General features: G+C 45.9%; 1 protein-coding gene across 1 annotated transcript; it reads right to left on the bottom strand.

The window, feature by feature from the left end:
• Positions 1-29197: 29197 nt before the first annotated feature.
• Positions 29198-32871, bottom strand: LOC120843332. The gene is made up of 2 exons (XM_042293491.1): positions 32776-32871; positions 29198-30220 (listed from the first exon to the last, which is right to left on the bottom strand). The coding sequence occupies exons 1-2, from the start codon at positions 32869-32871 to the stop codon at positions 29198-29200; spliced, it is 1119 nt and encodes a 372-aa protein (XP_042149425.1).
• Positions 32872-72089: the final 39218 nt, after the last annotated feature.

Here is a 72089-nt window from a genome sequence, read left to right as displayed (position 1 = left end):
CAAGCCAATTTTTTTTAATATATCGTCCCTCCGCCACAACACTTGCAACCACCCCTGTTTACGAACATGCTATTGCTAAATCATTATATAGAAATACAATAATGGTGCAGGTTCTATGACGTAACTCCAGCACCGTCTGAGTATTTTCAATTCCCGATCGTATCTTTTTCACACCGAGACACTATCGTGACGCAAGATTTGGAACGATGCAGTCTGCCACGCAGACAGATAGCGAAGGATCTTCGCCGCCGTCCACGCCCCACAAACGCAGATGTCCGATGCCGTCAGGTTCCACGCCGAACGAGTCGCAACAACACGAGAAGCCGGCCAGTAGCGAGTCCACGCCAAGCGAACCGCCATACAGTCTCACGCCCTACCAACGCAGACGGTCCACGCCGAACGAGTCGCAACAACACGAGAAGCCGGCCAGTAGCGAATCCACGCCGAGCGAACCGCCATACAGTCTTACACCCCATCAACGTATACGTTCCACTGGCCACCACGAATCTACTCCTTCGTCGGACGACGAAGTGATATCTTTACTCGCGCATATACCCGGGGCAATCACTCCGTCTCTCGTCACCGTGGGGTCGGAACCGTACGAGGTATATTATGCGAGTCGCGAAGGATACGCACCACACGTGCTTATAATGAAACTTGAGCACCGCACCTTCTCCCACAACGTTCCCGAGTGGTTCAAGAATTCGCTACGAATTTTGTGGGCCGAACGAAACGGCGCCTTCGCGTTTTTGACGCATTTAATGATGCATCCGAGTGCGAAAGAACTGTGTATTCAACCGACTGGCGAAACTGACGTGATCGATGCATTACATGTAGAATTGACGCAATTGCCGTCCTTACCCCGGCTCGACACGTTAAAAATGGCCGGATGTTATATGATTGGAGATGTAGACGCGTCCAAAATACTCGCTTCGTATCCCAATTTGACCTTTGTGGACCTATCGTCTTGCATGTTGGTGGGGGACGTTGCCGTCATGAACGTTCCAAACACTGCGCACACCGTGCTACTGGCAAACTGCGAGAATGTCACCGATAACGGTCTTGCCGTTTTGGCTGCTAACGCCGGAGAAATTCTCGTACACGCGGTCCTTTCGGGACTAGTTAAAATAACGGACAGAAGCGTGTGCGGTTTCTTAGCCAGATGTGTAAAGTTAGAGACACTAAAGTTGTCCGGATGCTACCAACTCCGCATGGACATATTTGACGTGATCGCCAATCGAGCGCCGCAGACTTTAAAGTATGTCGACGTATCTTTTTGTTACGATGTAAAGGTAGAACTTTTGCATCGAGGACATACTGTGTTCGACGAGAACCGAAACTGTAGACACGTGACAGTAGTGTGCCCCCGCAGGCATACTCACCTGGTATTTTGTGAAAGGAAATAAAAGACGTTTGACCCACCATCTCCGCTCTTTCAGCCACCTCTTAGCCCATTAGGCACGACGTCCTAAAGGGTTTGTGTCCGTAGTATAATCATACCCGTCATCGCTGTTGAATATATGACTGGGTGAATAACCTTCATAGAGAGCTCTCCACTCGGTCTTTGGAGGTCCACCAGGGTACGGCAGCCTTCACCGGAGGGACGCGCTTCCAGAGTGCCTGCGAAAACGGAGACTTTGAACCTACACCGTCTCAAAGACTATTTGACCGAAACTGCTGTACACCGGTCCCATATATCGTCCCTCCGCCATCACACTTACAGCCGCCTCTTTATTACATAACGTAGCTGTACACGAACAAGACCTCTACGAAACAAATGCCTTTAAGAAAGGCAGATCAATAAACGTTTCATTTTCGTATACGACGCGTACGTCGTGACTTTTTTTAAACGGGCGTATTCGTCTACCTTTTCGAAAGGCAGTCGTCTGAACGCATTACCTAACGCACGGGTAAACTTCCGCTTTAAACGTAAAAACGTACAGAGTTGTTTCCAACTCGCAACGATGGGTGCGGAAGAACGCCTTTCGAAAAGGCAGACGAGTGCGCAGCGTAATTATTGCTTTAAATTAAATCTTATATCGACGTTAGCACACGATAGTTTAAACGCTGTGTAAACGGGCGCATTCGTCTGCCTTTTCGAAAGGCAGTCGTCTGAACGCGTTACCAAACGCAGGGTAAAATTCCGCTTTAAACGTAAACACGTACAGAGTTGTTTCCAACTCTCACGTCCCCCAGCGCCAAAATGACGTTTTGGCGCTGCCCGCTGTGTGTGTTTTTTGCAGTGAACCCGATAAGAGTCATAAATCACGTAGCAGAAGTGCATAGTTCGGAGTCAAACTTGACGATACTTTGCGCATCGATGGCTGCTGTCACACATTCAAGGTGTTCAACTCGTATCGTCGCCATTTTTACCGGAGTCACTCCGAGCATCTGCAGACGTCTGGAGGTTGCGGGTTTGGTCCCACTGCCGTCGGAGGAGCAGAACCCCAGAACGAGGCCAACCCCCACGAGGTCAACGGAGAGGACCTCAAGAGCAAGCAGCGGCTGCTCCCCTTTCGCCAATTGAGAGGCCAATCCAAACATTCGACGAGTTTGTTCAAGGTCCACAAACGAACATCTGCTTGCTTTTTTTTTAACATGTTGAAAAGCACAAGGTGCCACACATGACCTGCGAAAATGTCTTCGGCGACTTCCAGTTTCTGCTCGAGGTGATCCTGGACAAGCATGCCAAGCAGATTAGGCAAGCCATGGCCATTTTTGACACCCTTGCTGACAGCTATGGTGTGTTCGGTACTGACCTCCCTAGTTGCCTTCTCGACAAGATCAAGAGCCGTCGACCTGTTTCGCCAGTGGGCATGAAAGAGCGGCAGCCATGCAGACGCACCAAATCATGTTCTGCTTTCTTGTGCAGGTTAGTACAAGCTCTTCTTTGCATTGCAAACGAACAATGTGAATCTGCTGCTCTTTCCATGCCCAACCGTTCTTCTTAACACTGCCTGTGAATGCCTGTATGTTACGAAGCTGCTACTTTTGGGTGGGGACATTGAACTAAATCCCGGCCTAATAAGGGGGACTCTGTCGCGAAATCCAACGACGTAACATTCTTTTTGAAAGAACTGTCGGCGAAAATGGATAAAAATCACTCCGAGGTCCTCTCGCAACTTAGTGAAGTTAAACAATTTCAAATAAATCTGGAAAAACAAATGACCGGCATCAATGAGCGGCTAACAAATGTTGAGCAAAAGATAGCTGCCTCAGAGGGCTGCACTGAGCAAGACATTGCCAGCACTGTATCTGTTGCTGTACGCTCTGAGACAGCTAATCTTGCACGTCGTTTAGACGAAATCGAGGACAGATCGCGGCGAGAAAATTTGCTGTTTCACGGTTTTCCCGACGTACCCTCACAGTCGTGGTCTGGTGCAGAAAAACGTGTCCGTGAAGTCCTTTCGTCCACGCTGAACATGCAGCTTTCTGAAGAGTCGATTGCACGAGCTCATAGATTGGGCAAGTACCTACCAAACAAGTGTCGTCCAGTGATCGCTAAATTTTCCAGTTTTAAGGTCAAAGGTGCTATATTTGCGGCGAGATCAAAACTGAAAGTTGCCGGTATCAGTGTCAGCGAAGACTTTTGCATTGCTACTCGCACTTCACGCAGGAAACTAACTGAATACGGCAAGGCTAGCTGTCAGCAGTTTTCAATTCGGTACGATAAGTTATTTATTAACAAGAGGTGTTACGTTTATCTTTCGTCATCTGACAGTGTTTGTGAAATGCTTTCTCACAATGATGAACCTGATCCCGCTAGTCATGTTGAAACTGTGCCAAACGAGCCTGAATCGTATTCTACATAACAATCACCTCGTGCACAAAATTCTTTCCGTGATATCTGCTTTCTTTTTTCAAACATTCGGACCGTTGTAAACAAGCGTGATGATTTGTCGTCCCTTATTGATACTTGTAGTGCTGATGTCGTCATACTGACAGAAACGTGGTTATCTGCCAAGATTTCTAACAATGAAGTATTTGAGTGTGAAAAGTCGTTTAATATCTATCGCTGTGATCGCGGTACAAAGTCAGGAGGAGGTGTCCTAATCGGTATTGCTGATCATATACAATCTTTTTATGTCCCCGTTGTTTCGTGTTTAGAGGTGGTCTGCGCAGGTATACGTATTAACCTTCGTGACGTGATTTTCTGCGCCTGTTATCGGCCACCAAATGCATCCTCCACTTTTTGTAATGACCTTCATGACCTGTTAAATAATACTGTCGTAAAGTACCCTCATTCGCCTATATTTTTGTTAGGGGACTTCAACTTTCCGAAAATACTTTGGAATGATTCATGCCCGGTTGTTTCCGAGTCACATAGTGAATCTACGGCATTTGTAAACCTTTGCTCTGATTTTAATTTTTCCCAAATGGTAACGGAGCCTACACGAACTTCATTATCGAGTGCCAATATTCTTGATCTCATTTTGACAACATCTCCTGACTTGGTTAACTCAATATCCTACTTGCCCGGTCTAAGTGATCATTGTTTTATTAATTTCACACTTAAAGAATCTGTTCATCGTTCAGTCAGTAAGCCAAAGTATATTAGGGACTACAACAAGGCCGACTATCAATCCATAAACAGAGAGATTGAAGTGTTTTTAGATGAATACATGCTGGATTTTTTGGAACGCACTATCGAAACTAATTGGTATCTTTTTAGGAACAAGGTCAATTATTTAGTACAAAAATACATACCTTTACGCGTAATTTCATGCAAGCATCGAGCCGCTTGGTTCAACGTTCCATTAAAGCGTCTTTTAAATAAGAAAAAGCGATTATATCGCAAACCCAAACAGAGTAAGAGCGATGTCAACTGGTGTGCTTATCGTCAATTTACAGCTCTGTTTAAAAGCGCAGTGAAAGAAGCTAAGAGGGTTTTCTTTCATAACACACTTCCTTCGTTACTGATAAACAACGCTAAAAAGTTCTGGAACGTCGTTGGTGGTCCGAAACAGAATAAGATATATCTAAACGACGACAATGATGTGACTATTCCTCAGTCTGATTGCTGCTCTGTGTTTAATGAAGTGTTTGCAATGTCGTTCTTGAATCTAGCCTCCGTTTGTCTTCCTGATGTTGCTGATTCGAGCTTTTTTCCTATGGATCCTGTGCTGATTGACTGGGTTGGTGTGATGCATTTAATCCGAAATTTAAAAGTTTCTTCGTCATCTGGACCCGATGATATTAATTCAAAGTTCCTGAAGAACACCAAAGTATATTCCTCCATAATTTTGTCGAAACTTTTTTCACAGTTCCTAGATACCTGCATTGTGCCCGGCGATTGGAAGGTGGGCAAGGTGGTACCCTCGTTTAAATCAGGAATTTCGCATTCTCCCCTGAACTACAGACCTATATCTTTTGACTAGTGTTCCTTGTAAAATCCTAGAGCATATAATTTATTCTAACCTTGTTAGTTTTCTTGAAAGTAATGCATTTTTTACATCATGCCAGCACGGCTTTCGTAAGACGTTCTCCTGTGAGACACAACTCATTTCATTTACACATAAACTTTTTGCTGCTTTAGATAATGCATCTCATGTTGACTGCGTATTTCTGGACTTTTCTAAAGCTTTCGACCTCGTATCTCATCAGCTACTTTGTTTGAAATTAAGCAGATTAAATACTGACCCTAACATTCTCGAATGGATTGAAAGGTTCTTCTCTAACAGAACCCAATTTGTAGTTGCTAACGACTTCAAATCATCCTCGTCCCCCGTCACTTCAGGTGTGCCGCAAGGGTCTGTGCTTGGCCCTCTTCTCTTTTTTATCTACATTAATGACCTTCCTAACTCTATCAACTCATCCATCAAGTTGTTTGCTGACGACTGCGTCATTTTTCGAGTCATTTCTACTAGTTCCGATTCCTATGTGCTTCAGTCTGACCTTAACAAAATCTTTAATTTGTGTGATATCTGGAAAATGCGTCTAAATACTAACAAGTGTAAAGTAATGAGGATTGCGCGTCAGACCGTTTGTGGCAACATTTACGATTATCAACTTTCAGGCAGTGCACTTGAACAAGTAACGTCATACAAATACCTAGGGGTTCACATAACAGCTAACCTGTCTTGGCAAATGCATGTTAAACATATAGTAAATAACGCTAACCGCATGCTTGGATATTTGCGTCGTAACTTTTCTATGGCATCATCATCTTTAAAACTTCTCCTCTACAAAACTCTCGTCCGCTCTAAACTGGAGTACGCATCTTCGGTGTGGGACCCAGGCCTGGAATTTCTTACTAATAACTTAGAATCGATACAGAATCGCAGCGCGCGTTTTGTCTTGTCGAACTACTCCCGTTCATCTAGTGTATCTTCTATGAAGGCAACCTTGAACCTTCAGAACCTCTCTCTGCGCAGAAAAATATCGCGACTCACGCTATTTCATAAAATATATTATTATAACCCGCAACTCAAAGCTGAACTTTTTTCAGAGCCATCATACGTCTTATTTCGTTCGGACCACCATAACAAAGTAGGCGTGCCACATTGTCGCACTAACTTGTTTTTCGATTCATTTATCCCAAGGACTAGTAACGAATGGAACCACCTGCCCGCCTCCATCGCAATGATTACCGACGATTTCACTTTCAGATCCGCCATTGAGTGTTATGTACTTTCTTAATAACCGGCGTTGTCTGCATTTTTCATTCTCTGTTTCAATATCTGTATTTACTACCTGTTGTTTGTTTTTATGTTTTCCACCACACCCTTCTGTAACGCCCCCTGGGCCTTGAAGGTACTGAAATAAATAAATAAATAAAAGAGCAGCTATCAGAGGGAACAATTCGCAAAGAACTTCTTGTACGTGGAGCCTGAAGAGCACCTGCTCCTAAGCCCAGGGACTTCATCGTTCCAGTACGTTCCAATTGCAAAGGTAATTAAAACCTGTTCGAAGTACCCGCATTGGCAGAGCACCTCTTGCAGCCAGCAGAGCAGTTGAGGACCGATCCACATGAATTACGGTACTTTCGTGAAGGCACAGCACACAAGAAAGTGCCAACGAACAACCTTCATGTTGCGTTGTACTCTGATGAACTGGGAATTACGAACCCTTTGGGGCCAAATCAAAAGTGACGCAAGTTGTTGGTGGTCTATTTTCCCTACTTGACCTCCATGCACGATACCGCGCAGACTTGAGCAACATACATATACATTTGACACTGATGGCCAGGTACCAGGATGCTGAGAAGGAGGGACTCCAGAAAGCGTTGAACCCCCTTCTCCGTGACGTGGCTGAAGTGAGGGACCACGGTCTTCAAGTTCGAAGCAGCAAAGGAAGCAGAAAGGTCAAGGCCACAATTTTGCCGTTTCTGGCGATGATTTGTCCCGCAATAGGCTTGGAGGATTCTCCTGTTGTTTCAGCAGTGGCAGAGCGTGCCGATTCTGCATGGCCCACAAAGCCACGCTTGCGGACCTCACGAGTGAAGACCTGTGCACACTAAGAAATTCTACAACACACAGCAAACAGTTGTCAGCGATTTCTGTGCATCCAGCATTGAGGAAGCTGTGCGGTGTCAATGGATCCTCGCCCATGGTAGCTTTTTAAAGCTTCGACATCACCAAGCAATTCATGCTGGATGTCATGCACGACATGTTCGAGGGAGGATTTGCCGTTGTCTTGCACTAAACTCTTCAGGAACTCACTAAGCTAAAAAGTGCGAGGAGGTATTTCATGATGCAATGGGAGTATAGGCGCAGGGCGCCTCACGCGGGAAAAGCAAAACTCAAAACCGAGCAATTTTTTTTTTCGGTCGCCGCATCTCCCGACGCGATGACGGTGGTATCGAATAAGGGTGGCGATGTGGGTTAGTTGGTTCATACTGACGAAAAGGCAAACAGCGCACAGTAAACGGGGACTAAAGGAAGTGCAAACAGGACAAGCGATAGTGTTGATCACAGAATGCGGGAGCATGACTTGTCGTTGCGATCAGTGTTGGGAGCTGTAGGAAGGGGGGGGGGGGCACCTGCCATTGCATTGTCATGGATGTAGGTGCAAAACTATCTCCAGTAAGACTGGTACCATGGGACAGAGTGAATAGAGAAATTTTAGAGGCGCATGCAATTATCAAAGCAGGCGTGAACTGCGTAAGCCAAAAGTCACTGGGCTTGAGCAGTAAAGAGATAGTTTTTTGGACACGTGGTGAATGTATCATGTGACGTGCGCACGGTTGCTGTTTTCTTTGTTTTGTTTTCATGCGATTAAAGTTCAGCTGAGAGTCAGCGCTTGTCCTGTTTGCACTTCCTTTGGTCCCCGTTTACTGTGCGCTGCTTGCCTTTTCGTCAGTGGTATCGTTTTGGTGTTTGGGTCGCTTCGCGGTGCATTAGGTGCGCCCTTTTCTTTTTGCGACTGCTGGTGGCAGGAAACCAGGTGTACTGTGTTCTTCTGTGGAAGCAGCAAGTAGAACCGTGGTGGCAAGCAGCAGATACAGCCATCTAGTCGCTACGGCACATCTGGGGACCTACGTTGGGCAAAAGTTTTGTTTCTCCTGAAAGAAACGGAAGTGACGACATCGCGTCTGATTGGTTGAGACCAACGTTATTAGATTAGCTCAGTTACGGAACTGCTCGTAGATGCTGCGTGCACGGACAGTACCCTCCTCCCTCACCACGACTCGCCAGGCGTCGCTCGACGCACCACCGGACGGCTGCTTTGGTAACTGTGTATTCTAAGCACTTGATTCTATGGGAATCATGATACGTACACATTGCGACACTGTTAGCACGAACAGTCGACAGGCGTCAGATTAGTACCGGTGGCACCACCTAGCGGCTTCTGATGGCGAACCTCGCGCATGCGCAGAAACTTCATAGGGTTCGAGAGTACAACGACCTACTCCAAAACAATGTTCAGACCGGCTCATTTGAGGAGCCCGGGTTCGTTTTTCACGCGATTTTGTATTTTTAGAGCGGCGTGCCGTGTGCGTTCTAATAGACTGTCTCGTCTGCTTTGACGTTCTTCGTCCGCGCGCTCACCACGTCTGCGTGGTCGGTGGTGGGTGCGTGGAGGAAGAACGTCAAAGCTAAAGAGGATAAAAGTGTAGGAGGGCATGACGCCAGCCACGTAGCCTCCACAAGCCATGCTCCCTTGATGCCTCACCTCTTTCTCATTTTTCTCCTTACTCTCCTCATCTACCAGGCCAACATGACCACATCAGGTGACCGTAGCTAGCCTTTGTCTAGCTATGGGGTACTAAAATGCACCACAGTCTAGCCTTCGATCTGATAAACCCTACAGGACGGAGCGTGCGCAAGCCTGCAAGGAGTCCTTCTACAATCAACCATCCATCTCACACGTGACATGTCACGCGCACCGATTGCCAGGAAGATCTACGCTCACGCTGGCCACATTGTTTAAACTTTTTATGACTAGGCTTCACCAATATTGCAACGCGCCCCCTCCTAGTACTTCTAACCTCCTTGGTCAAAGCAGACGAGAGAATGCAGAATCGCGAGAAAAACAAAACCGAGCTCCTCAAATGAGCCGCTCTGAACATTGTTTTAAAGCAGATCGTTGTACTCTCGAACCCTATGACGTTTCTGCGCATACGCAAGGTTCTCCATTGGAAGCCGCTTCAGCTCACGAACGATTCGAAAGAGGAATAATGGACGGTCACGTGACCTGACGTCACCAGAAGTGACGTCATAATTAGAGCGTCACGTCATAAAAAAGTTTTGTTTTGTTCGTTTTTTGTTTATTTTGTTTTCTTCGACGTCACAGTTTTTATCAAGGAAAGTATTTGTTATATTTACTTTGTTGTTTAATCTTTTATTTAATTTTTTATTCTTGCTTTTTCTACCGCGTTCTGCGCTGCCGATTGCGTTTTTCGGTTTTTTCCAACGCCTTTGTTTGATAATGTGTCGTAGAGTCGTATTTATGCACTCATTAGGAACGACAAGCCTACGTTGTTGCGTACATTACTTGAATATCGTGATCGAATCGAAAGTCGCCGATTTGAATCGCGTCTCCGAACCGTCGTCGAACAAAAGGTAAGTGAGAGAGAGAGATTTTGGGAGTTTATGGCGCAATACTAACGAGGCCATCTGCGCCAAACTAATTTTAGGCTTCATTATACTACAAAACGGGTTTTACAAACGGGTAACCTAGAAGCTAAAATCGGTGTAAAAGGCCAATACTACCAAGAAATTCTATTACTCGTTAAAAAGAGACCAGAGGATTCTCTCACAGAAGGAGAGCAGGATGAAAATGGATATGATGTTGAAAAAATTCAGGGAAATGAATGCGGCGCTTAGGCTCAAGGCCGGGGCACAACCACAATATATGCAAAACAGTGAGTCTATGACCACACTCATCGCAGAATGGTGGATCTTCTCCCGAAAGCAGATACCTATGGGTTATAAAAAAGTGTCCTATTCTCAGACGGCACAACGTTTCATGACATCGGCTTTTGCATAAAGAGCTTTCCCAAACTCCCAAAGCCAGTTTGGTAACATGAAGCTTGTTATCACACTTCATGTCCCATTGCAATTGCCAAGAATGAAGAATCGAGGACTTCATCAAGGGCTTAATATCTTGATAGGGTAAACAGGAGAGCGATTGTGGAAGGTTCCCGGCAGATCCTGCAAGCTTGTCGGCTCCTTCATTGCCTTGAATGCCAAAGTGACTGGGTACCCAACAAAATTTTATATTTTGACCCTCGTGCAAAGCAGAGTAACGTTTATATCTAATATGTTGTACAATCATATTTTTAGTATCTTTAAGAGAGCGAACTGCAAGAATCACACTTTGAGAGTCGACAAACAGGACCGCCCTCAGTATTTTCTTATTGATAATATATTCAATCGCCATTGATACCGCATAGAGCTCCGCAGTAAAAATGCTGGCAATACAATCAAGTCGTTGAACTTTGGAGAAGCTTTCAGAGTACACAGCGCAACCAACGAAAGATGGTCTTGGCGCCATCTGTATAAACATGAAGATAACCATCATACTTATTTTGCAGCTCACCAAACTCTTGCTTAATTACAGCATGGGAATTCCGTGCTTGTTGAACTTCGCGAGAGTCCAGTCGGATTCAACTCGCTGTGTTTTCCAAGGTGGAATAGCGTTGACTTTCCGAACGAGGCCGACCTGGTCCAGAGAAAGGTACAGCGAGGAGCGAAGATGTTCAATGCGGAAGCTTAACGGTGTTGCAATGCTTGGTTTATTTTCAAAAAGGCGAAAGAACCTCGACCTTGTGAGTGAAGAGTACCATATTTACTCGCAGAATGAACGCACTCGCGTAATGAACGCACCCCCCAAGTCGGCTCTCAAGATTTCGACTTTTTTTTTCACTCGCATAATAAACGCACCCCCAACTTGGACGTAAAAATTTTGACCCCCTCCCCCCACGCGCGTGAAATGAACGCACTTTTCTATCCTGGTGCCGCGAGGTCGCGAATGCATGGGCAGCGTGGGCGATCAAAGCGCCTTGCAAAAGGCGTTAAAAAATTCCCAAAGATTCAACGGAAGCAAGAAAAAAAATATGCAGAGGAGCTTCTTTTTTTTTTTTTTTTTTGCACAGCGCAGTCTGAACTTTGGGTTCGCGCGCCGCCGCGCGCAATGAGGTAAGAAAGAGAAGCGGAGAAGCGCTCTATTCGAATGAAACAGCTTGCGAAAGGCGGCAAAAAAAACCACGGAACTGAGAAAAAAAGAGACACTGTTTTTTTGTTTTGTTTTGTTTTTTTGCACAGCGCAGTTGGTTACGGGGTTCGCGCGCCGCGCGCAAGGAGGTAAGAAAGAAGAGCGGAGAAGCCCTCTAAGTAAACAAAACAGCTTGCGAAAGGCGGCAAAAAGAAAAAAAAAACAGGGAACTGAGAGAAAAACAGAAAAAAGAGAAGCTTTTTTCTCTTCTTTTTTTTTTTGCACAGCGCAGTTTGGTTAGGGGGGGGAGGTAGTGCGTCGCGCGCCCGCGCCGCGCGCAAGGAGATGAGAAAGATAAGCGGAAAGCCGTCGCCTAAGAAGGCCTAAGCAAACAAAACAGCTTGCGAAAGTCGGCCAAAAAAACAAAAAAACCCAAGGAACTAAGAGAAAAAGAAAACAAAGTAGTTTTTTTTGCACAGCTTAGTTTGGTTACCTGGTCAGGCGCCGCGCGCAAAGAGATGAGAAGATACTTCAATTTTTCAGGATAAAAGGTCGGTTCATTATGCGTCAATACGGACGCAAAAATTTTACTTCGCGTAATGAACGCCCCCCCCCCCCCCCCCCCGCAACTTTGCATCGATTTTTCGGGAAAAAAAAGTGTGTTCATTCTGCGAGTAATTACGGTAAGTTGGATGCTGAGGGTCGGCCAGAATCTTGTAAGCATATGTTAGACTAAGATATGTACGTCGTTTGTTCGGGGACAGCTCACTGGATTCTGCATACAAACTGAGGACAGGGGACGTCCGGAAAGCTCCTGTTGCCAGTCGCAAGCCAAGATGGTGAACTGAATCACACATCTTAAGCGCAGAGGGCCGCGCCGATCCATACACTACTGCACCATAGTCAAGACGGGATCGTACAAGGGCATTGTATAGCTGCAGGATACATTTGCTACCAGACTCCCAAGACTTGTGAGATAAAACTTTCAGAAGGTTTGTCGACTGAAGGCATTTTTGCTTCAGCACTTTAAGGTGGGAAATAAAATTAAGCTTTCTATCAAATATTACGCCAAGAAATTTGTGCTTCTTCCTAACAGGTATAGGAGTTCCATTAAAAGAGTTCCATCCATCCAAAGACAGCCCGCGTCGCAAAGAAAAAGGAACACAGACTGTGTTTGAAGCGGAGAACTTGAACCCATTTTCAGCGACCCACTTGGACAGTTTGTTTATCGCTAACTGCAACTGGCGCTCACAGCTAGAAAGATTGCAAGACGGTGATGAAATCTGTATATCATCAGCATAAAGAGAATATGAAATAGAGGGTGGCAGCAGTTGTGCGACTGAATTCATCGTTAGCAAAAACAAAGTCACACTTAACTTGAGGGACTCCATTTTCTTGAACAAAGGATTCAGATAGGGCTGAGCCGAGACGAACTTGGAAAGTCTTATCTGTCAGATATCCCTTTATGCTTCGCAGCATACGGCCCCGGATATTACAGGCATACAGGTTTCGGCGAATCCCGTACCTCCACGCTGTGTCATATGCCCTTTCTAAGTCGAAAAAACCGCAACACAGTGCTGCCTGTTTACAAATGCCTCACGTATCAGTTTCCAGGCGAACTAAGTGGTCAAGGGTAGATCGACCTGGGCGGAATCCACATTGATTCTTATCAAAGACCCTCTGGCTTTCTAACATGTATACCAGTCGCCTATCTATAAGCCTTTCATATGTTTTCCCAAGGCAGCTTGTCAGTGCAATTGGGCGATAGCTTAATGGTTGTGAGGGGTCTTTGTTAGGCTCTAGAAGGGGGATGATATGTGCGTGTTTCCAAGCCTGAGGGAAACATGCCTTTTCCCACAAAAGATTAAAAAACAGGAGGAGGTTTTCAAGAGATTCTGGAGAAAGGTGGGGCAGCATTTCATAATGAATTGCATCAGGACCAGGGGCAAAGAGCTTTGTCACATTAAGAGCCATCTCAAGCTCGCATCGCGTAAATGGTTGGTTATAGGATGCTCAATTTCCTCCTGACATGACAAGCTTTTTTCGTTCCGCACGAGCTTTTAACTGTCCGAAGGTAACACTGTAGTTGGCCGAACTAGTTGAATGATAAAAATGTTCCCCGAGTATGTTACCAATATCTTTTAGTGAAGGAGCATTAAACGTTGGAATGGCAAAGCACCTATAATCCCCATTTACTTTCCTGTATCTGTCCCAGGCCTCTTTGGCTGGGACAAAGCTGGTTAAAAAGAGATACTTCATCCACGACTGCCGCTTTGCCTGCTTCCTAGTCTAACGAGCCTTGGCTTTTCGTCGCTTGAACTCAACAAGGTTGCTTGAACTAGGGTATCTGCGAAATCTGCCCCACGGCCTATTTTGGTCCGCCCGGGTTGTAGCACACTCCTTATTCCTCCAAGGTTTCCATTTTTTGGGTATATTACCAGATGTTTGTGGAATAGACTGCTGAGCACCCTTTAGTATCTGCTCAGTAACATAAAGTGTAGCATTCTCAGGGGACATAGAAGAAAGAAGCGAAGGATCTAAAGTAGAGTGAAGATTAAAAAGCGCCCAGTCTGCCTTGTCTAACTTCCACCTAGGGACCCGCTTTACAAGATTAGGCAAAGGAACGGTACTCTCTAAAACAACTGGATAATGATCACTTCCAATAGGGTTATGAAGAACCTTCCAGGAGAAGCAAGGAAGTAATGAAGGTGAAGATAGAAAGATCAATGGATGTGAATGAGTTGTGTGCCGCACTAAAAAAGGTTGGCTCTCTCCCGTTAAGAAGGCACAGCCCCGAAGACAATAAAAGACGTTCAATCACACCAGCACGAGAGTCTTGACGGGTACTACCCCACATAAGATGATAAGCGTTAAAATCTCCTAAAATTAAAAAAGGTTGCGGGAGCTGTCCTATAAGTCCCTGCAGCTCTTGAAGGTTTAAAAGAATGTTAGGTGGTAAGTATAACGAAACAGTTGTTACAAGGCGGTCCAGAAGGAGACGTACTACAACAGCTTCCAGCGGTGTGCAGAGGGGAACTTGAGAGCAAGCAACTCCACTCTGCACGACCACTGCAACACCACCAGAAGGGGAGGAAGAGCGCCGATCTTTTCTAAAAACCTGATGACGTCTTAAAATGTTAAAAGAATTAGTGTGAAGATGGGTTTTTCTGCAAGGCGAGAGCGATGGGCCGAAGCTGATCCACGAAATAGTTCACATCATCAATATTTCTTGAAATACCACGCGTTTCATTGCATAAAATGTAACTTAGTCATCTATAAAAGGTATGTAAATATACAACAGAAAAATAAACCTAGTAAAATAAGTAAGACTGTAGACTCAACACAAACTAGGTGGAAGACATTGGGATCATCATTTGGGTGGGACTACAGGCTTCTTATTCTTTTTATGTTTACTGGAGGGCTTTTCCCACTCCATATTGTCCTGGTCGGACCAAGGAGTGGACTGATTGTCAGCATCTGTCAACATCTCCACCTCCCGAGAGGTATCCGTTGTTTTTAGAACAGCACTTGTCCGGCCAGGTGTGCGGGGGCAAACCCGGACCACAACCGGCTGGGGGGGTTGCAAATGAACTGGGCGACGGGTCGTCCGAGCTCGTCTGGTCCACTCCTTTCCCAGGAGCTGCATCGGCTCCCTGCTGCTCCTTCGGTAGGGGGGCCCTCTCTAGCGAGCAAGAGCGAGAAGCTCGCTCCGTCTCCCCAGGGGGCGGCCTAGGAGAGTGGGCACTAGAGTTCCTGTATATGCTACCTACGGCTCCCGTAGGGAGCCTATGCAGGAACTCTAGTGGGCAGGCACGGCTGCTGCCGGCCTGTCCCTGGTAGGTGGAGCAACACGCGTGCTACCACCAGGGACTGGAGGAAGCAGCCGCTGCTCCTGTCGGGGAGCTGGGGCCCTGCAGTCGGCCGCCAAGATCTCGGGAGAGACCTGGGTGGCCCTTGACTCCGAGCGTGGTGTAGGGCCCCTGCGCACCACCTCAGCAAAACTCCCCTTTGACAAAAAGGAGAACCGCTTCTTGGCCTCTGGGTACAGTATGTTTTCCTTTACTTTGATAGCAAGAATGTCCTTTTCTAGCTTCCAAGAGGGACATGCTTGATAATACGCAGGATGTGGTCCACCGCAATTAGCGCAGAGGGCCACAGCCGCCTCGCAAGTATCGGAAACGTGACCTTGACTACCGCACTTCGCATACGTCTCCTTCCCTCGACAGCTGCGTGTCCCATGACCAAAATGCTGGCAACGAAAACACCGCTGGGGGTTGGGGACGTACGGGTGGATGCAGCAGTTCAAGTAACCAGCCTTGACTGTCTCGGGGAGAGTGTTCCTTTCAAAAGTCAGGATAACATATCTCGAAGGAATTTGTTTGCCATCTTTTCTAAACATAATGCGTTTTATGGCGACGAAACCAGCACCCGGAGTCCCTCGAGGAGTTCTTCCTCACTAGTGTGCAAGAAGTCGTCCTCAGAGAGGCCTCCAAGGACTCCATGGGCAGTATTTAGTGTGCAATGAGGGCTCACCGACACCTTCACGTCAAAGGTGGTAGTCAGTTTAAGGAGTGCGTCACATTGTTTATTTGTATTCACTTCCAAGAGGTCTCCAGTGTGCTGTTTTTTAGCCTTGTAGGAAAACCCTACAAGGTTTTCTAGCACTTTTGCTACAATAAAAGGCGACAGCTTTGAAACAGGTTTTTGTTCATCCAACGAATGAACGATGAAAAACTTATTAAATGTTTCTATTTCACAATCTTTGTCAATGGTTTTTTGTTTGGGGCAGCGTATTTTAAGGGCGTGCCCTGAATGGGGTTTGGAGGGGTGGGGCGCCATAAGGGGGCAAAGAGTGTTCAGAGTCCGCGGTGCGCCGCCCACCACCAAGCCCAACAAGGGGTTAGGTAACGTACCATAACAAGAATAGCTTGGCTGGAGACGTTACACTAACGGTGCTGCCGGGAAACTATACCCAAGTGTGGGTCAAGACAGAGGTCTATTGCCACCCAAGGTTAGCCCTTGCCACCAAAGAGGGGTGAAAAGGGAGCAAAGAAATTAGAAGAAAGTGAAAGAAACAGGAAAGGTCAAAGCGAAAGGTCGGAGGGGATAGTAGAAGAAAAGGCGACTCGACTGAACCATCCTGGCCGGGCCAAGCCAGGACTCCCGTCTACGGGAAACGGGGGCCGAAGTGGTGTATTGCATCGCCCGGGGGGCCCCGAAGGGTCCGAACCTGCCCCGGGCTCGGCTCAACCACCAGGTTGCCCTTTTCCCTGGACACGGGAAAGCCACGCACAGCCAGACGTGGGCAGGCAAACTCGCATGGCTCGGGGTCCGTGGAGACGCCACTCTCCAAACACCTGCTCTCACAGGTGCCCCCTGCAAGGGCATAATCAATGAGAATCATAATAACAGGATGCGCAAACGCGCAAGCAATACATTGCAGCAGTTTCGTATCCCCGCACGATGGCAGCCTTTTGTTATCTGTGGTGCGTTTGCGCGTACTCGTTCGCGACATATTCAGATTTTAAGACTCGCGTTGACACTAAGTGGAATTTTGAGACTTTACTCACCATCTTCGGACTCAAAGCGCAGATGGACGACATCCGGCTGGAAGTGGTGGATATCGGTGACATGCCGGAGCAGCTCAGAGGGAGCGCTGAAGCTGTCGCTGCACTGGTCACAATTGTAACGTGTTCCGTAACTCTTCAGTTTATGCACCGTTCTCAGGTGTTGAAGCATGTAATGGCGAAAGGTAAATACTTTGTCGCACATATAACCCTTGGGTTCCTCTCGAGGGACCGCGCACGGTTTACTAGCAGCCATACCAGCGAAGCAGAAGCTTGCCAATGAAGCGCAAAGCTATTCCGAAACCAAAAGTGGAGAGCGGAGACGTTGCAGATTTACTAAGACGTCACACCACGTGACTGTGCGATGTACAGAGTAATTTCCATTCTCACATTTTATACTTTAGAAGAAATCTATTTATTTCTTTAAAGTTTAGTGCATTGCCCAGTATTTGTCATTTATTTATAATAAATTTCTTCTTTCAAAGAATGCGTTACGCGTGCAACGCATGCAACTAAACAACATTGGTACTGCAATGTACTAGACAATCAGATCCAATCCGGCCAACGACCGGATTTCAAATTGATTGTCGCAGATTCGTGCTCATTTTCTTGTTTCGTTCATCTTGTGCGCTGTTTTACGTTCGTCGTGTAATAGTGTTTATGTTATCATGAGAGGTGTTTTAGTAGGCGATAGTCAGCTGAAGTTTTTAAATAGGAACCGCCTTCAGTTTGCAAAGGATGTTTCCACGTGCACCTTCAGTGTCGGAGGTGCAGATGCTGTGATTCTGTTGGCGAAGGTGCAGCAAAGGCACTTGAAATCCATGGATTTCGTAGTTTTCTACGTCGGCGGCAATGACCTGAGTGACGGACGGGACTTTTGGGATATTTGCCGGGATACCCTGGTATGTTGTTGCTTTGCTTTTGCTCTGGGAATGTACAGCGTGGGCGGAATGGATGGAATGCACTTTAAACTGGCAGCAAAGGTTTCTCAACGCATTGCACTGCGATCTTGTACAGAGGTGCAGCAAGCTGGTGGATCTTTTTCGCTAAAAGAGCAATAGATAAACTCACCTCATTCAAAAATTAAAAAATAAAGAGATGTCCTTCGCAATCTACGATAGAAGATACAAGACGGAGCGCCTCTACTAGATTGTGCGATCATGCTACCAACAGATGGGGCAACCTGAGCCACGCAAGGTTTACTTGGATATCGAGGCAAAGATAAACTAATTGCACTTTGAAAATCGTACATAATAGATGCATGCCGCGCTGAGGGACGAGAAACAAAAACTTTTGAAACACCGTCCGCTAGAACTAAAACCCGACCCGGCGCCCCTGCGGAACCTGCGTCGGCGCGCGACGCTTCCGCCATCTGTAGGTATCGCGTTCTAAGTCGCAGCGCGATGCGTTGAGAAGCCAACTTTTGTGGTCAGTTAGAATGTATTCTACCCACTCCACCCACGCTGTAGAATGGCCACTTCTGATCACATTTTCTTTGTAGAACCTCGTAGAGCTAATGAGGACAATTAGCTCCACGGTGTTCGTGTTCAAGGTGTTGCCACGGTGTTGGGTGGATGCCCAGGCGGAGACCAGGCGCAAGGTGCTCAACCGTCGTTTGGCGAGAGGGGTGCGGTATATGGACAACGTCGTCGTCATCAACCCAGACGTAAGCTCAAGTTTGTGACCTAGCTTGGTGCTCGGCTTTGAGGTTGCTACGGCGTTACAGCATGGATATCAGCAGCTTTAAAGGGGCCCTGCAACAGGGTGTAACACAGACAGGTGGGGAAACGGCCCATAGGAGCCTACCGCAACGCCGTGACCGGATTGTGTACTCGTCTGCTTGCGAGTACCCCCGATTTGCGACAGATGGCGCTGCGGCGAGAGGAAAAAATTGGAATCGGATTCGCATGGACCACTATGGGAGAGTGCGCAAAATAATCCGAGCATGACAGTCCTCCATTGAAAATCCACGAGAAATCATCTCCATCAGTTTAGTTGGTCGCCACCGGTCGCCTACCCGGAATGAGAGTTTGCAGAGCTCCACATAGATGGGGCCGCAGAAAAAGAGAAAACCGAGGAGGACACAATCCGGTTGCTCATTTGGCTCTCGTTTCCCCACCTGTCTATCTTACACCTTGCCCTGCAATCATATTTAAGCGTCTACCTTTTTTGCGGTTTCCACGTCTCTTGGGGTTCGGGCAAGCCAGCGGGCACGGAGAGAGTAACTAAATATCAGTGCGTCATATTTTAACCGGACGATGCGAAAACCTCCTCCACCTACGGGGGCGACCCGCGGTGCCAAAAGCATGCAATATGTGACGACATCGTGACCTGTTAGGTCCTGGCCTTTCTACTGGTCAGAGCCGCTAAAAGCTTCTTTTCAGTCCAAATACAAAATATAAGAGGCACCAGCCATTTCAATTATTTATAAAAGTAGATTTTGTTCAGTATTTTAGATCAGAAGAGAAACAGATGCAGTTTATAAAGTACGGACACAAGAAATGACCCGTCGACATGCCCACCACCAAGCAGTGGAAAAGGCGGCACATACTAGAAAGGTGTACTGGGATCAGGCACCGGCGAGCGTAGAAAAGTCCAGAATGTACGCGGCAGCGCTGCAGTGGAGGATCCGACCGGTTCTGACAATTCCGAATGCCTTCGGCGAGCAGCAATTGGCTTGCAGTTTGGCCCTTTGGCAGTATGGCAGTGCGAAGTGGCTCCCCTTTTTGAACTGATCTTAACCCCGTGTTTGCTGTCGTTTGTGGCCAATGAAGTGTCATGCCGAATTAGTGTCTAACCACGCAGCAAATGCAATGCGAGCCACCCTGACTGCCCGCTTCGTGCAGCCTAAACAGAACATGCTTACATGCGCCCTCTCGAGCCATTTACACAAAGTGCGGCAGCCGTGAGCGCTCGCTGAGCTCACTACCCCTCCTTTAGTTCACGGCCAGTCAAGCAACCAAGGACGTCATAAAGGAGGTTATTTGTTGCTTGTTTTTGTAGTTTTAATTTGCCTATAACTTTTAGAATAAAGCGAAATTCGAGAAAAGAAAGGCTTCATTAAGTTACTACGTTCAGTGCACTCAGGTTCGGTGCAAATTAAAAACCAGTAAAAAAGTCCCTGCAGGGCCCCTCTTTAAGGCTTGAATAATCGGTATGTTCCCTTTTGAATCTGTGCACCCCTCTCCTCTCCAGCCTAGAAATCGTAGATGTAAATGGCTAATCTTAAATCGAGCTTAAAATTGCGGCAGAAAATATTTCAGTACTGAAACATCATTGCACTCCCATACATCTATCAGTCGACCAGAAAAAAGAAGCCATATCCGGTAGGTCAGAGGCAAGTTCCAGAAGGCTTTTTGCAAGGTCTTTTGTGATTTTTTCACGCTGTTTCTTCAAAATCAAGCCCTGTCTCATCAAATAAAAAAAGTAATATAAACTTCGAATAGAGCAAAAGCAAAAAGGGCACTTTCCACGTGGAACATTATTGTAATGTTCTAAAAGCCCCCTCAAGAGCGGTGGCAATCAGTTTATCAAACAATATTCCATCGACATGCTATGTTTCAGCGACAGATTGTTGTGTCAACAAATCATTTCGTCGACAGCTCACTCTTTTGGGGGTTTTTTGTAATAAGCTGCATCAGCCTTTAAGAATGGAACATGATAGCATTATCGGGCCCCGCTCACATCGCCTTCTTATCTGCTTCTCATGCTCGGAGACGCTATCACATCTCTCGATTGTCCTGTCGCCTCTCTTCCATTTCATGGGGAGGCATATAAACGTATCACTCTCGCTCATTCCCAAGCTGTGCAAGCAAGCCTTGCGTAACCTAGTCAGTAGCGTGTCTGGCTCGCAAATGAACGGTCGTGGAATCGAATCCCACCTAAAATTCTTACAAATTTTTTTTCTTTAAGATAAATGAATTACTTTATGAAGTTAAATAATTTGAGACATGCAGCACATGACATGTCATGTTTTAATAAATTTCATTTCACACTCTGGGTTGTTTGACATTCCTTCGCGAGGTCATGTAACTGTGACGTCGTGACCTTATCGACCAATCAGAATTTTCCCGTCATGCCACCGACGCCAGCTTTTCTGCGACACGAGCACTTTAACACTATCGCATTAAAAAGAACACAGCAGCGAAACAGCCCACACATGCGTAATGTGAGATGTTTTCCTTAACATCATAAGCTCGTATTAATGAAGTGTTCGATGAAACAGATTTACTTCTAGCATATGTACTTATATTTAATTTATTCACCACTAGTGACTTTCTGAGTGTAGGTCGTTTGAAACCTTTTAGACTGAAGTGGCTGATGCAAAGGTTGTCAACCTCAATTTATTGTTGTTGACTCTGTTGCTTTAGATGAACTATCTATCATAACCGTTTTTGAAACTATAAACTTATTATGCAAACAAATGATTTTGGTTGACTGCAAACATATTTTAGGCGATTTGAACCAACACCACCAAGATGGAAAGCCGCAGCGCTTCCCTCTCTCCCTTCAAGGAGCGTCGGCATGAGTAGGCTGAACTGGTAGTACGCTTCTCCGCAAGGCTCCCCTTGACAGTTGGCTTCTTTGCAATGCACATTCTCTTCTAGTTTTCCTTTCCCTCTATGCTTGACGGGGCGCAAAATAAAAAAATAAAAAAAGACTCCACGGCGTTGCGTTTTTTTTTTCTTTTTCCTTCCCAACAGTCGTTTGTCGCGTTCCTTTCTTCGACAGCTTTTTTTACTTACTCCTGCGGGTTGGGTCACGTGACAATAAGGCTGGAGGAATCAACTAGAACAACTCTGGAAGCGAGTAGGCTTTTGGACGACGAGGGTCAGAGGTTCAACTCTCGAGTGAGATCGAGCACATTTTGGAATGTGCTCTCGCGGCCTTGTGTGTGTACATGAAAGCTGCTTTTCGGTTGTCGGTGCTGTCATTCGGTACAGATGTTGTTTATCCGCGCTTTGACGGAAAACTGGATGTGAAAGTGTCCATATTTGAGTTTCTGCAAGGATGACTACGAAAGCGTGGACTATACAGTGAATCGATGGGAAGATCTCGCTCCTTGACGGCATGGCAGGATGAGAACTTTTTAATTTTAGAGCGCAGCTCTTAGGGGCCCGTTCCCGGCTTGAGCGGCGTCGGCGTCGCCGTCGGCGTAACCAAGGTCACCCCAAGGTCATGCGACCCCCAAGGTCATCCCAAGGTCACGTGACCCCTCCCCAGGGTCACGTGACCCCCCCACGAAGTCACGTGACACCCCCGAGGTCACGTGACCACCCTCAGGGTCACGTGACCCCCCCGAGGTCACGTGACCTCCCCGATGACGTCATAGTCACTGATGACGTCACCGGCATCCGCATCGTCATCGTCACTGATGACGTCATCAGCGACGTCACTGATGACCTCACCGGCATCCGCATCATCATCGCCATCATCACTGATGACGTCATCAGTGACGTCACTGATGACGTCACCGGCATCCGCATCGTCATCATCACGGATGACGTCATCAGTGACATCACTGATGACGTCACCGACATCCGCATCGTCATCATCGCTGATGACGTCATCGGAGCCCGCATTGTCATCGTCACTGATGACGTCATCACTGACGTCACTGATGACATCATCGGCATCGTCACGTGACCCCCCAGGTCACTTCACCCCCCCAGTACCCTTCCCTCCTCCTCCTCAAGAGCTGCGCTCTAATTCGGTGTTACAGGAAGTTGTAAATGGCTTTCACTTTTTTATGATCGTGGTTTCGTTTTTTTGTTTTCACTTTTCACTGAATGCATTCTTGGGAGTGATTTGGTTGTGGCCCGGAAGCAACATATTCAAATGCTGGCGCTACTTGCAGGTGCAGAATTAAATAAAAATGGCTTGATTTATGAGTTCAGGTTGGAATGTTTTCGCAAGCTACGCAAGTGATAGGTTATCGCGGTTGCAACCAGCATATCAATTAAAAAACAACAGAAGTACATTCTGTCGTTTCTGCGTATCCTCATCGGAGCGCAGAAATGATCCGCTACAGCTAACTAGTAAGACCTATATTTCAGCGGGTCTCTGAGCTGTAGTTTGGAGTGCACGCAAGCCGGAATATGGTTCATTGATCAGTTTACTTATCCATACACCAGAGCCATATACTAACAATTTAGCTGGAGCCGCTTCAGGCTCCCCAAGGAATCCCACCACACACCAGGAAGCTCTATTAATTATTATTATTTTCTCTACCTGGTTCTATGTGCTTGTGCAATAAGCATTGTTATTATTATTATTATTATTATTATTATAGCGCATTCGGCACATCAAATTCAAAAATAATTTCAATGTTTGTGATCCAAAATACCAGATCGAAACACCACCAGTGTTTTCTGTCAAATACGGAACCACTTCAGCTTAAAAAAGCATTCTTTCTTGTTTGTTTTTTTTGTTTGTTTTTCTTTTTATAATTATTTTTGATTACCTTACCTTTCTTTAGGTTAATATGATTTCCTCCTTTTTCGTTCTATTTCCTGCAGACGCAGTCACACATCCTGGATACTGCTTTGACGAACTCTGGCTACTGTACGGCCTCCATGGGACAAGCTGAAAACTGACACCTTAGAAGAGTACTTCGGAATGTATAGGCAACTGGCTTGCTTCTAATATCACGTGTCTACAAGGCACGTTTGCGAAGATGAAAACAGAATACTGCTGTGGAGCACAATGTCAACGGTCACTACAGCTAGCAATGGAAACTAGAAAGATCTTCCGAAGCGAGCGGATACTTGACTCCCTACCTGCAACGTGGTATACCTGCAATGTGGCCCTGGGCTGTAAAAAAAATAAGGCACAGCCTCCCGGCCTTGGGCTATGTGGCAAGCTGTGCAGTCTACACCCCCTTGAAAAACCTAAGGGGCGAAAAATGCAAGGCCGCATCGACAGCATGAAACAAGTTGGCTACAGTTTGCTCGCACAGGAAGACAGAGCTGGTGTAATTGCTGTAGCGAAATGAATGTTTGCATTAATACCAAGAATGCCAAACAGAAGAAATGAAAAGCTGAAACTCGATCAAAGACACTCGCTGCCAACCCTCACGGATGTCAAGAAGCGAACTCGGACCAAGGAAGAGTATGTCCGACGCCTGTGATGATGAACCCATCGTTAGTTCAAGCTGAAGCATGTGTTGGACTGCAGTGAAAACTTTCAACTGAGAAACCTTTGTTGCAAGATATGCTAAGAGGTCAAGGCTAAACAAATTAGTTTGTGTCCGGCCAGCAACATGCTTGCGCTTCATCCTCATCCAAAGGCAACTGCTCTCTGAAGTCGGTCGATCTGTGTGTGTGTGTGTGCAGATAATCGGTGTCCTTGTAGAAGTCTGTTGGGTATCTTGTGGTGCTACAACGTAAATGCCAACATGCTGCACAGAACTTGCGTGTCTCGGTGTCACATAATCTACAGCATCTAAGATGCATGTGTATAAATGTTTTTGAAGACGGATATTTTCAGAATTTATGGATACCAGGAGGCTCGTTTCGCAGTGTTCAAAGGTGACCAATTTCTTCTTTATGACTCTTCTGCATTGTAAATGCGAGCAACTTTGAATATGAAGCCACTTCTGTTTGTGTACAAAACTTGTTTTTAGCTGCCCTAACTGTCGTTTCACAGACTCGGTACTGTCGAAGTACATCTGCATATGGGGCAACGCTCGGGTATTACGGCACTTTTTTTTTTGCAAATATAAAGTTTTCACATTATGACATTGCCAAGAAATAGGTCACAGGTGTTTTTTGATGTAGTAACCAGATAGGTTGCTTGCTGCAAAACAAGTACTATATTTGAACAGGCAGAGTGCTTTGAATTGCTGAACCTATGCAAGTTGATCACAGGTCTAAGAAAAGTTTGCCAAAATATGTGGAATACATTTTTCAAAATATGTGCAATACATTTTTCAAACTATGTGCAATACATTTTTCAAACCAGCACATCACAATTTTAGAATGCTATTACTTTTATACTTGTCTGGCAATTTGGGTCCCGTTGCTGTTGCATCAGATGTCCCTAAGGGTAGTGTACTCGGGCCTCTATTGTTTCTAATATATATCAATGACCTACCATTATCAATTAAATCGACAATTAGACTGTTTGCTAATGCATGAGTTATTTACCAGAAAATTAATACACCTATATTAATCACAAGACGATTTAGATACAATATCATCATGGTGTTCCCATGGCAGATGAACATTAACACATATAAATGCAAAGAAATGTCCATAATTAAGTCCTCCACTAAAACACTAACCCAGTACTCATTACTTTCCAAACCACTAGAACACTCACTGTCGTACAAGTATTTGGGCGCGTATTTCACAGACTCATTATCATGGATGGAGCAAAAAACAAATAGCGCACTAAAAACACTTACAGTAGAACCTCGTTGATACGTTCTTGGTTGATACGTTTTCCTGTCCGTTGCGTTCAAAAACGCCGGTCCCGTTTTACTTCCATAGAGATACATGTATAAGTTTCCTGCCTGTTACGTTTGCTTTCCCGGTTGTTACGTACAAAAGTGTCGGAATCGCGGCGCCTCGGCGCGCCGTGCGCCAAGGTGCCACGCCGGCTTCGAAGCGAAGCGAAGCAGAGCCGAACAGCCAAACCACGCAACGCGGATCGCGCGGCACGCGGGCGCCCCCCTTCCCGTATGGAAATTTTATATCTGTGCCATATCTGGCCATATCAAACATTATATGATTATATACGGCCTATATACAGTCTTATCTGGCGTATATACAGAATTATCTGGTGTATATACAGCCTGATATGGCATATATACAGACTTATCTGGTGTATATACAGACTTATCTGGCGTATATACAGCCTGATATGGCATATATACAGACTTATCTGTCGTATATACAGCCTTATCTGGAGAATATAAAGTCTTATCTGGGAATGTATACAGCCTCATTTAAGGTATATATACTTTGTTATCTGTCGTATACAGCTTTATCTAGCGGCCGGTTTTTAATTGTGTAGAAATAAGTTAAATAAATGAAGGACGTTTACAACTCTAATGCTGAATTAGAGCTCTTTTTGAGAGGATCCGGAGGAGATGGTATGCGCAGGCCTCTCCTCCTCCCTCATCTCTCCTCGCCACCTCCCGCTCCATCTCAAGCGGTGCATTATGGGAAGCGTACCATATAATGCAACGCACGCGTCACCGCGGTGTGCATTATGGCACGTTTCTAATAATGTACAGCGCGGTTACGCCGACGGCGACGCGTCACGCCGACGCCGGCGTGCCGTAACGCGTCAACGTAACACTTTTTCGTGACGCGTCGCCGTCGGCATAAAGCTTTTTCGTGACGCGTCGGCGTCACCGTTACACCTTTTCGTGACGCATTACGCCAACGCGTCGCGAAAAAGCGTTACGCCGACGGCAACGCCGCTTAAGCCGGAAACAAGCGCCTAAGAGCTGCGCTAAAAAAAAAAAAGTTAAAAAGCAATTTGTTAATTAGCTAATTCGTAAATTACTAAATCTAAATAGCACAAATAATCCCAAACCTTAGCTTTGGCAAGCTTAAGATTGGGATTATTTGTGCTAAATTTCGCGAGGATTTCAATGTAGCCAATTATTTCGAAAAGTAACATTACGTCCGAAATGTTCGGGAAACCCATTTTCTGGGAATCGTAGACGATTCGGCAAGTTCACGAAAATTCACTAATTTACAGCATCAACTTTCCTGTTTGGCATTCCAGGGCAAAACGTAATAAGTCAGATAATTTAGATATTTAACAACTGAATATTCCCCTGGGTGTGTATTTCCTAATATTATTGTTAGGAAGGTGATGCTTTTACATTGTGTACTCGGTGCTATATAAGTGGACGAAAAGAATTTCTAATTTGTTTTGAAATGTTTAACAATACTAGCCGTTTTAGAAAAAGACACTATTTTTCGCTTCTCAGCAAACATTTCAAAAAGCTTTTGTCCAATTCAGTATGTAATGTAACTTTTCACTTTCCTAACATTAATTTTGAAGGAAGTATATATAAAACTGTGTCAATATTTCATTGTTATCTAAATGAATTAGTTTATGGCAGTCATACTTCGCCCTCGAATGCCCAACTAAATATGACAGCAGCCACTTCGGACTATTTGCCTTTTTATTTTAATAAATAAAAGCTGCTTTGAAGCAAATCAAGGGAGCAGGAGACATGACCATTGATTCAAAGAATAGAATAATTACAATTGATAAATTTTCACTAAATATTCTTGCCCCTTTTTCCTCATCGAGTAGTCTATTTCGGTAGTTAGAGAAGCCTTTTTTTGAAATGCACAATTATGACCAGTCTCGCATTAAAAATTTGCAGTTATAAGACTGCAAACCTTTTTTTCTCCACAAGTCTACTGTTTTTTTACATTGGTATGATCTTACATCTAAGTGAAAAAGCACGTGAGAAAAAAGAAATACATAACCAAAATTGTCTTTCGAATTACCGAAAAGTACATTAACATACATAACGTGTACTGAGATTATTATTTATGGTTTGATCAAATCGGCTCAATTTTCATTTGTCTTCATGTGCTACATAGTGTACACCAACAAACGACAGCAAAAAAAGGCTGCTTTATGGGAGTCTGACAAATGTACCAGCCCCCCTCCCCCCCCCCCCAGCAGTTTGGGTTGGTTAATGTTGACAGTGCAGGTTAATTTGATATGCATGTGGTACAAATAAGTCAGAGAACTGCATTGGGCATAACAAATATTTTTTTTTATCTCCACAATTCAACTTCAGGTAAATCAAACATCGAAAATAAACATGCTTAAACACATAAAAACATGGCTTCGTCAGGTTCTGACAAACACAGTCAAATCACAATTATTCAAAAAACTTCTAATTTGCTCAGCAGTGGAAAAAACGACAGATTTGACGCCTGCTTCGAACACACCTAAACATTACTTGTTGCAAAGCCAAACACACTACCAGACATGGTTTGGTCCAATTAATCCTGACACACGCGTTAAAGGGATGTTGAACCAAAATCTGGATTCCACAAAACACGCAGCAAAAGCATGCAACGGGATGCTAGAAACACCAAAACATCACTCATACAGCGATATCCCAAACGGATGACTGTACTGAAAAAAAAGAGGCGAATTTGACAGATATGTTTACACCTTGTTTCTCTGAGAAGGAGAGGGGACGGCCTCGCGTCTTCTCCACCTCGCCGCCTTGAGGGGGCAAAGCGAAGTGAGGAGGAAACGAGATATCTTGACGTCACGTGATCTGTCCGCCTGGTTCAATCTCGACCTCTTTTCCCAAAAATATGGCCGTCCATTCGAGATATCGCCTTACAAGTAGTGTTGTAGCGATTGTAACATCCCGCCTACATCTCCTGCATTGTCTTTTTTTTTTAATCCAAATTTCGGTTCACCATTTTTTTAAAGCAGAATTCACAAAACTTTTTCCTCAATCAGCGGGGAAGGGAGGTAGTTTGATGAATACCGTAAAATACCGTGCATCCGCCCATTTCACATTAAGTGCCCACCCCCCCATTTTGTAAGCTGAAAAGATATGCACAGTACAAATATATGTAACTTATAACCACACATATGACATTTTGTTGTTTCGTTTCGCTTTAAGCTGGGATGCAAAGTGATGTGTAAGACCATCTAAGTCCACCATCAAGGACACCATGCGTACCAAGTTCATTTGTGCAACACAATTTTGAAAAGTGATTAAGATCAAGTGGAACCACACAAGAGTTTTTGGAGAAGCCAAGGTAATAGTAAATTTGGGCGTTTACGTGCCAAACATACGAAGGGTATCTGGCACACCCAAGGGGGGACTGAGGATTAATTCAACCACCTGGGTATCTCTAGATGTGCAACCAAAAGTTTGGTTACACGGCGCCTTTTCCGAAATAAGCCTCTGTCATATTGCGGGCAGCTCAGGACAACATAGCAAAGGTTCTGATCATGTGCTGCAGCTCAATGTCCAGGGGGCATGTACAGTAACAATTAGAAAAGGAGCAGTCTACTGGGCTTTACAAATTCATCTCAAACAGATTCGGTGTTGAAACAATGTAATCAAGAACAAAAATACACTTGTGGAGTTCTGTTTGGGGAAGGGGGACAATGACAAGCTGATTGTCGGTGGAATACACAGGAATGAATTGGGAAAGTGAGTAGTTCATGCTCTCGTGTACTATTGTCTCAGAATCATCGATAAAAAACTCGTTGAGAACAGCATACACTTCCATGCTGTTCTTCACAAAGCACTCAATGGATGCATAGCAAATACCGTTTTCAGTAGTACATCTGACTGCTCTGTTATTTCTACGTTTCTGGTTTTCATAAATACTAGATGTGAAAGTGACACAACCAATCGTTGCCCTCTTGTAGATCAATGCATTGTCGAACATAGACTGGGTCGATAAGAAACTTGCTATCTTTCTGTTCGCTTGATATGGGCGTCCATGGAGTTTTACAGATCCGTCTGTCGTCTGTTTTGGAAAATGAACATTCCGAATTCTGTTCCAGACAGAAAATGCAGTAGAGCCCTTATCCATGCGTCGCTCAATTGAGTTAAGTGCATTTCCGATCCCGACAAGAGTAGCAAGTTGCTTATCGATTGCCCTGGTGCCTTGGATAACTCTAACTAGTTCACCATTTCTATCTTCAAAAAGGAATGCAGACGTTGCCCAGAGGGGGCCCCAACGTCTTATAGAAAGACCGAGATGTGTTAACTGGTGCATGTTGAAAGTTAAAAACTGTGGTCCATAAAGTGATGCGGACTCTTCAACAAAGCGACTAAGAAAAGTTTCGGCCAGATCAATTTCGTGCCGTTTTACAGACTCTTTCAACAGCATATGGATGGCGGAGACGAGGAGGACAAAATGTTGGAGATGAGCCAGTGGAAGAATGCCAGAAAGTACTGGAATAGAATAAAAAAGTAGCCATGCCCTGAACTCACTTGCTTTCCAATACATTCTATGCCTGACAGAGCGCGGCGTTCTAGTGATAAAATCGGGTGGCTGGATGGCCAGGAGCCTCTCGTCAATTGTTTTATTTATTTATTTATTGAAAGTACCCTCAGGGCCCGAAGGCATTACAGAGGGGGAGAGCACATACAAGAAACAAAGATAGTACTATAGTAACATGTCAACAATATTAAATATAAAACAAACAAAGAATAATAATAATAATAGGTCATGGGTCACTGCTAAAATAGCTAGTGATGGAATTTCTAAACAAGTTAGTATCAGTTATAGTAGCAATCAAACCAGGGAGGTGGTTCCATTCCTCGGCTGTGCGGGGTAAAAAAGAAGATTGAAATGTTGTGGTAAACGAACTTGGAACTCCAACTTTATGCTGATGGTCAAGACGGGATGAAATGTAAAAGGGGGGAGTAATCATCCGATTGCGTAGGAGAGGGTTATAAAAATACATTTTATGAAATAGACATAGGCGTGAAATTTTACGTCGCAAGGAGAGAAGTGGTAAACATAAACTATTTTTCATTGATGTGACACTAGCAGTACGATGGTAGTTGGAAAGAATGAAACGGGCTGACCTATTCTGAATGGATTCCAATGCAGTGATTAGAGTATCGTGACCGGGATCCCAGATGGAGGCTGCATATTCTAATTTAGGCCTGATTAAAGGGATACTTCAACGAAATTTGAAATATTCCCGTCGTGTTCAAAAATAGGTTGAATATGATCCACAATATCCGTAAATGACAATCGCACGTTTGTATTTTGATCCTGGTGGCTGTATTTTTCGTTATAAATGGCCCACTCTGGCAAGCGCTCGGAGAAGGCCCAGCTTAGAGCACGTGACATCCAACGCAATCGTGACGTAGGTCGTCTCAAGACGAGCAAAGCTACGGCGAGGCTGACGTCGAGAGGATGGCCTAGTCGTTCCAGCCACCGAAGCGGCTGCTTTTGTATGAATTTTGAGTGACGGGTAAATCTTCTGTAATCTTCTAGGGGGACAATAGCGACTTCTGCGACGCACAAAAGGGATTCTCGGGAAGAGGGGAGTTCCTCCTTCCCCCCTTCTCTCGTCGTGGCCAGAGACAAGACAACTTTCGTCACTAGCTGTCAAGGTTCCTAGACGAGCATTAAAAACGAGGCGTTAGCGACATCCACCAGGTGCTCTTTGCTAATCGTTTAATTCGTTTTAAAATTCCTTTTCGAGACTTTTTTAACAAGATATTGGTATGTTTCATGTGATACTGCTCTTTTGAACACATATAGACCAAAAAATGAGCGCCGAAATTTCGTTGTAGTATCCCTTTAATGTTTGTTAGAGGATCAATTTTAGTGAAATAGGTGCCAATGAAAAGCTGCGTTTTAAGTAGCCCAACATGCAGTTAGCACGGGTAGTAACATACTGAATGTGGGGTTTCCATGAAAGGTTATTTGTTAAGGGGGGAGGCTGGTCTTTAACTTTTGGTTTTTTATTTTCCATTTATCGTGTTGAAATTTAGTGTACTGATGTATTTCTCTGTGGTGATTTCAAATATGCAATTTGTTTTCAGATAGCTCTACTGCATCTTGAGGTGTTAATAAATTTGCAATTTTAATTGTGTCCTCCTTACGGGCCGTTACCATAAAATTGTTCAAAATATATCAGAAATTTTTATAGAATTGCATTTACCAAGACATGTTTTGTGCGGTGATGCTATTTTAAGACTGATTTAATGATATTACATCGGTAAAAAACATTTGCAATCAAGTTGCATAAAACGGGAGGCTATATCTTTTTGAGAGTAATTAATTAAAATTGTTGTATGATATATAAAGCAACAAAAATAGCATCACCGCACAAAACATGTCTTGGTGAATGCAATTCTATAAAAATTTCTGATATGTTCTGAAAACTCTTACGCTAACGACCCGTAAAGAGGACCTAATTAAAATGACAAATTTATTGGTAATGCAGGATCTAGTAAAGCTATCTGAAAACTAATTGCATATTTAAAGAGATGATTGCATATTTGAAATCACTACGGAGAAATACATCAGTGTAGTAAATTGCACCACAATAAATGAAAAATAAAAAACAAAAAGTTAAAGACCAGCCTCCCCCCTTAAGTGAACACCAAGGTACTTGTACGTTGCCACTTGCTCCAAAAGGTTGCCATCTAGGTGGTAACAGGGACTGTTGTTAGGCTTATGGGACACTCTCATCTGTTTACATTTACTAGTGTTTAGTTTCATTAGCCATAATTCACACCAACGAGAGACAGAGTTAATATCAGACTGAAGTGTAGACAGGTCAGAATCGTGACAGATTTCATGGTAAATTACACAGTCATCGACAAAGAGACAAACGGATGAAGACACATTAATGGAAAGATCGTTAATATAGATTAAAAATAGTAGTGGGCCTAAAACCGACCCTTGAGGAACTCCAGAATTTACAGACACAGGAGGAGAATTTTCGTTGTTAATTGTTACAAATTGTGAACGGTTATTTAGAAAAGACCGAATCCATGCGAGAACGTTAGGGTCAATGTTAAGTTTTGAAAGTTTTAACAGTAATAGCTCGTGACACACCTTATCGAATGCCATGGCGAAATCTAAGAAAATGCAGTCCACCTGGGAGCCTCGGTCAACTGTCGTCCGAGGTACCATGACTCTGCATGACACTTACAGTCAAACCAGGTGGCCATTAGCATTTTCACTACCCCTAGCAGTACACAGTGCATGTAATCTATCACAAAACTGTACGCCAAATCAAAACGGGGAATCAAACTCAATACAGACGGTCCTTTTACCCCTTGTACTACACTTTGGCTATTCACAGCCTGTACGGCCTGCTGCTTCATGCCACTCCCCGTTCGCAAAGCATGCGTACCCGGAACGTAAATCCATGATCGGGAGGAGCCATTGCGCTGACAAGTTTTGCCAGGGGCCTCACATAGAGAGCACCCATGCAAGCCATTAAACTGGCGAATATTCTGCAGCAGAGCCTTTGCTACGGCGTCCACAGATGTGACTGGTGCAAAAATATGGGATATCAGTTGTCGTCCAGTTACAGGATGAGTCCATCATAAACCCTGCAATGCGAGTTTTTTCACTTCCATACAAAATGGTCGAAGAAAGGTATTAACGTCAGGCTTTGAGCCACACCAAAGAAGAGTCATTAGTTGAAATTTCTTGCGTAGTCGGGGAGGCAGTTCAGGGATTACACAGTGCAAGGGCCACAAGGAAGAGGTTGAGCTTTTGAACACCTTAACACCATCAGTGTTCCAGAACAAAGAGAAGTCATATTTGCCGCTTCCAGACCTCACCTTCTTGTATTCATCCCCATCTGTTAGATCACTGTAGGCATTAGAAGTGCCATGGTTGGGTGGTGAGAAGTATTCATACATCCTTTCATCCTCTAAGAATGAGCGCAGCGTTGGAGCTAACTCTATCTGTAAAAATCTGCCGCAGTTGATAAGTGATTTGGTGCATAATGGACAGCATGCGATTCCAGCGGAAACAGAGGTGTGGCAATTCTTGCAAAAGAAATGTTCTTTTGCTGGATCACCGGATCGATACTTGGAAATTAGCTTGAAAAAGGTGTACGTCGTTGACGGAAGAGAATGTGGGCGGGGCAGAAATAAGTTGAGAGCAAATAACAAAGCTGAAAGAAGCTCTCGCGTGAGGTTGAATTTGAAGAACAAGTTCATCAGGATGACACAAACTTCAATGCGGGACATAGAACACCCATCAAAAAGGGGAGTGTGGGCCAAACCTTCCTGTACATAGCTGTCACCTGGGCATTGTTCACCGGAGGAGGTACTGTCTCCGTCATCAGCTTCATCAGAACTTGAAACACTGATGTCCGAGCAGAAGCTCCTCTCCTCTTCGGCATCACTTGCATCCTCTGCACCACCCTCTTGTCGAAGAGGAATTGGGCTGCTTGCGAGCTGATCAGGGCTTGCGCTGTTCGGAGGTTCGGAACAGCCTGCATCTTCAGAAAGCTGGTCCCACCGAGCTTGGGTATGTCGTGGGACCTATCAAGTTAGAAAAAGAAAACAGAAAACATGTTTCTTTTATTACGAGTACTGCAATTTCAAACATATCTATAAAAAAATAATGAACCTTTGAAATGAGTTGCAGAATTTATGCTAGCAGAGGCAACATTCGGTAGATATTCGTGCCCCAACTTTGCTATCACCAAGAACTCAGCAACAATGAGCTCAGATGGTGCAGCGGTTAGCATGCTGGGCTAGGAATTTTTTTTTATTGTGTTGAATATCCAGATTTAGTTTGTGTCTTGTAAACAGTTCCACTTTCTTTTGCTGTTATAACTTGTGCAGATGCATGACAAGTACAAAGCAAGTAGCTGGCTCCCGAGACGTTCACTTCGTTTGAATTTCGGGAAAGAAAGACGAACCCATATTTTGCCGGCAGCTGGCAGAGTTGTCTGGGCGGACAAATGCTGGCAGTTTTCTCCCATTTGCTGGCTGCAAACACGTCACTATAGTGTCGGCATTATATATACATGGGTTTACAGGGTCTGGCAGCCAGAGAAAAAAATTGCCGGCAGTGGTTCTACGTTGGCTGGCATATTTTTGCGGTTGTTACTCTGCCAGCAGATGAAAAAATAGGCCTGGAAACAAATGCCAGCTGACAGCTCGGATCAAAATTGCTAGCAGCACTCATTCTTCGTGTCTACATCATGCCAGCTGCAGTCAATGTATGCGAGTAATATGCTTACTGGGACTGAGCAGAAATCGTAACTGTCAATTGGGATAAGTTTGCCGAAAAGATTCCCGAGTATAATTACTTGCTAAAATATTACACATTTGTACAGCGTAAGTTGTCTGCCATAGGAAGGCATCATTTCCTACATGCAGACGAAAAATCTATGTATAGCCTGGTGCTACGAATATACGACGTACTGTGCGATAGCAATTGCAGTACACTAGCCTAAGCCAATGCCTAACCCCTTCTCAATAGAACAAAGCAGCGGTGAACCTTATGAAGTAACTAGAAATGAAAATCTTTCTAACCTTGCCCCTAAATTGTCACGCTGCCGGGAGTGATTGGAACGTCAAAAAAAATTTCAATCATCCATACAGTAGGTTCAGCCTACAGAGGCGGCAGACTCTTAGTGGAACGATCCGCTTGAGTGTGACGCAGGTACTTACGACTTCGCTGCTGCTTGTCAAATACCTCTTGTAGGGACCGCGCTTCTGCCTGTTCATTCTGGAAGGCTGTGCAGTATAACCAAGTACCAGGATGCCAACACGGGTAACTCGACCTTTAGTAGAGCCACAAACAGTGGCAAATCTGTGCCATTTGACCACGCGTAAACGCTTCCACGCAAAGCCCTCTTCCGACGCCCGCCCAGCCAAGTGCAGCGTGCGGCAGCTCCAGCCACCCCGCCCGCCTCTCCAGCCACAGCCGGCTGCGCCAAACCACGAGTAACCGAGTCAGTCCAGAGGGAATTTTCAGTGTTTTATTAGGAGCAGTGTTCATTCATAAATAATCAAGTCGGTAATTCATTTTTTTTATACAAAATATAACTCGATTATTGACTTTTTAAAGATTTATTCTGTTTTTGAATGGGTTGGCGGCTGGTTAATTGCGTTGGAATTTCGCCCCGTTTGCTGGCAACAAGAGCAGCCGGCGCGAAGCTCTTCCTGGAAAGTACTCTACCCGCCCGGCGATAGTTGGAGGGATGTAAAGGGAGAAGTAGTATGGTAGAAAATAAAAAGAAAACATGTTTCAATTAAATAATTCAAGGCTGGGTGGCGTAAGCTACCGCCCGATATAAAAGCAACTGCGGCGAGCAAGGGGATCTCGGTGGGAAACACCTCGGCCGCGAGATTTTATTTGCTTTTTGAAACGCGTCTCGTGGTTGTTAGTCAATAAATAAAGTATGTACGCTTCTTGGTATTTTCTTTCCCTTTCCTCGAACGCCCAGTCTCGTTCGTGAAGCAACAATGAATTTCTGAAAGCCGAGGGAAAGGCGACGCAACCATCGCCGCGAGTAGCAGACGACGCTGCACATAAAACGGTGCACCGACCTCGCAGACAGCAGGCGTCGTCGTATTCAGACATTCTCCGTTCGTTGTGGCGCATCTGACTGTTGTTGGTTGTCAAAAAAAAAAAATGGTTTTACATAATGCATTTTCCATCTTCCTTGAAACTGTTGTGGGTACACTATAGTTGCACGGGTGTCAGCCTTCCCCCAACACCAGCACACCTGTACATCTCTACCTCCCCAAGTGCAATAAATAATATCAAAGTCGCAATAAAACGCACGCAGTAGCCATACGACTAGCAGATGACAGGAGGATTGTCGAAGTCGACGTGCCTAATTCTACGAAACTGTGACTGCGGTGAGGGCTGCCGTCTTCGCACGCTAATTTTCAGGAACTTTGGGGGTGGAGAAGAATTCTACTCATAGAGTTTTAATCGTTTCGACCTCTCTTGGCGCAGTTGCTACGCCCACACGGCATAATGAACCATCGCCGGAATGAACGAAATGTTCCGCGTTCAGAGCTTGAAATGCTGCCTCAGGTGTCGTGACGACTCCTCTTCACGTGTGCACGTAAAGAATATCGCGTTGAACATCTGCTTGGCTTTCTACAACGTTCTACAAGGACTTTGTAGCCACAATTGGTAGGTCGAATGTACGGCAGACAGCAAAATATCTACCTTTTAAAAATGTCGGATCGACCGTGGCGCACCCTGGATTTTTGTTTTCTTCCGCCCCGGTACCTTGAAAACCATAGAGCTTCTCCAAGCAACTCGTCAGTGCTATTGGCCTGTAGCTGGCAGGAAAGGAAGGGTCTTTTCCGGGCTTCAGCAGTGGAATAACCTCTGCCCGCTTCCATTCGGAAGGGAAATGTGAGTCTTTCCACAGACCATTGAAGTAAACGAGAAGGGCAGCGAGTGATTCCTTCGACAAGTGTCGGATCATCTCATAATGTATTCGGTCAGGACCAGGAGACGAGTTTTTCCGGACATTAAGTGCCATTTGGAGCTCGACCATCGTAAACGGTTGATTGTAGGGTGCAGAAGCTCCTCCTGCCAAGCTGACTTTCATTTTTTCTGCATCTGTCTTAAACTTCAAAAACGCTGAAGAGTAATGGGAGGAGTTGGAAATGGCTGCAAAATGTTCGCCCAACAGATTAGCCTGGTCATGCAACGAATCCACTGAAGGAAAAAGAGGAACTGTAAAGCAACGGTATCTGCCTTCGACCTTGTGAAGTCGTTCCCACACTTCCTTTGCTGGGACGTAGCTGCTGATAGAGGTCAGATAACCTTTCCAAGACTTCCTCTTTGCCTGCTTCCTGGTTGAACGAGCTTGAGCTCTATTTCTCTGAAACTCTAACAAATTCACAGATGTTGGATATCTCCGAAATATACTCCAAGCCTTATCTTGTTTTTTCTTAGTGGCGGAACATTCTTTACTCCACCATGGCTTACATTTTTTTGCAATGTTGCATGAAGTCTGAGGGATGGAGCGAAAGGCAGCATTTATGATCTGATCTGTAATGTATGTGGTGGCTTCATCATGTGTTAATGGCAAGAACATGCAAGGTTTGAGTACCGAGTTTAGGCTAAAAAAGACCCCAGTCTGCCTTTTCCAGTTTCCAACGTGGATTGCGTTTCATGAGGCTTGGAATAGATACCTGACTTTCCAAAACGACTGGAAAGTGGTCGCTCCCAAAGGGGTTATTTAAAACTTTCCAAGTAAACATAGAAAACAGTGAGGGGGATGAAATTGAAAGGTCAATAGATGTAAATGAGTTGTGAGCAACGCTAAAAAAGGTTGGATCTTTCGTATTCATAAGGCACAGCCCAGAAGATAATAAAAAACTCTCAATTACCCCACCACGCGAGTCCTGACGGGCGCTACCCCACAGGGGGTGGTGAGCATTAAAATCTCCTAACAGTAAAAATGGATGAGGAAGCTGTGTAACCAGCCGTTGAAGATCATGAAGATGCAGTGAAGTGTTAGGTGGAATATAAATAGAAACGACAGTAATAAGGCGGTCCAAAAGAAGTCGTACAGCCACAGCCTCAAGAGGCGCAGCCAGAGGAACCTGAGAGCAGGCGACTCCATTCTGGACAACCACAGCTACTCCACCAGATGAATTAGATGTAGGGCGATCTTTTCTAAAAACTTGATGGCGGCGCAATATTGACTTATGATGATCATTGAGGTGTGTCTCTTGTAAAGAGAGAGCAATAGGACGTAAATTGTCCATAAAAAAATTAACATCGTCAATATTACGTAAAAGACCGCGGCAGTTCCACTGCATAAAATGAAATTTAGTCATGCCTCTAAAACAAAATAATAATTAAAAAAAATTAAATTAAAACACTAAAACGTTGTTGACCTTGTAATACTAGAAGGGAATACATAAAAACTTACAAATCTGCCGCTCATGGCAACAATAGACCAACATCATTACTTTGGTGGGATGACAGGTTTTTTGTTTTTCTGTTTACTCTTAGGAGTCTGCCAGTCCATGTCGTCTTGGTCAGACGCATGAATAGAGACTTCCGTGCCCTCATCCATTGCCTCTACTTCTTCAGGCGAGGCCTTTGCTGCTGGTTTGGGCAGGCTCAAAGGATGGGGCGTCATGCCCCGTCCACGACCAGCCCCAGTCAAATGGGCGGTGGAGGTGCTGGGCGGGGAGTCGCCCAAGTGCACCCGTTCCTGCCCCTTAGGTGCTGCAGGAGCGGCACGAGAGCCATGCCGCTCCCTCGATGATGCTCTCTCCAGGGAGTGTGGGCGAGAGTGTCGACCCTTCTCCCTGGAAGGAGATCGCAGAGGAGGGACGGTTGCCGCAGCCGCCGGCCCATCCTGAGCTTGGGAAGCAGCCTGCATACCCTCTACGTGAGAGGGCTGAGGCTGCTTCCCCGCAGGAGCGCGAGTGTTTGCGCTCTGGCTGAGAGGGCCAGCAGACCCACCAGCCGAGATTGCACGCCCTGGAAGCTGAATCTTCAGCTGGGGCGTGGGGGACTGCCGTGGCTTCCCATAGTCCAGAAAGGACGTCTGGGTTGCCACTGCAACCTTCACTGGTGCAGGTCCCCGCTGCACCACCTGTGCATAGCCGCCTTTGCGCAAGAACGCAAAGCGACGGCGCGCTTCCGGGTAGGAGAGGTTTTCTTTGACCTTCAAGGTAAGTACGTCTTTTTCTTCTTTCCATGTCTTGCAAGATCTAGAATACGCGGGGTGTGGGTCATTACAGTTTACACAATGGGCTTCATTAGAGCAAGTATCTGCAGCGTGGTCATTTTTCCCACACTTGGCACAAGTGGCCTTACCACGGCAGTTCTGAGAGCCGTGGCCAAACCGCTGGCAGTTGAAACATCTCCGAGGGTTTGGAATATAAGGCCGAACCCTGCAGTGCAGGTACCCAGCCTTCACCGCGTCAGGAAGTGTGGTGGATTGGAAAGTTAGAACTATGTATTTGCTTTTACGTTCTTGGCCATCACGACGCAAAGAGATGCGCCTTGCAGCAATAACTCCTTGATCAGAAAGGCCCTCAACTATTTCGGTGTCACTGGTCTCAAGAAGGTCATCCTCGGAGATAACTCCTTGGATGGAGTTTAAGGTGCGGTGAGGTGTGACCGTTACTTCGTGATCAGCTACAGTTCTCAAGGCAAGGAGAGCAGCACTCTGCTCACTTGATTCGATTTCGACGAGTAGGTCACCCGATGGCATTTTCTTGGCTTTAAATTCCTTTCCGACAACACCTTCGAGTGTTTTTGCGACAAGGAATGGAGATAATTTAGACAGCTGTTTCTCACTTTCAAAGTGAAGAACCAAGAACTTCGGGAATCTGGTAGGTGTAGGTGGTGTCGTTTTTGTGGCATGGACTTCGGTGCGGACCCTTTTCAGGGGCCGATCGAGGGAGGTTTTACCGCGAGAACCCATAACATGGGGAGGAAGTTTCAGTGCCCGGGTGCACCGCCCAGGAGCCCAACAAGGGGGTAGGTAATGTGCCATAGCAAGATGGGCTTGGCTGACACAATTACTCTACCAGTGCTGCCCGGGCACTATACCCTAGTGTGGTTGCAGGGACAGGACCTGTTTCCACTCAAGGTTGGCCCTTGCCGCCTAAGAAGGTGAAAAAGGAAGGAAGAGAGTGTAGAAGAGAAGAGAAAGAGGTGGGAGGAAATGTGAAAGAAGGAAGAAGAGGGTAGAGGAGGTGACTGACTGAATCATCCTGGTCGGGCCAAGCCAGGACACCCGTCTACGAGAAGCAGAGGTCGAAGCGGTGTATTGCCTCGCCCGGGGGGCCCCGAAGGGTCCAAACATACCCCGGGCTCAGCTCAACCACCAGGGTCCCCTTTTCCCCGGACACGGGTTAAGCCACGCACAGCCAGGCGTAGGTGGGTAAACCCACATAGCTCGGGGTTCGCGGTGGCACCACTCACCAAGCACCTACCAAGGCAGGTGCCCCCTGCGTGCGGGTATGGTGGCCCACGTGGCTGGGGTCCGTGGTGACGCTACTCACCAAGCACCTAGCACCTAAGGTGCAGGCGCCCCCTGCGGGGCTCGGGGTCCGTGGAGACGCCACTCTCCAAACACCTGCTTTCACAGGTGCCCCCTGCGGGGGTGCGATAAGCAGCGTTGATTTACATTTTGAGCAGCTGAAAGCCACTCAGAAAATATCAAGGACACTATCTTCAGAAACATATGATACTTGCTTTTTGGTTCGCATTAAGGCTCACAAAGTTTCAAGTTTTCACATCTGTTACACTGTTATCCCATCTACCTATGTTCCTAACCACTCATGTTCATCTGTGCTCCTAAGCACAATTGAAATTGCTCCTGTGCTTGTCTAACACACAAGCTCAAGTGCAATAAAAACTGATCTGAGCTGTTCCTAGTCTGCTCCAGAACGTAGTTTTAGCTGCTCCCAACCTGCTCCAAAACAGCGGTTTCAGCTGCTCCCGTGGCTGCTCCCAAATACATTTCATGAGTTCCACCCCTGTAACAGCAAAAGCGCTGCGTGACACAGGCCATGGCTGGTACTCGTAGCAAGCGCCCGATGGTGCCACATGGGGAAACAAAAAAAGAAACTATGACTTTATCATTGTTTGTCAACATGCCCTGTTTGTTTGTTTATCTGTGTTAGCGCAAAAGTTTCTAGCAGCGGCTAATAAAGTAACTCGAGCCGGCCTGAGTTCCTCCGGCAGGTGTCACGTGATTACAGTGCACCTGCAGCCAACCCAGCCGACATTGCTTGCAGCCCTTGCAGCGGCTACCGAAGTAACTGGAGCCAACCTGCATTACTCCGGCAGGTCATGTCACACCGGACGCAGTCGCGCGTGTACGTTTTGAAGCGCCTGGCTACGAAACACCCATTCCAAAGTCAGATAGAGCAAGTTGTGGTACACAGCCTTAGGATCCCGTGTGACTCCAAGTTTTGCGGGCAGCGAAAATGAAGAAAGTCGATAGAACCTACAGATCTAAAATCAGCTACGCTGACAACGCCTCCGAGTCAAAGTGTTTAGAATCACGGTCTTGCAATCATGATGCTGTCTTTCACCTTCAAAATTGTCGACAGGGAGCTTTGTAAGATGCCATACCTCTCAGCAACTGTCATTTTCTTCTCCTCGTTCCTCACTTTGGTGATTATTTTGACTTTGATGTCAAGCAACAGAACTTTCATTTTATGTGGTGCGTCATTCATTGTTAAAAAAAGCAGAGATTGAGTCAAGAAAAGATCCTTGTTGTTGCAAACATAGTAGACAACATAGACAACTGATTGTACATCCTCTGCAATGTCGCGGAGTTGCTTTGTTCTTAATGTAATATGGCAGGTAATTTTTCTTGATGCAAGCTGTCGTCATCATCACCAGTATTGTTTTTTTTTTCTTTCAATTTTTAAACCAATAAAGGCTTTACGTTTTTATGTTCGGTTCTGGGCAATCAAACTTCTGTCAAATTCTTCTTTTTTCGCGGAGGCTGCCAAAATGTCCATAGGCGACGCGTGAATTCTTCGTTAAATCGAATTCGTGGTGCAAATCTACTTCGCTAAATCGAGAGAAAAAATACATGGTGTTACAATCCAAGCCCCGGCGAGGCCGTGCTCCATCTAGGGCGCACTTATGGGGATGGTCTGCAACACCATAGCTCGGCAGAGGCCTTCTCGAGGACCCGGAAACAAGGCTTCCAAACATCAGCTGAAGTAACCAACATCAACGGGTCTTCATTTTCCTCTTTCTCCAACATCAGGAGAAGCTGCTGCTGCGGTGACATGAACCTCCGGCCCAATGAGAGTGGCTGTTGGACATTATCTTCATCGAAGCCAGGTGATGTGACGGTGACGGAACACCGTCACATCACCGCGGCTATAAAAGGGGGACCCGCTGACATGCGCGGCCGAGACGGAATGGGACCTACTATTGAATGCAACCATCGTCTGATGTCCCATTAAAACATAGTCATCCATATAGGAGGTATTCATGGGACGCCATATTTGTGGGTGCTGTTTAGAGCGCATGCTCGGAACGAGCTCACATTAATAGCCTGCTAAGACCGGCAACCTTAATGGTGTTACATACACGCTCCAAAAGCACTATGGAAGCCCGCCGTCAACACGCGCTCAGTAGCAGCGCACACGGATATGGCCGCCAGTGAATACTCCCTATAGCGCAAACCCAGTCTCCGACCTGTCCATCCCCCAGCCCTCTACAACTGGTGGCACCGCTGCAACCAGATGAGGTCCAACAACCACTCTCATTGGCCCGGAGGTTTATGCCGCCGCAGCAGCAGCTTCTCTTGATGTTGGAGACAGAAGAAGATGAAGACGTGTTGATGTTGGTTACTTCAGCTCATGTTCGAAAGCCTTGGTTCCGGGTCTTCGAGAGGGTCTTTGCCGAGCAACATGGTGTTGCAGACCATCCCTGTAAGTGTGCCCTAGATGGAGCATGGCTTCACGGGGTTTGCAAGGTAACAATGGTCTTCAATAGAAAGGACGATAAGAAAATGAAAAATTTCATTTTGCGAATTTTGTTAAATTGGGGTTTGTTAGATAGAGGTTCAACTGCACCAAGTTTAGCCAAGTCACACTTAGCTTCCCCATCCCCAGACTTGCATTATTGGATGACGGGATTCCTAGGGATGAGTTTGCCCATCAGATTTTGTAGTGCTGGGAAATTGACGCCTAATGCTTTCAGGATTTTACTTCATCTTAAAAGATTTATCTGAGCTGTTGAGACATCTGACTGTATTCCAATATTTTTCACACTAATTGCCTTTAATTATATGCTGCAGGTCATCGAACTCGTGCCTGGTTCAGGCATTTATGTGCCAAAGGACACAACCTCAAGGCTCCAGCAGTCGAAAAGTGCGACAGCCACCGCCCGCACCCTTCTTTTGGACGTCTTCACTCTTCAAGCTCTCCTAACCTGCTCATTGAAAGGCCGCCAGGCAAAGGTTTCTGGGAAGCCTGCCGAGCAACGACCCCCTCTCCTTTGGGCTCGCGTGAGCTGCATCTTAGGTAATTATATCCCACCTACGGGCTTCAGATGCGTGTTTTACTTTCAGGAGATTTCAATAAAAATAAGCTAAATTGTGCTGGCAGCAGTAGGCTTCTGGCTTGTGAACTTAAAGGGGCCCTCCGGAGCGTTCTGCGATGGTCTATTTATGGCGGTAACTCGATCTACAGGCCCTAAGAATCCTAAAAACCATAAAATTACGGTCATGCTCGGCGGATTTTCCTATTAAAATTGCTATCAAAGTCCCCGGCACGCCCCTCTTTCTGAGATGACCCCGGAAAACGGGAGGGGCATCTCTTTACGCGTCAGCCAATAGCAAACGAAGGATCCTGGCGTCACTGCGCGTCACCAACGCGGCCGACCACCGACCCGCGGAGGAATCTCTCGAACACTCGCGGACCGTCGTCAAGGGGCCCGGACTTTGTGCTCGGCAGTCGTCGCTCGTCGCATACCGCACCGTCGCGCTGCTACTGCAATACGCAGTCGCATTCCACAGATGACAAGGAAAAGTTTGACTCGTTGGTGTGGAAGGATCGCAAAGCTGCCTTCGGAGTCGGGATCCACGGGAAGAAGGAACACGTGTCCCGCCAACGCACGCCTGCAGACGCCTCGGGAAGCAGACGAGCCGATGCGCCGACATTACCCCCTAGCAACAAGCTTGCGGGGAGAAAACATAGTTCGCTGGTTTTCGAGCGATAATTGCAGACTATGTTTCCCGCACCACAATCAGTTTACGTTTTTCTCAAACTCTAATTTACAACAAGCTTAAAGGGTGTTACAACAATAACGTTCGCATTCACCGCGAGATGCAGCATTTCCATTGATCAAGTTTTAGCGATGGGTGGAGACCATCCTCGACGAAGCTAGTGATGCTTTCATTTGATCCTTGTTCATACCATGGCCTGTTCCCGTCCGTGGTTGTTGGCGAAGGCCCGCTTCAGTTCATCTTTGTGCGCATACCATGCCGTCAAAAAGGACTTGTGATTCTCGAACCAGTGTCTCGCGATACCTTCAAGTGCGAAGTACAGGTTGTGCAGTCGTTGATTCACCAGCCACCCATTGTGGCGGGACACACGGTCATACTGCTTGATCCAATCTTCCATGTCCTCGTACACTTCCCCATGAAATGAAGCAGGTCTCCAAGGTGCAACAAGTAAACTAGGGAGGGAACTGTTCCGGTCTGCTGTACCTCAGATGTCACTGTTGGCTTCCAGTTCCTTAGAGAGAGGTCTTCCTTCTGGGCTTGGGACGTCAAGGGCGTCGATGTCGGCATGAGAGCAGGTCAAGCGCTGGCGAAAGACTGACTTTGTGTGGGCATGCGCAACCTAGCTGTTTTGTGGCGTCGCAAACCTCTCGAACATTCGGACTCAAACGTTCGAGCTTAAAACACTCTTACTCCAAGAAAATGATAAGGTTCATGAATTTTCCAAAACACTGTAACTAAAGAACTAATAAAGTCATACCCGGTCCCAGGAATCGAACCAGGGACCTCTGCATGGGGAGCACCGCGTGCATTGCCTGCTTGGCAATGCACGCGGCAATACTGTAACTCAGAATAGCATTGTGTTTACCTGCAGAATATTTTACTCTGCAAGCAAGCTTGTGACTGTAAACATTAATTAGTCCTATGCCTGGGACAACATATGTACTGTTTATGTCTGCTCATGCAAGTGAGATAAAAGCTCACCAAAGCAGCATTTTTTCCACCTGATTTACAGTGGTGCGTCAAATATATTTGTAATTATCAAAAATCAGAAATTATCTAAATGTCAATGCAATTAAAAAAAATAACATTCATTGTTTTGAAGAGCTTTATTTGTGATTGAGAGTTTCATTAATGCATGTAGTTCAATAGCCATATTTAATGCATTATTATTGATTCTCTGCAGAGTATGTCAAGACAAAGGACGGCTGTCTGGACACAAAGGCCGTAATGCAGTCGCTTGGCACGAAGCTGAGTGAGCTCCGGAGCGAGCACAGCAAGAAGCGGGAGTAGTCTAGGTGGTCCACCACAATAAAAGATATCAAGTGCTGATTTCAGGCTTCATGTGCTTCTTTTGATATGCCAGGACAGATCTGGAATTTCCAGATCTGGAATTTCCAGATCTGGCTAAGTATATCAGACTATATCTGGCAGATATACCATATCAGGTTAAATGTGGCCAATTTTTGATATGGCCATATCTGAAATCTTCAGATCTGGCCAGATATAAATTTTTTGTAAGGGTTCCCTTTACTCCTTTCCCCCTCTTTCCCGGTCTCCTCGCTGGGCTTTGCTGAGCTCTGGCCATCTGCCACAGCTTCCCACCTTGCCCGGGTACGCCCGGGTGTGACCTTGGAGGCTGGCAAGGCGGAAAACGCTCGTTCTCTCTTGCTCTTTCTTTTCATCTGTCCTCTCTCTCCAACGCGAGTTGTTTACGCGCCGCACGCACGCCGCGACGGCTGCGCTTCCAGTTTCTGTTCCGCTCGACTGCGTGAACCGTGCCGTTTCCGAGTGTGTGCGCGTTGACGACGGCCATGACATCACGAAAAAGAAAGGCACTCTCTATTAAAAAGAAGTTTGACATACTTCACACGGTGGATCGAAATCCCAGCCGGAAGAGGTCTGAGGTCGCAAGAGAGCTCGCGCCGTCAACTTTATACAGTATCGTCGCGAGACGAAAGGAGATCGAGGCAAAGGCTCCTTATTACCAACCAGGCTTTAAACAGGCTCGGGGGGCAAAACACGCAAAGTTGGAGGAGGCCCTGTTGGTATGGTTCAAACAAGCCCGGGCATCTTGTGTCAACATCGACGGAGGCATTCTGCGAGAGAAGGCGCAAGAGATTGCAGATCGTTTGGATATCGCGGACTTTACGTGTTCCAACGGGTGGGTCGACCGCTTCAGAAAGCGTCACGGTATTTCGTACCGCGCGGTGAGCGGTGAAGCTACCAGCATTGATCCAATCTGTGTGGAAGCATTTAAGTCATCGCTGCCTTCGATCATCGCCGAGTACCACCCACGTGACGTTTTCAACGCCGACGAAGCTGGTCTTTTCTTTAATGTGCAGCCGACGAAGTCATTGAGCCTGAAAGGTGAAGCCTGCCACGGAGGAAAGAGTAGCAAGGAACGGCTTACTGTTCTACTGTGTTGCAATGAGGACGGGTCAGAAATGATGAAACCGTGGGTGATCGGGAAGTTCCGTAACCCGCAATGTTTAAAGAACCTTCGTCGGATGCCCTGCCACTACCGAAATAACACTCGTGCATGGATGACAAGTGCTCTTTTCGAGGAGTTTCTGCGATACCTTGACTCACAAATGGGGTCGCAAAACAGAAAGGCACTCCTGTTCATCGACAACTGCCCAGCCCACCCAAAGGAGTTGTCGTTTCTCAGGAACGTCCGGGTGGAGTATCTTCCTCCGAATGCCACGAGTCACCTCCAGCCGCTCGACGTGGGCATAATAAAAAATGTCAAGCACTTCTACCGGAAGTGGATTGTCCGGCGATCGCTTGCCATGGTGGAACGAGGTGACACTCCGACCAAGCTCTCCATCCTAGATGCGATGCACTTTCTCGCTACAGCGTGGAACACCGTCTCTGCTACCACTGTGCAGCACTGCTTCCGCAAGTGCGGGTCTCAACGCGCGGGGCAAGTACAAGCGTTAACAAAAAACAACGCTGACGAAGATGCCGATGATTCTCATGAAATGGAAGATGCTATGGCAAAAATGGGAGCTCCCATTACCTACTGCGAATATGCGTCGCTTGACGACAACGTCGTTACCTCTGAACCGCAGAGCATAGCGAACATTGTGGCCGACCTCACTACTGCCGACAACGAAGAAAGTGATGAAGAAGACGAGCAAAAAACGAACGATTACGCTGCACCCACGTTTGCGGACGCAATCGCTGCGTTGGACACCTTGCGCCGCTACGTAAACGTTCATGACTGCGCGGAGAGTGAGAGGGGACTGCGGCTTCTGGAGAAACGACTTTTACTGCATACCATTAATTCAAAGCGGCAGGTGGATATTATGCGCTTTTGTGAACGTGTCTGAGTCCAAAAGAGTTTGGTAAGTGCATAAAATAAACCATTGCATAAGAGCTGCTTTCTAACTCATATAGAGTGCCTTTAAGTGCGTTATCGGTTGCTGCGCTTTCCCGGTTGATACGCTTTTTTTCTGCGGTTTCCTGAAAAACGTGTTAATGAGGTTCTACTGTAATTTGTGAAAAATCCATTTGTACGAAAAAATTCTTGTGTTCAATAAACGCATGAATCATGCAAGATATATAATAACCATATAAGAACTATATAAGATATATAATAAACTTCTTACAAATTTCTTATATTATTCTAATCTAGTTCTTATGAGGCTCTTATATGTTCTTATATATCTTGTATGATTCATACGTGTTTATTGGACACAGAAGTTTCTCATACAAATTAGATTTTTCAGTAGGGATCTAGCTCTTATTAAAGCAAAACTACTCGCATACAAAACATTTATCCTCCCACCATTAGAATATGCGAGCATAATTTGGAATCCACACCTAAGTTACCTATAATCTAGAGGCTCGAATCTTCAGAACAAAGCAGACAGATTTATATGTAGTGATTATTCATCCGAAACTAGTGTCTCCGCTTTAAAAGCTAGCATAAATCTTCCTAATCTAGAAAGAAGTAAAAAAATAGTCTGATTGTGTGTTTTTTTTTCCAAGATGTATATTACTCAGATCCCAATTTTCAATCTACTAGTGCTGGGCTGCCAATTTCATATCATCCATATTAGATAATTCCTTCAAGATTGAACCATTTCGGTGCCATACTTACACTTTCCTTTTTTCTTCCTTAGTACTTTGCAACACTGACTAAAACAAACTACCTGACCATATTGTAACTGAGAGATATCCCATTTCATTGAAAAAGTGCATCAATTGTGTAACTGAACTTTGATTTGTAAAACTGCATCATAACAATAACATGCTAATAAGCGGTTTTGTGTGTGTGTGTGTGACATTTTCTTTTTGTTGGTGTCTTTTTTATGTTCAATTACCATTTTGTCTTTTATTTTTTCAATTCCCCCTGATATAATGCGTCTTTGGATGCCTTTGAGGTGAATGAAATTAAATGAAATTAATGCCTTTGCATCATTTATCCAATTGTTACTTCAGTTTGTTTTATCTGGTCCTACTACTTCAATTATTGTCATTTCATAGGGATTCTTTTTTTTATTACACAAGTCCCATGTCGTTCAGAGACAATGACACCACCCAGTTTATCGCTTAAAAAAATAACACATCTGTCTCAAGATATCACTTTCTTGTATTTCACTACAATAATTGTAGGTTATAAGAATTTTCCTGCGTTCTAAAATTGGTTCTTTATATCACTCGGCGTTCACAGTTCTCACGTTAGCTCATAAAAAATAAATTGTGTGAAAACCCGCGTTTCTACGACGTAAAAGCTACGCGCGAAGCCTTCAGCTCAGCTCTATAGCGCGGCGCTCGTCAGCCTGCTGCCGTGACGTCACCGGAGGCCTGTGCTGGCCTTCTCCTCTAGGTGGTGTTGTTTGAACCCATGGGCATACCAACCGGGGGGGGGAAGCAAGGGGGGTGCTTGCCCCCCCCCAGTTCTCAAAGTGGGGGGGCAAGACATGTGTTCTGCCCTCCCCTAAAACAGCCGCCACTGGGCAGGAGCCGCCTAAAGCCATGCCAAATTACGAAGGATAGTGATCTAGAATCTCGAAGGCTAACTACTCATGTGTAGATTATTTTAGCACAGTACCCGCATATTTTCTGTATGTTTCTTGCAGGTGTTCTTTCTTGACAAGAAACAATTGAAGGCACACTATTATGCAAGGGACGGCTATCATGTCTGCTGCTACATTTACATCCACCAACATCTAGAGAGTATTTTCAGAAATTTAAACTAGTTTACACATCATAGTTAATTTTTTATAAATTATTTTCTGTCCACCAAAGCTAAAGAAAAGCTAGGGTTTGGAGCACTTTGAACGCATTTTTCTCCGTTCCACTTTTTGGTATAAATTCCATTTTAGTCAATCTATCGTTTGATAATGGCAATACAGGGAAGGCCCGTTCTTCACTTTTCCTGACTGAAATTTAACAAAGGAGTGCGGCTATGGAACGTTTTTATCACTTTACGGATGTCTTTTATGAAAAAATGTTGACATTTTGTCAGAGACACAGAAGACCAAAAAGTAGACCAATTTTGCAGAAGAGAAAATTGATAGAAATAAATGACTTTTTACAAAAAGCTTTCCATGGCCGCACCTCCTAGACATTCTGCTACATATCTAGCAAATAAAAATCTTGAATATCGTGACGAAAGTAATACCTGGAGAAGGGGAACAAGAGGGACAAAGGACAAACATAAATCTCCAAACACAGCTAGGTGACTGGTGAGCGACCGAAAAAATCCGCCTGGTCCGGGTATCGAACCCGGGACCTCTCCATTACAAGTTTACTTTCGTCATTCTTGTACAGCTCGCTTGCACCTTTGCATTTAATTGCATTATAATTGAATATCGTGATAGTTTTGCAAAGAGAGATTAACTAAACAAAATAGGCGTGTTGCTGATAAAAGCTGCCCTAATTTCCTTCCAACATAACCGACAGACATGAAATTTTGTTATGCACCCTCTAGCATGACCACCAGCCTACCCTGTAAATTTCCTTAATGTTAAGCCAAGGGCTAAAAAGTTGACCCTCCTAGGGTGTGTGTCCCATTAAGAAAAAGAAGACGCACAGCAAGTATGCTTACTTGCAACCTACTAGACAAGTGTAGTTATTTGTGAAAAAGATATTGATTTCATTACTCAATCATGCACTCATAGCTTCCATCCTCTAAATATTACACCACATACATGTCACCTCAATAGTTCTAAATATTCCTTTTTTCCGAGGACCATCGATACTTAGAGCAGCATTAATGGAGCTATTCATTCATTTGAATTTGAGAAATTTATATCAGTGCACTAGTTTATTGTTGGTATGCGTTTTTGTTTTGTTACCCATTCTTAACCGTTGGTAATGTTTTTTTACATGGTGCATACTTCATACAATTTTTTGTGTTGTACTGACATGCAATGCATGCATGTATTCCCTTTCCACTCATGCAATCACCTTTTTTAGGAGGGAAAACTACTCGAAACGGCTACTTTTGAACTATTTGTCTTATTTATATGAAATTTGCAGGGTGTACTCATAGCACTGGAGAAAGAATGTATGCAAATTGTCAACCTTATAAATTTATCCCACAATGAGTTACATAAAAATACATCATACAAAAAGTGCATCCGCTGAGGAAAGCTATTGTTTAGAAACGGCAATGAAAATGGCCCGTCTTTTCGGTGGAACATACAGTAGAATACTTGCTTCAGACGACTATGAAAAGAAATTACAAAGATTATGAAATCTCTAAACAGAAAAGATGTGGTGTTCTTTTGATTGAAGATATAGGTTTCATAACAAAAGAGAATAAAAATGCTGAAAGTAAGTGCACAGTCGGATTACCCACAAGATTTCAATATAAAAAATGAAAGCCGTTTACAATTGCCTGTAACGCCGGTTAGAGCGCAGCTCTTGAGGAGGAAGATGGAAGCGTACTGAGGGATAGGTGACTGCTTGAGGTCACGTGACCTCAAGGGGGTCACGTGACATCAGGGGGTCACATGACCTAAGGGGTCACGTAACCTCAGGGGGTCATGTGACCTCAGGGGCTCACATGACCTTAGGGGGGTCACGTGACCTCAAGGGGGTCAATTGACTTCAGGGGGTCACGTGACCTCGGGGGGTCACGTGACCTCAAGGGGGTCACGTGACCTCGGGGGGGTCACGTGACCTCGCAGTTACGCCGACGCCGCTCAAGCCGGAAACGGGCCCCTAAGAGCTGCGCTCTAAAAAAGCAAAATCTAGCTATATGTATAATTTTTTTATGAAATTATAGAATCCCCAACTGAGATTTGAAACCAAAACGTGAAGCTGAGATAAACGTGTTTAAGCTTTCAAAATTCCTTGCCAGCAGCATAGGCGACACCTTCTTCCTTAACCCTGACCCCAGGCTAAACTGCAGAACCGCCATCGCGGCGGCGGTTGCCACAGTGTGCAGGGACGCACAGTTAGTCTTAGGGCGCCTCTTCCAATATAAATACCAACAATCACGTTTCTCATTGATTATTAGGTGTTTAATGGCGCAAAAAGCAACATAGGCCATGTGGCGCCAAAGGAATAATTTAAAGACTGTAGTAAAAGGAAGGAATTACTATGCAGAGGATCTATAACTGGTGCAGGTAGCCAGTTTTTTTAAGAAAATATAAAATATGACCAAAAGGAACTAAAGGTTGATCTCCTAGTAAAAAGGCTGGATGAAATGGAAGGTATCCAGAAAGTGAAGGAAAACTTGTTCGACGTTCTTGATCAAAGAATTTGCTGTGCCATAGAATATGCAGCATTGTTAGCAATTCACCGCAATGCTCACAGACTGGGGTGTCCTCACCACAAAGAAGGTGTCGATGGGTGACACGTGAATGTCCAATTCTCAAACGACACATTAAAACTTCATGGTGACGGTCTCTATGGTGCGAACTCTCCCATACCTCCAAACGTGGTTTGATGACATGTAGCTTATTATTTATTTCTTTGTCCGAGTCTTGCTGCCAGGCATTATGAATTGCTTTCCTAAGAACTGGTTTAAAATCTTTTTGAGGCAGCTGAACGGGTGTTTCCGGAGCATCCTTAACAGAGGCTGCTAGCATATCCGCCTTCTCATTACCTGAAATTCCCACATGGCTTGGTACCCAGCACAGCTTGATATTGTATCCCATTTGGAAAGCCAGGTTTAACTCTACCCGTCCTTGTTGCACGAGCCGATTCTTAGAATCATTGAGGGAACAAAGAGAGAGGATAGCACTCTGGGAGTCCACAAACAAGATAGCTTTTCTGATGTTGTTGCCTAATATATATTCAATGACCATGAGCATACCATAAAGTTCTGCAGTAAAAATGCTGGCAACAGAGTGAAGCCGTCGAGCTTTTACAAAGTGTTCTGAATATACAGCCGAACCGACAAAGTGTGGAGTTTTTGCACCATCAGTGAAGAATTGTGCATAGTCCTTATACTTAGCTTGCAAGGTAATAAACTCTTGCTGAAGAACTAGTGGTGCAACAGTTCGCTTATTGTATTTCGCTAGTGACCAGTCACAGGTATAGTGCACCGCCTTCCAAGAAGCAATGCTTCAAACTTTTGTCATGAAGCTACGCTCAGGAAGTGCAAGCTGCAGGGATGCAGACATGCATTGAATGCGGAGGCTTAAAGGCCGTACTATACTTGGCTTATTCTCAAAAAGACGGAAAAAAGGAGATACCTGCAAACAACGGAAGGATGGGTGTTCAGGGTCAGATTTGACTTTATAACTATAGCATAGGCTGAGGAACTGTCTTCGCTTTTCTAGTGGCATTTGGTACGTCTCTGCATACAAACTCGGGACAGGCGACGTTCGGAAGGCCCCCGTGACAAGTCGAAGTCCAAGGTGATGCACAGGATCTAGCATTTTTAAAGATGATGGTCGTGCCGAGCCATATACAACCGCACCATAGTCGAGGCGGGAACGAACCAGCGAGTTGTAGAGCCGCAGGAGGCATCTCCTGTCAGAACCCCAGGACATGTGTGCAAGCACCTTGAGAACATTGGCAGATTTAAGACACTTTCGCTTCAGTTCTTTTAGATGGGTCTGAAAAGTGAGCTTCTTATCAAAAATAACACCCAAGAATTTGTGTTCATGCCTAACGGTTACGTCAATGCCATTCATCTGCAAGCTGGGATCTAGCGACAACCCTCGACGTAATGAAAAAGGCACGCACGCTGTTTTTTCTGGTGCAAACCGGAAGCCATTTTCATCGGCCCACTTACTCATCCTATTTATTGCTATCTGCAATTGGCGCTCACAAATTGACAAGTTGCATGAGGAGAAAGCGATCTGGACATCGTCTACATACAATGAATAAAAGACTGATGGTGGTATAACTGCAGCGAGGCTGTTGATCTTAATTGCAAACAAGGTAACACTCAAGACACCTTGTGGGACGCCGTTTTCCTGTGTAAAAACATCTGAGGACGTGGATTCCAGGCGGACTTGAAAGAAATGGTCTGTCAAGAAGTCCTTTAAGCAACGCAGCATGCGACCACGAACGCCACACCTATACAGGTCCTGAAGTATTCCGTACCGCCAGGCCGTATCGTAAGCTTTCTGTAAATCAAAAAAGACAGAAACGCAATGCTGCCGGTTCACAAAAGCCTCACGCACGAAAGTCTCCAACCGGACAAGGTGATCTAAGGTTGAGCGACCTCTTCTAAAACCACACTGGTTTTTATCGAAAACTTTCTTTTGTTCTAGAATGTATACTAGCCTTCTGTTAATAAGCCGTTCATAAGTTTTTCCTAGACAACTAGTCAGTGCTATAGGCCGATAACTTGCTGGTAGGGAAGGGTCTTTGCCAGGCTCCAAGATGGGAATGATGTGTGCTCGCTTCCAGCACTGTGGAAAACAAGAAGCTTCCCATAAATAATTAAAGAAAGACAACAAATTCACCAAGGATTCAGCCGACAAGTGCCTCAGCAGTTCATAATGAATCATATCTGGACCAGGTGCTGACTGCTTCCTTACTGCAAGGGCTATTTCAAGCTCACACATTGTGAACGGCCGGTTGTAACCAGTATCACTTCCAGAGAAATCAATTGGCTGTCTTTCTGCCAAGGACCTGAACTTTTTAAATTTAGTAGTGTAATTTGAAGAACTGGAGACCTCTCGAAAATGATCAGCAAGAATGTCAGCCTGATCTTTTAGTGATGGGGTTGGTGAAGGAAAAAGGGGAATGCCGAAGGAGTGGTAAGTACCCCGAATTTTCTGAACATGATCCCATACCTCTTTTGCAGGAACAAAACTGTTTAGGGAGGATACATATTTCACCCATGAGGTCTTCTTGGCTTGTTCTCGTGTTCAACGAGCTTTTGCTTTACACTGTTTGAATTTGATCTTGTTCTGAACAGTCGGGTACCGCCGAAACCTTCCCCAAGCCTTATCCTGAGCTTTTATGGTGGTTGTACAATCCTTGTTCCACCAAGGCTTGCATTTCTTGGGAATATTTCCAGAAGTTCGGGGAACTGACAGAGAAGCAGCATTTATAATTTTTTCGGTAAGATAAAGAGTCACTTCCTCAGGAGACATAGCTAAAAAAACAGCGGGATCAACCACTGCCTCCAGAGAAAATAAAGCCCAGTCGGCTTTATCTAACTTCCACTTGGGAGCACAAGCTCGAAGAGAAAGAAGGGATACTGAACTTTCTAAAATTACAGGAAAATAGTCACTACCAAAAGGATTTTCTAAAACCTTCCAAGAAAAACAAGGAAGTAAAGTAGGTGATGATATGGAAAGATCAATGGAAGTAAAAGTATTATGAGGTGCACTAAGAAAAGTTGGTTGTCTCTTGTTTAAGAGGCAAAGGCCAGATGACAGTAAAAAACGTTCTATGACACCGCCACGAGAGTCTTGACGAGCACTGCCCCACATGGGGTGGTGTGCATTAAAATCTCCTAAGATTAAAAAAAGCTGTGGCAGTTGGCCCACAAGCCCTTGCAGGTCATGTAAATGCACTGGAAAGTTTGGTGGAAGGTAAAGCGAAACAATAGTAATTAGGCGGTCAAGCAGAACACGAACTACTACTGCCTCTAAGGGGGTTGCGAGAGGGACAGGCGCACAGGCAATACCACTCTGCACAACCACAGCTACTCCACCAGAAGAGGTGTTACAAGAAACACGGTCTTTTCTAAAAACCTGATGTCGCGGTAGTACCTGTGTATGTGTTTCATTAAGATGAGTCTCCTGTAAACAGATGGCAACAGGCTGGAGCTCATCAAGAAAAAAGTTGACATCATCAATATTACGAAAAAGATTGCGGCAGTTCCACAGCATTATACCTATATTTTTAACCATTTAAAACAAAATAAGTATAACATACAAATTATATTAAAAAGCTATATTCCTTACGGTTTAAAATCTATTTTTACACGCGGTGCACTTTGTTTTTTGGGGGGGTTATTCTGCCTCCGATTAGAGTCACCAGAGGCAGAGGGGGTGGACTCTGATCTTGAGAGGAGAGCCTCCTCATCAGATCTCGATCCACCCTCGTCCATGGGCTCGTCTGCAGTTGCTGGCAGCTGGCCCTTGGAGGGCGACTGCTTTGGCACCTCCCCAGGCTTCCTCTGAGGAGCAGAGGTGTGGGGAGGTAGGCCCCCACCCCGAGAGGTCGAAGCAGCCGGTTGAGCAGGAATGAATGAATGAATTTTGAGTTTCCTGGCGCAGCGCAACATAGGCCATAGTGCGCCAAACACAGGGTAAGTAAATATCACAAGACTAAATGTTTACTATTGCAGTGGGTCAAAATATCAAATATCACTTAAACAAGATTGTAGTTTAAAGTCGATGTAAAATATTAAACTTTTCTAAAAAGTTAAAAACTTGTCTGTACGGAGTAATGGGCTCGTCTCCAAGTAAAAGTGCCAAGTGGAAAGGTATTTGTTTTCTGAAAAAGATAGAAAAGTAGGAGCGGCGTTCGTTATTAAATTGTGGGCAAACTAAAAGGATGTGAAGTACACTTAAAGTTTCTGAGCAGTAGTCACACATCGGTGGGTCGTCGTTTCTTAGAAGGTAGCTGTGAGTCAGGTGTGTGTGGCCTATCCTCAGTCGACATAAGATGACCTCATAGAACCTTTCTCGATGTCTGGCGCTGCGCCATTCACTCAAAACAGGTTTAACTTTATATAGCTTATTGTGAGGGTCAGAGTCCCACTCTGCTTGCCAAGAATCTTTGATTTTATTCCGTAGTGTGGTTCTATAATCTGTCACTGGGAGGGTGTGAATTTCAATGGACCTGTTTACACATGCACCTGCGGCTCGGTCGGCTTCCTCATTGCCGTGTATTCCTATATGGCTAGGAACCCAGCAAAAGTGAATAGAGATGTTTTGCTTTATAGCATTCATTAGTTTAACACGAAGCAGACAAACCAGGGGATGCTTCCAGGATGTTGCAGAGTTAAGGGCAAGGAGGGAACTGAGCGAGTCTGTAAATATCACAGATAATCTGTATTGTTGTTTGGTTATTTCATCTACAATCACTAAGAGTCCATGAAGCTCAGCTGTAAACACAGATGCATTGGCATTAATTCAAATAACACGATGGTAGGATTGCCCAACTGCAGCGCAGCCAGCATAGCCAGCACCTTTCGTCCCATCAGTAAAAAAACTTTTGTCCGTCTCGTAACGACTAGCAATTTCAAAAAATTATTGTTTTATAACACTAGCGGCTGCCACTTTCTTGTTGTATTTTGTCAAAGAGAGGTCGCATGTTATAGTTAGGTCGTCCCAAGGAGCAAGTCTTTGTTCAGTTTCCATGACAGAACAAGATATGTCAAAACTATAAGTCGCTGCAGCATCCTTCACACGAAGTGCAAAGGGATGGGTTACGGATGGCTTGTTTTGAAAGGCCTGCTCATATTTTATGCTTTCAATCAAAGAAAAATTTGGGTGCTGTGGAAGAGTATGGAGTCTTAAATAGTACTGCGTGCTAAGATAAAATCTATGTTTGTCAAGCGACCACTCATTTGACTCGGCATACAAGCTGGGCACGGGGGATGTTCGAAAGGCTCCGGTTGCCAGTCTGATTCCCTGGTGATGGATTGGGTCTAACATTTTAAGTGTAGAGGGTTTGGCAGAACCATAAACAATACTTCCATAATCCAAAACTGAGCGAACACAGGCCCTGTAGATTCGCAAAAGGCAGACACGATCGGAACCCCAAGAACGGTGTGCAAGGACCTTAAGAAGATTCGACTTTCGCTGACATTTCAATCTTAGTTCCTTTATATGTGGGCCAAAAGTTAATTTACTATCGAATACTAGGCCTAAAAACTTATGCTCCGGTTTAACCGGAATGGGTGTACCTTTAATATACAATGATGGCTCGGGAGACATTCCTCGTTTTCGAGAAAAACAAACAGCTACAGTCTTCTCGGCAGAAAACCGGAAGCTATTCTGGTCAGCCCACCTACTCATCCTGTTCACCGTAAGTTGAACTTGTCGCTCACAGATGGCTAAGTTACATGAAGAAAAACAAACCTGGACGATGATGATTGGGGTTTAATGGCGCAAGAGCGACTTTGGCTATATTGCGCCAGACAAAATTACTTAAAACGGCTATACTAGGAAAGAGATATTAGAGTTTTCATGGTAAAAGTTACAGCTGATGTATATATCCGGTCTTTTTAAGATAGTCAATAACACGGTTAAGTGGCACTAAAGGATGATCACCAAGCAAAAACATAGGATGAAATGGAAGGTGACCTCTAAAAAGTTCAGGAAAACTTTGTCGGCGATGTTGGTGATGAAATCTACAATGCCATAAAATGTGCAAAACTGTCAGTACTTCTCCACAATGAGCACAGAGCTTTTCGTCTTCGCCACAAAGAAGATGTAGACGAGTCAGACGTGAATGGCCAATCCTCAGGCGGCATAATAGAACCTCCAGTCGACGTTCCTTAAAGGGCCCATGAAACGATTTTTGGGTTGGAATAAATCATTTTAGATTGGGATTTTACTAATAGCACATTGTTCAGTGGACCAAAAGAAAAAGGTAGAAAGTCAAAAGTCTGACTTTCAGTGCGAAAATTTGAAAACAGAGCGGACTATTTCGTACCTCCTCCCCTTCGCAACCTCTCTGCCTTTTCACTGTGACACAACCGCGGTCCCAAAAGCGCGTTATCGGGTCCAAACTGACGTCACACGCAACCGGACCTCACTTATTCCCTTCACGCCTAAGCTGACATTGTGGTGGAAGCTACGCGCTTGCCGGACCAATCAGCCGCCTCCCTTTCATCACCTGACTTCATTCTCTGCAGCCACATTTGCCACGCTCACGTGGCAAGTGTGGCTGGCCCAACGAGCACGCAGCTTCAACAGCACTGTCAGCTTCGGAATGAACGGGGTGGGGAAAGCAACTTTTGTCTGAATTTTGAGCGACGGGCTAATCTTCTAGGGGGAGAATGGATGTGTCCGGGATTACACAAACAAGAGTGCGAGCAAGAGGGGACTCCCCCTTTTCGCCTTCTTTAACTGTTTGGTGGAATGCGCGATTTATGAGTTGAGGAGGAAAGCGAAACAGGAAAAAGTTGGAAAAGCGTTTCATGACCCCTTTAAGGAATGAGCTCTCCCACAGAGCCAAGATGGGCTTAATGACATGAAGTTTATTGTTACTCTCCGCGTCCCACTCCGACTGCCATGCCTTCAAAAGTGATTTCTTCCAAAGGGGCCTAAGGTCCTGATAGGGTAACCCAAGAGATGTTGCCGAGTCCTTTGCACCTGCAGCCAGTTTATCTGCTTGCTCATTCCCTGGAATTCCAACATGACTGGGCACCCAGCAGAATATTATGGTGTGTCCGAGTTTGAGAGCCCGGTTTATTTTGGACCGTATATGTAGTACAAGAAGATTCTTTGTGGGAAGTCTAGAAGAGACAGCCTGTATCACGCTTTGTGAATCGACAAAAAGGATAGCCTTTAATATTTTGTTACTCATGATATGTTCAATGGCTAGAGACACCATAAAGCTCTGCAGAGAAAATGCTTGCCTTACCATCCATTCGTAAAGCTTTCTCAAAGGAACTAGAATATACGGCACAACCAACAAAAGATGAAGATTTCGACCCATCAGTATAGAATTCAGTATAATCTCTATATGTCTCCTGCATCGACTGAAACTCCTGCTGCAGGACTTGAGGGGAAATAGCCCGTTTATCATACTTTGTGAGCGACCAGTCGCAGAAAATCGGCAATTCGTCCCACGGAGAAACTTTTACTTTGTGCTTTAGTATGACAGCATCATTCAGTGGAAACTGGAGGGAGGCACAAAGGCTTTGAATGCGGAAGTTAATAGGACGCACAATACGTGGCTTGTTTTCAAAAAGTTGAGAGAAACGACAGGTACGGATGCTAGTGTAGGATGGATGTTGCGGGTCAGAATAGACCCTGCAAGCATAAGAAAGGCTAAGGTACTGTCTACGCTTCTCGAGAGACATCTGAAAGGTTTCTGCATATAAACTCAACACAGGTGATGTGCGAAAAGCACCTGTAGCCAGTCGGAGCCCCAGGTGATGAACCGGATCCAGCATCTTTAGTGTAGATGGACGTGCAGATCCATATACAATTGCACCATAGTCGAGGCGAGACCGAACTAAGGAATTATAGAGTCGCAGGAGGCAGCGCCTGTCGGACCCCCACGAGTTGTGGGACAACACCTTGAGAATGTTTGATGATTTTAAGCATTTGCGCTTCAATTCTTTCAAATGAGGTACAAAGGTGAGCTTCTTGTCAAGGATTATGCCCAGAAATTTGTGTTCCTGGCGAACAGGTATGTCAAAGTGGTTTAAATGCAAAGAAGGATCAAGGGACAATCCCCGGCGAAGCGAAAAGGGAACGCAGACAGTTTTTTCGGGAGAAAAAGTGAAACCGTTTTCATCTGCCCATTTGCTCATCCCATTGACTGTAAGTTGTAGTTGTCGTTCACAGCTAGAGAGGTTGCAAGAAGAAACGGAGATCTGCACATCATCCACATACAATGAGTAAAACACAGACGGTGGAATCACACTTGCAAGACTGTTAATTTTTACAGCAAACAGAGTAACACTTAAAACTCCTCCCTGAGGAACTCCATTTTCCTGGGGGAACACATCGGACAGTGTAGAACCCAAGCGGACCTGAAAAGTCCGGTCGCCTAAAAAATTCTGTATACACTGGAGCATGCGGCCTCGTACCCCATAGTTGTGTAGATCCCGAAGAATTCCATACCTCCATGTGGTATCATAGGCCTTTTGCAGGTCGAAGAATACCGAGACACAATGCTGCCGATGTACAAATGCCTCACGGATAAAAGTCTCCAAACGAACCAAATGGTCTGTGGCTGATCGTCCCTCCCGAAATCCACACTGATTAATGTCCAAAATATTTTCTTCCTCCAGAAAATACACCAGACGCCGGTTGATGAGCCTTTCATAAGTCTTCCCAAGACAACTAGTGAGCGCAATGGGACGGTAACTCGCTGGAAGAGAGGGGTCTTTACCAGGCTTCAGAAGAGGAATGATGTGGGCGCTTTTCCAGCATCGAGGGAAAGCAGCTATTTTCCATAGATGGTTAAAAAACATAAGCAAATGACTTAATGATGTTGGGGACAAGTGCCTCAGCATTTCGTAATGAATCCTGTCTGGGCCTGGTGCAGACAGCTTTTTTACACCCAGCGCCACTTCCAGTTCGCACATACTGAACGGTCTATTGTAAGCTGCCCGGTCATATCCTGACATCGAGATTGATTGCTTTTCAGCAGTAGACTGAAACTTCTGAAACTTTACACTAAAGTGGGAAGAACTAGATATATGTTGGAAGTGCATACCAAGAACATTTGCCTGATCTTTGAGAGAAACGGCAGGCAAGGGAAAAAGAGGGATTCGGAAAGGTTGATAGTCGCCTCGGACTTTTCACAGGCGCTCCCACACTTCCTTCGCTGGAACAAGGCTATTTATAGAAGAGGCATATTTGGTCCATGAAACCTTCTTAGCCTGTTTTCGAGTCCAATTCGCCTTAGCCCTACTTTTCTTGAATGCAATTAGGTTTTGATTGGTAGGGTACCGACGAAAAACTCCCCAGGCTTTATTCTGGTCCTTGCGAGTGGTTGTGCACTCCTTAGTCCACCACGGTTTGCATCTCTTAGGAAGATGTCCAGATGTTTGAGGAATAGAATTCGAAGCTGCACTAATTATACATTCAGTGACATAAACTGTCGCATTGTCGGGGCTCATAGTACGAAGCAAAGATGGATCAATCACAGCCTCTAATTCAAAAATAGACCAATAGGCATTCTCTAACTTCCACCTGGGAAGGCGAGTAGGAATCAATGGAATTGGTTTAACGCTTTCTAAAATAATGGGAAAATGATCGCTGCCAAAAGGGTTGTTTAAAACCTTCCATGAAAAACATGGGAGTAACGATGGTGATGACAGGGACAAATCAATAGCTGTAAAAGTGTTATGGGCGGCACTAAAAAACGTTGCTTCTTTTTGGTTTAAAAGACATAACCCGGATGATAATAAAAGTCGCTCAATGACTCCACCACGAGAGTCCTGTCGAGGACTACCCCACAAGGGGTGGTGGGAATTAAAATCGCCAAGAATTAAAAAGGGCTCGGGTAGCTGGCCGACGAGTCCCTGAAGTTCTTGCAAATGCAGCGGAGTGTTGGGAGGCAAGTAGAGTGATACAAGGGTAATGAGGCGGTCCAGAAGAATTCGAACTGCAACTGCCTCAAGGGGAGTCTGTAGAGGGACTGGAGCACAGGCAACTCCACTCTGCACTACCACTGCTACACCACCCGAAGGGTTTGATGAAATGCGGTCCTTTCGGAAAACCTGATGACGACGTAACACTTTTGTGTGGGTGTCACTCAGATAAGTCTCCTGTAGGCATAAGGCCACAGGACGGAGCTTATCAAGAAAAAAATGTATGTCATCAATGTTACGAAAAAGGCCGCGACAATTCCACTGCATAATGCTAAAATTGTGGACCATTGTAACGTTTATAAAAAAAAATAAAATTAAAATTAACTCAAGAGTAAGCAAATTTTTTTACGACTTAAAATCTATCTTTACACGCGGAGCATTTTTCTTTTTGGAGGTGTCATTCGGCCTGCCCGTGGTGCCACCGGAGGCCGGAAGTAGAGATTCGGAGCTCGAGTGGGGTCTGTCCTCGTCGGACCTTGACCCACTCTCGTCCATTGGCTCAGCTGGAGCCAAAAGGGGCTCCTCTTTGGAGGCCTGTAACCTCGACGGCTCCCCCGGTTTCCGAGATCCACCAGGGGCAGAGGGACCAAGTCCCCGACCTCGTGGTGGCTGGAACGGAGAAGCAGGGGGTGCAGAACCCTGTGCAGGGAACGCAGACCCCTGTGCTCGGGTGGATCCCGACGGACCGGCATCCATCCTGTCATCTCGAGGTAGAGCAGTGTGCACTGCTCCAGAGGTGCCTTTCTTCTGCGACGGGGTGGTCTCCGTCTGCTCGGATGATAAATCCAAACCTTTCGCACGGCTGGGGAGGGCACCTGCCCGGGCACCTGAGATAGCGCGCCCTGGGAGTTGCACCTTTAGTTTGGGACCAGAGGACTTAAGTGGTTGAGCAAGGTCCCCATAAGACACTTGCGTTCCCAAAGACGCCATAGGTGGTGCAGGTCCCCGGCACACCACCTCGGCAAAAGAGCCTCTCTGAAAACCCAAGAGGCGACGTTTTGCTTCGGGATAAGAGATGTTTTCCTTCACCTTCAGCGTCAGAATTTCCTTTTCTCTTTTGAAATGTTCACATGACCTAGAATACGCAGGGTGCTTGCCTTTACAATTTACACATTTCATGTCTTCATGACAGTCGTCAGCGTTGTGCTCGGAGCTACCACACCTGGCACATGTCTCACGGCCACGGCATGACCGCGAGCCGTGCCCAAAGCGCTGACAACGGAAACAACGGACAGGGTTAGGTATGTAAGGCCGGACCCTACAATTCAAGTACCCCGCTTTCACGGAAGAAGGCAGGCTGTTGAGCTCAAAGGTAAGGACCAAGTGTCGCGTAGGAAGTTCTTTGTCATCCCTACGGATGGTGATGCGCTTTACAGCAACAACACCCTGGCTGTGCATGCCTTCAAGAATCTCTTCCTCCTGACTCTCCATCAGGTCATCCTCAGATATAACACCACGAATGGTGTTGAGCGTACGGTGTGCAGAGACGCTTACTTTCGTGTCAAGGATATGGTTGAGGCAGAGCAACGCTGCTGCCTGATTTTTCTCAAATACTTCTACCAAAAGGTCTCCAGAAAAAGTCTTTTTTGCATTAAACTTTTCCCCTACCAAGTCTTTTAAGACCTTAGCCACAAGGAAAGGGGAGAGTTTCGACATCGGTTTCGTCTCAACTTCGGAATGTATAATGAAAAACTTAGTGACGTAGTCAGTGTTGTTCTTGTCCAAAGGTGGTAGATATGCATCGGTGCGGACCCTTTTGGGGGCCCGATCAGAAGGTTTAAGCTTGGAACCCATATGAAGGGGGAGGTTTTTCGGAAACTGTGGTGCACCGCCCACCACCGAGCCCAACAAGGGAATAGGTAACGCTCCATAACAAGAAGGGCTTGGCTGAAGACGTTACTCTATTAGTGCTGCCCAGTCTCTATAACCAAGTGTGGTTCAAGACAAGAGAATCTATTGCCACCCAAGGTTAGCCCTTGCCGCCAAAGGAGTTGAAAAGGAAAGAAGAGAAATAAGAAGAGTGAAAAGAAGGAGAAGACAAAGGTGAAAGAAGGGAGGGGATAGTAGAAGTGGCGACTAGACTGAATCATCCTGGCCGGGCCTTGCCAGGACTCCCGTCTACGAGAAGCAGGGGCCGAAGTGGTGTATTGCCTCACCCGGGGAGCCACGAAGGGTCCAAACCTACCCCGGGCTCGGCTCAACCACCAGGATGCCCTTTTCCCCGGACACGGGAAAGCCACGCACAGCCAGACGTGGGCGGGCGAACCCGCATGGCTCGGGGTCCGTGGAGACGCCACTCTCCAAACACCTGCTTTCACAGGTGCCCCCTGCGGGGAAACAAACCTGGACATCGTCGACGTAAAGAGAATGAGAGATTGTGGGCGGAATTACTTGAGATAGAGAATTTATCTTTATAATAAACAAAGTGACGCTTAAGACACAGCCCTGCGGCACGCCATTCTCCTGGGCGAAAGGGTCGGAGATTGTAGCTCCTAGGCGTACCTGAAAGCTACGATCCTGCAGAAAGTCAGCAATGCAGTTGAACATTCTCCCTTTTATGTCCATAGAGATAAGGTCCTGGAGTATGCCGTACCGCCAGGCGGTGTCGTAAGCTTTTTCAAGGTCGAAAAATACAGACAGACAAAATTGCTTATTTATGAAAGCCTCGCGGACCGTCGTCTCAAGACGTACCAGGTGGTCAACAGTAGACCTGGAAGTGCGGAAACCACACTGGAAATTGCTTAGTAGGTTCTTTTCTTCTAGTATGTAGATTAGCCTGTTGTTGACCAGCCGCTCAAAAGGTTTCCCCAAACAGCTAGTAAGGGCAATTGGCCTGTAGCTCGTGGCTTTACTTCTGTCCTTTCCTTGTTTTAAGATTGGGATGACAATAGCCTGTTTCCAGGTGCTAGAAAACTTTCCTTTCACCCAGATGATGTTAAAAAACTGGAGGAGAATAACTAGAAATGTTTCAGGTAGATGAGAAAGCATGCTAGGGTGAATTGCATCAAGTCCAGGGGATGTATGCTTTGCAGCAGCAAGGGCTCGACGGAGCTCGACGAGGGAGAAAGGACAATTATATTTTTCAGTGCAATCTTCTGATCTACGAATTGGAATTCTCTCGCGCTTGGACTTAAACTGCAGAAACTCTGCAGTGTAGTTTTCAGAACTAGAAACTTGTGCAAAGTGTCTACCAAGTGCGTTGGCTTGTTCATATAATGATGAAAATGCTTCTCCCTTCTCGTCTAACAGCAAGGGGATTGAGAAAGGATGGTAGTCACCATCCATTCTACCTACTCTGTCCCAGACAATCTTCGCTGGCGTGAAACTATTAATAGAAGATGCATATGAACAAAAGGATCTCCTTTTCGCCCGTTTCCTAATATAGCGGGCTTTTGCACGTAATTGCTTAAATGCCAGGAGGTTTATGGAAGTGGGATACCTCCTAAATCTTGCCCAAGAACAGTTTTGGCGGTTTCGGGATTCTTTACACTCATAATCCCACCACGGTTTAGGACGTCTCGACAGCTTGCCGGATGTCTGTGGGATGGACAGACGGGCTGCCTCAACAATTGCTGTTGTTATGAGAGCATTTTTTTCGTCCACGGAGGCCGCTTGCGAAAGATCCAGGGAAGAGGGGATATTTGATTGAAAAAGGTTCCAATCTGCTGAAGAGATCTTCCAACAGGGGGAACGACAAGGCAGCCTGGGCAGGACTTCTAAGGGAGTAAGATACACCGGAAAATGGTCGCTTCCGTAAGGGTTATCCAATATATTCCAAATAAAATCTGTAAAAAGTGCAGCGGAACAAATAGTGAGGTCAATGCAAGAAAAGGAGTGATTAGCAGAACTGAAATATGTTGGTTTGCCTGTATTTAATACACATACTTCTCTGAGATAAAAACCGCGCCACAACAGCACCTCGAGTGTCAGTTCGGACACTACCCCAGAGGGGATTGTGTGCATTAAAGTCGCCCATTAAAATAAAAGGTTCAGGGAGCTGATCGACTAAAGTTTCAAGTTGGGCGAGTTCCAGGGCAAATGAAGGGGGGATGTAAATGGAGCAAATTGTAATAAGGCGTTGCTGTAGTAACCTCACTGCAACGGCCTCCAGGGGCGTGTCTAGGGGGACCTTATATGCAGGAGTGCCACTGTCTACGACAATAGCAACTCCACCGGCAGCGCCAGAGGTAGTCACGCGGTCCTTCCTGTAGACTTGATATGATCTAAGAAAGTTGCTGTTGGGTGGTTTGAGGTAAGTCTCTTGGAGGCAAAATGCAGAGGGTTCATGCCTCTGCAACAAGAGCTTCACATCATCTAAATTACAAAAAAGACCTCTGCAGTTCCATTGCATAAAACAGGCCATAATTTAAAAGAGTGAAATCTAAAAGGCTAAAAAAGTAAAAATGAAGAAAAGATTAAATACAGACAAGGAATATATTTTCAGGTCTTAAAATCAATCTTTATACGAGGTGTGTTTTTCTTTTTAATGGCACCCTTCTGCTCACTGGTGGATCCACCAGTGCCGGGAAGGGAACACTCCGACCCTGACATGGACCTGTCCTCGTCGGACTTTAGCCCACTTTGATCAATTGGCTCGTCGGTGGTTGTTGCCAATGGCTGACCCTTGGATGTCGCTGGCTTGGTTGGCAAGCCAGGGATCGTCTGGGTACCAGAAGGGCGGGGTGCCATACCCCGTCCTTTGGGGGGCAGAGCGGTGCGAGGAGCAAGGGTCGCCAAGCCTTGCTCCTTACTGGGTGTGGGCACGCCCACATCTTTCCTAGTGCTCGGAGGCGGTGTTTGCCGCACCACTCCCGAGGAGGAGGGGGACCCCGACGGGACACGCAGGTCATCCGAAGATGTCTGCGTCCCCGTGGACACCATCGGCCGTGCAGGTCCCCTGTGCACAGCCTCTGCATATGAACCACGTGAGGCAAACAAGACACGCTTCTTTGCCTCATGGTATGGAATGTTCTCTTGGACCTTCAATGTAAGTATTTCTTTTTCTTGCTTCCAGAGAGAACAAGACCGAGAATATGCAGCGTGCTTCCCTTCGCAATTGGTGCACTTTGGTTCGTTCTCACAGTGATCTGCGAGATGCTCTTTGCTAGAGCACCTCGCACACGTGTCAGATCCGCGGCAGCTCCGTGAGCCGTGGCCGAACCGCTGGCACTTGAAGCAGCGCAGCGGGTTCGGTACGTATGGCCGAACGCGGCAATGCAGGTAACCTGCCTTGACAGCTTGTGGAAGGGTGGTCATTGCAAAGGTCAGTACGATGTGTTTTGTTTTGTGTTCCACGCCGTCGCGTCGAAGTGTGATGCGCCGTGCGGCGATCACACCCTGGCTGGAGAGGCCCTCTACGATTTTCGTTTCTGGAGTTTCTAATAAGTCGCCTTCAGAAATTACGCCTTGTACTGTATTTAGTGTGCGGTGGGGGGTTACGGTGACTTTGTAATCAGAGATTGAGTTCAATGCTAGTAGAGCATCACTCTGGATCTTTTTGTGAACCTCTACGAGGAGGTCGCCTGATGTCATCTTCTTAGCCTGAAATGTCTTTCCCACAACACCCTCTAGAGTTTTCGCGACAAGAAAAGGGGACAGTTTACTTAGTGGTTTCTCAGTTTCTGAGTGCATCACTAAAAACTTTGGATACTGCGGAGTAACTACTACTGGAACATCAAGTGTACGTGCTTCGGTGCGGACTCTTTTCGGAGCCCGATCGAGAAAGGTTTTGTTTTGCAGACCCATAAAGATGGGAAGGAAAGTTCAGTGCCCGGGTGCACCGCCCACCACGGAGCTCAACAAGGGGGTAGGTAATGTGCCATAGCTAAGAAAGGCTTGGCTGACACAATTACTCTACCAGTGCTGCCCGGGCACTATACCCTAGTGTGGTTGCAGGGATAGGTCCTGTTTCCACTCAAGGTTGGCCCTTGCCGCCTAAGGAGGTGAAAAAGGAAGGAAGAGAGTGCAGAAGAAAAGAGAAAGAGGTGGAAGGAAAAGTGAAAGAAGGAAGAATAGGGTAGAAGAGGCGACCGACTGAATCATCCTGGTCGGGCCAAGCCAGGACACCCGTTTACGAGAAGCAGAGGCCGAAGCGGTGTATTGCCTTGCCCGGGGGGCCCCGAAGGGTCCAAACATACCCCGGGCTCAGCTCAACCACCAGGGTCCCCCTTTCCCCGGACACGGGTACGCCACGCACAGCCAGACGTGGGTGGGCGAACCCACATGGCTCGGGGTTCGTAGTGACGCCACTCACCAAGCACCTACTAAAAAGTAGGTGCCCCCTGCGTGCGGGTATGGTGGCCCACGTGGCTGGGGTCCGTGGTGACGCTACTCACCAAGCACCTAGCACCTAAAGTGCAGGCGCCCCCTGCGGGGCTCGGGGTCCGTGGAGACGCCACTCTCCAAACACCTGCTTTCACAGGTGCCCCCTGCGGGGCCGGTTGAGCAGGAGACGACATCTCCTGTTCTGGGGCGGATGCTGGCAAAGCAGCATTCACCTTGCGGTTTGGAGGCGGTGCCTTTGGCGCCGCTCTCGGGGGTTTAGAGGGGGACCGTGACGGGAGATGCAGGTCATCCGGAGACGTCTGCGTTCCCATCGAAACTACTGGCCGCGCTGGTCCCCTGCGCACGGCCTCGGCATAAGACCCTTTTGATACAAAAGCAAAACGCTTCTTTGCCTCAATGTAGGTAATGTTTTCGGTAACTTTTAATGTAAGAACTTCTTTCTCGTCTTTCCACACAGGGCAAGATCGAGAGTATGCTGGGTGGTTGCCACTACAGTTCGCACAATGAGGCTCATTATCGCACACATCTGCAACGTGTTCCTTGCTGGAGCACTTTGCACAGGTGTCCCTTCCCCGACAGTTCCGTGACCCATGGCCGAACCTCTGGCACTTAAAGCACCGTTGAGGGTTCGGCACATAAGGTCGGACCCGGCATTGAAGGTAACCTGCCTTTACAGTCTGCGGCAGAGTGGTTGAATCGAAAGTCAAAATTATATGTTTTGTGTTCCGTTCCACACCATCACGGCGGATAGTGATTCGTCGTGCATCTATAACTCCTTGACTAGAGACCTCAATTATCTCTGGCTCAGGTGAGTCAAGCAAGTCATCCTCAGAAATGACCCCTTGAACACTGTTCAGTTTGCGGTGAGGACTGATGCTTACTTTGTAGTCAGAGACACGGTTCAGTTTAAGGAGGGCATCACTTTGCTGCTTTGTGTTGACCTCGACAAGGAGATCATCAGATCCCATCTTCTTTGCACTGTAATTGGCGCCAATAACACCCTCAAGAACTTTGGAGACTAGAAAGGAAGAAAGTTTGCCAAGTGGCTTGTCACCTTCCGAGTGCATAACAAGGAACTTCGGGAATTTTTCCAGTACAAAAGATTGTTTCGTGTTCAGTGCTTCGGTGCGGCCCCTTTTGGGGGGACGATCAAAAGGTTTAAGTTTGGAACCCATATGAAGGGGGAGGGTTTTCGGAAACTGTGGTGCACCGCCCACTACCGAGCCCAACAAGGGAATAGGTAACGCTGCATAACAAGAATGGCTTGGCTGAAGACGTTATGCTATTAGTGCTGCCCAGTCTCTATAACCAAGAGTGGTTTTGGACAAGGTATCTGTCACCACCCAAGGTTAGCCCTTGCCGCCAAAGGAGTTGAAAAGGAAAGAAGAGAAATGAGAAGAGTGAAAAGGAGGAGAAGACAAGGGTGAAAGTAGAGAGGGGATAGTAAAAGTAACGACTAGACTGAATCATCCTGGCCTGGCCTTACCAGGACTCTCGTCTACGAGAAGCAGGGGCCGAAGTGGTGTATTGCCTCACCCGGGGGGCCCCGAAGGGTCCAAACCTACCCCGGGCTCGGCTCAACTACCAGGATGCCCTTTTCCCCGGACACGGGAAAGCCACGCACAGCCATACGTGGACGGGCGAACCCGCAGGCTCAGGGTCCGTGGAGACGCCACTCTCCAAACACCTGCTTTCACAGGTGCCCCCTGCGGGGATCATGTTTCCTTTTAATTTAATTAAATACACCAAACACAAAAAAAAAATTGGGTTTGTATGTTAATATAATCTCTGCCTCAACGGGCAACGAGTCTCCCAGCTGTAGATGAGAAATTTAGCCTGTGCAGTACGACCGCTAGCCTGGGCCTTTAATGTGCACCACGTAACATAGCGATACACGACCGCACACCGATACGATGCTCATCGAATTCGGCAGGGGTGGGGATTGAACCCAGGACCCTGGGTGCTGCAGCGCAAGCTTTAGCTCCATGTGCTCAGAGCTGGTGTGCGCTAGCCCAATCAGCCACCGATCCCCCTAACACACCAAGCGCATGCATGCACCATACTGCTTGAAGGTATGTTTTTTGCCTAAGCACACGGCTGCGCTGTGGCGAAGCAAATCGTGGTGTCAGCTCTGCGGGTTTTGCTTCTCCGCTGTCCACCGGTGCTTGAGGAGAAGCGCACTCAACGGGGCTAGCTCGATGCGATCAACACTGAAAAGTATAAACATTGCAGTTCATTTTAAAGCGAATATCAAATAGTGTATCATTTGAAGCTACTATTCAAATATTCGTGCAACCCTCCTCTTTGCACATAGTACTTAGGCATCAGAAAAAGAAACACCTGTCCTTTCTTCATTTTCAGTGGCATCGCCATCAATGCCACTTTCAGTTCCCTTTTCGGGAACGGCTCCCTCCCTTTTAGTGCAGACATGATGCAAATTGTGCACAAATACAGCCTTTGGAGCAGCATGCAGCAAGTTATTTGTTCTGGTGCAGTTTGGCACAAACGGTGCAGCACTTACACCACTGCAATTTGGGCTATAAAGCTATAGCGTAACTAAGCACGCCGTGCTCAGAGGCTGTGAACGTACATCGAAGGTGTTCACTTAGCTTTCCTTTTTTGTTGCTGAGTTGTTTCACTCCGGGTAGGTGTCTATAAAGAAATGTCAAGGAGTGTGAAAAAGTTAAATAGAACCACAGGCTCGTAAAAAGAGGGGGGGGGGGGCACAGCAGACTTGTTTTTAAAATTCTGTCCCAGTAATCTCAGGTTATATTTCCGTCGATGACAGGATTTCTGTGGGAGCAGGTGCATTTTGTAGACCGACTGAGCATTGAAACCACATGTAAGCAATAACATGCAAGCACATGTCGAGGACCATCAAATGCAAGAGCTGCGCGAAGAACAGACGAACGTGCACGCCATATTGTCGAGGGGCTTGCCAGTGCAACGAGAGCCATAAAAAAGTGAAATTTATTTGCAGCTGCTTATGTTTCATGCACATTGATGTCTCGTTAATATGGACACCTCTGTTCCCCCAAAAGGTCGTCTATAATAACGACAAAGAATGGTTGTATTTACCAAGTTCATCCCCAAAAAGTTTGTCCATGTAGTGGGGTATCCATATTAATAAATACTGTATATACCTCAGTGTATATAAAAATTAAAGCGACATTAACCCATTATAAACCTCTTTCCAACAGAGCTGGGTTTTTTTTTATATTTTTGCCACTATCAAGAGTAAGGCTTTATTATCTTTAGGCCATGTTTGTCATTTACTGGACTCCTCTATTTTTGTGTATCGGGATGAACATTGAAATCATTCCACCTGGGGGTTGAATTACCAGAAATGACATTTCTTCCAGGGTAATTGAGTTTATTTTTTAAATGTTATGGGCAGTCTCTTAGATGAGTCGAACTCGCATACGTCACATGCGCAATACAATGCCAAACAGGTTCCTGGAGTGCCTGTAACATCCACCCATGACTAAACAAAGCATGCACAATAGCACGAAAAAAAATGGGGGTGTATGTTTATACAACCTAGGATTTAGTCTGCTTCAACCGGCGACTTGTCTCCCAGCTGTAGATAAGAAATGTAACCATTGCAGTACAACCGCTAGCCTGGGGTCTTTAACGTGCATCACACACCAGTGACACACGACTGCACGCCGGTACAATGCTCATCCAGATCAAGACGGGTACGGGTGGGGATTGAACACAGGATTCCTGGGTTCCAATCCCCAAACCAGTGGTTCTCAACCACTGATGTTTAAGGGACCTCTTCTAGATCAATGGAA

This window comes from Ixodes scapularis, unplaced genomic scaffold, assembly GCF_016920785.2.
Source record: "Ixodes scapularis isolate PalLabHiFi unplaced genomic scaffold, ASM1692078v2 PGA_scaffold4__175_contigs__length_147842914, whole genome shotgun sequence".
NCBI lineage: Eukaryota > Metazoa > Arthropoda > Arachnida > Ixodida > Ixodidae > Ixodes > Ixodes scapularis.
This window is presented reverse-complemented; position numbering and strand designations above follow the sequence as displayed.

What these genes read in the sequence shown, in the direction of transcription:
- LOC120843332 (XM_042293491.1), bottom strand. Translation starts at nt 32,871, where the DNA reads ATGCACTGTGTACTGCTAGGGGTAGTGAAAATGCTAATGGCCACCTGG. An exon ending in GGTACCTCGGACGACAGTTG is followed by an intron (nt 30,221 to 32,775) that starts ACCGAGGCTCCC and finishes AAATAAATAAAT; the next exon opens with AAAACAATTGACGAGAGGCT.